Source organism: Colossoma macropomum, unplaced genomic scaffold (assembly GCF_904425465.1).
Source record: "Colossoma macropomum unplaced genomic scaffold, Colossoma_macropomum, whole genome shotgun sequence".
In the NCBI taxonomy this organism is placed as follows: Eukaryota; Metazoa; Chordata; class Actinopteri; order Characiformes; family Serrasalmidae; genus Colossoma; species Colossoma macropomum.
This window is the reverse complement of record NW_023495925.1, coordinates 74,055-146,143: the sequence shown is the minus strand read 5'-3', so window position 1 is coordinate 146,143 and position 72,089 is coordinate 74,055.

Sequence of the window (72,089 nt, the reverse complement as noted above, 5' to 3'; positions counted from 1 at the left end):
CTGAGAAAATTACATGAAATGAGAAATAAAAATTAATTTGAATTTCATTGAAGGAAATAAGTATTTGACCCCCTAGTAAAACATCATTTAATACTTGGTGGCAAAACCCTTGTTGGCAAGCACAGCAGTCAGACGTTTCTTGTAGTTTTTTATAAGGTTTGCACACACTTCAGGAGTCATTTTGGCCCACTCCTCTCTGCAGATCATCTCCAAATCCTTAAGGTTTTTAGGCATGCATTTAGAAACGCGAAGCTTCAGCTCTCTCCATAGATTTTCTATGGGATTGAGGTCAGGGGACTGGCTAGGCCATTCCATGACCTTGATATGCTTCTTATGGAGCCACTCCTTTGTTTCCTTGGCTGTATGTTTTGGGTCGTTGTCGTGCTGGAAGACCCATCCACGACCCATTTTCGGTGCCCTGGCGGAGGCAAGGAGGTTGTCACCCAGGATTTTGCGATACATGGCCCCGTTCATCTTCCCGTCAATGCGGTGAAGTTGGCCTGTGCCCTTAGAAGAAAAACACCCCCAAAACATTATACTTCCACCACCATGCTTGACGGTGGGGATGGTGTTCTTAGGGTCATATTCTGTATTTTTCTTCCTCCAAACACGTCAAGTTGAGTTGAGGCCAAAGAGCTAAATTTTGGTCTCATCTGACCACAGCACCTTCTCCCAGTCTCTCTCGGAGTCATTAATATGTTCATTGGCAAACTTGAGGCGGGCCTGGATGTGAGCCTTCTTGAGCAGAGGAACCTGGCGTGCACTGCAGGATTTTAAACCATTACGTCTCAGTGTATTACCAATGTTTTTTTTGGAGACTGTGGTCCCAGCTGCCTTGAGATCATTAACCAGCTCCTCCCATGTAGTTCTTGGCTGATTTTTAGCCTTTCTCATGATCAATGAGACTCCACAAGGTGATATCTTGCATGGAGCTCCAGGCCTATGTCGATTGACAGTAATGTTGTACTTCTTCCACTTCCAAATAATTGCACCAACAGCTGTCACCTTCTCATCCAGCTTCTTACTTATGGCTTTGTAGCCCATTCCAGCCTTGTATAGGTCAAAAATTTTGTCCCTGACATCTTTAGACAGCTCTTTAGTCTTGCCCATGGTGGAGATGTTGGAGTGTCACTGAGTCTGTTGGCAGGTGGCCTTTTATACAGGTGACAATTTGGGACAGGTGTCTCTCATGCAGGTAATGACTTCACTGAAATTAGGGTGTGTCAGTGGTCTGTGGGAGCCAACATTAGTCATGGTTTTTAGGGGATCAAATACTTATTTCCCTCAATGAAATGCAAATTATTTTTTATTTAAATATTATTTAATTTTCTAGATTTTCTTTTTGATATTCCATCTCTCACTGTTAAAATGAAGCTACCATAAAAATCATAGACTGTTTAATTATTTGTCAGAGTACAAACTTTTAAAGTCAGTGGGGGATCAAATACTTATTTCCTCCACTGTATATATATATATATATATATATATATATATATATGCTGATTTTGCTGACATACTTTTTGCTTCTGGAATCGATCTTTTGCTTCTGAAATCTTTATTTTGCTTTATTTTGCTTCTGACTTCTATTCAACTGATTTGGACTGACAGTTCTTCTGAACACGTAGCCATGCCCACTCCAAGAGCCGTGATCTTTCTCGAACATGGTGGAGCCCTTTCTTCTCAGTGTGGTACTGTCAGAGAGGACTGGGCTGACATGTCCGACCTTATGAGCCATGTTTGTCATATTTGTTAATGTAACACACGGTCAGCGTCCTCTGTCATCCTGTGTAAAATTGTAAATTGAAGTATTTTAGGTAAACATAGCAGTGTCTGCTAAAGAGGGAACTAGACGAGCTTTTCAGCTGTTTAAATCAGGGTTTATTAGACCTGCTTCTGGAGACCTACAGCTCCACACAGTTTCAACTTTTCCTTACATTAAAACACTTGATCCAGCTCATCAGCTGATTATCGAGCCCTTTATGAGCTGAACCAGGTGTGTTGGGTCAGGAAATCATTGATTCTGTGGCGCTGTGGGGTTGAGGGAAATAACGCAGCAATGACTTACTGATTACTGTCACTTACTGCTGCCATGAGATAGTTGATAGACAGAAACGTTTGATCACTACAAAAGGAGTCAAGTCAACTTGTCATGGTTGGCCGTAAATTCTGGGGGTTATGAAAGCTGTTCTGACAGTCTAATGTTGTTTCTATTCCCAGAATGTCTGTGTTGGTCACTGAAACAGGCTTCCTGTCTCAGCGCGCTAGTTTACAGAATGCTGCTGCTCCAAATCACTGACTTCACACTAATACAGTTAACTAGCATTATATATTTAAGCAGTTTTGTCCCATTATCAGCATGACAAGCCTAGTTGGCCCTAGAGGACACTGCTAGGCTAGTGGTGCAGCTCTGTTCATTCATAAACAACTAATTTTGTTCTTCAAAGCCCTTGTTTTGTTTTGTGGTTTTACTTAGGTCGAAACAGGACCCATAAATCTTTGTAACATTATTGAATGTGGTCATGGATAAAAAAAAATGGAGAATTTGTATAACACATTTTAATGTTATTTAAGATAAAATAAAAACAGCTCAATGCAGTTTTGAACAAATGGAGTGAGACAGAATGAACACACATCAGTCATTACTTCTAAAAGTGTCAGATTTGCAATCCATCAAGGTTCATGTTGTTGTGAAGGAGTGATGTGCAGGATTGTATCAGTACAGTGTTTTTGTACAGTGTAGCTGGGTTTCCTGTCACTATGGGCTCCATGGCACAGTAATACAGAACAGAGTCTGATACTGAAGCAGAGGAGATCGTCAGGTTCAGAACTTGGCTGTTTTTATCAACTGTGGCAGATAACTGTGCTGCTGAATCAACTTTATGAGGAGTTCCAGATTCAGCGGTGGAGAGGAGGAATTCTGGTTTGGATCTGGAATATTCACAATACCAAAACAGACTGTATGGAGAACCACTGCAGTTACAGGAGAGAGTAACACTCTCACCATCACTGGCATGTTTATAGCAATATAGGAGGGTGGTTTACTGTAACAGCGGTAATATCAACTGGGTATAGCAGGGTGGTTTACTGTAACAGCAGTAATATCAGCTGGGTATAGCAGGGCAGTTTACTGTAACAGTGGTAATATCAGCTGTGTATAGCAGGGCAGTTTACTGTAACAGCAGTAATATCAGCTGCGTATGGCAGGGTGGTTTACTGTAACAGCAGTAATATCAGCTGGGTACAGCAGGGCAGTTTACTATAACAGCGGTAATATCAGCTGTGTATAGCAGGGTGGTTTACTGTAACAGCGGTAATATCAGCTGCGTATGGCAGGGCGGTTTACTGTAACAGCATTAATATCAGCTGCGTATAGCAGGGTGGTTTACTGTAACAGCAGTAATATCAGCTGGGTGTAGCAGGGTGGTTTACTGTAACAGCAGTAATATCAGCTAGGTATAGCAGGGCGGTTTACTGTAACAGCATTAATATCAGCTGCGTATGGCAGGGCAGTTTACTGTAACAGCAGTAATATCAGCTGGGTATAGCAGGGCGGTTTACTGTAACAGCAGTAGTATCAGCTGCGTATAGCAGAGTGGTTTACTGTAACAGCAGTAATATCAGCTGCGTATAGCAGGGCGGTTTACTGTAACAGCAGTAATATCAGCTGGGTATAGCAGGGTGCTTTACTGTAACAGCAGTAATATCAGCTGGGTGTAGCAGGGTGTTTTACTGTAACAGCAGTAATATCAGCTGCATATAGCAGGGTGGTTTACTGTAACAGCATTAATATCAGCTGGGTATAGCAGGGCGGTTTACTGTAACAGCAGTAATATCAGCTGCATATAGCAGGGTGGTTTACTGTAACAGCATTAATATCAGCTGGGTATAGCAGGGCGGTTTACTGTAACAGCAGTAGTATCAGCTGCGTATAGCAGAGTGGTTTACTGTAACAGCAGTAATATCAGCTGCGTATAGCAGGGTTGGTTTACTGTAACAGCAGTAATATCAGTTGCATATAGCAGGGTGGTTTACTGTAACAGCAGTAATATCAGCTGCGTATAGCAGGGTGCTTTACTGTAACAGCAGTAATATCAGCCGCATGTAGCAGGGTGATTTACTGTAACAGCAGTAATATCAGCTGGGTATAGCAGGGCAGTTTACTGTAACAGCAGTAATATCAGTTGCATATGGCAGGGTGGTTTACTGTAACAGCAGTAATATCAGCTGGGTGTAGCAGGGTGGTTTACTGTAACAGCAGTAATATCAGCTGCGTATAGCAGGGTTGGTTTACTGTAACAGCAGTAATATCAGCTGGGTATAGCAGGGCAGTTTACTGTAACAGCAGTAATATCAGTTGCATATAGCAGGGTGTTTTACTGTAACAGCATTAATATCAGCTGGGTATAGCAGGGCAGTTTACTGTAACAGCAGTAATATCAGCTGCGTATGGCAGGGCGGTTTACTGTAACAGCAGTAATATCAGCTGCGTATAGCAGGGTGGTTCACTGTAACAGTGTCCTGCAGGGTTCAGTAGTACATTAGTACAGTGAAGACAGTGAAGGAAACTCGTCTTCTTTCTCAATTTTTCAAGATTTCTCTGTATTGTGCTTATCATATCATTTTAGACTGAATTACATATTCAACATGCTCTTCCAATCTATAACAAAGCAAAACAGATAATTATACTGCATAGAAATAAATGCAGCATGTTTGCTTTTGTTCACATTTTGTAGCAATCCAGGATGTTGCTACAATGGTGGTAAATGGTGGTCTTGCCAGATACTAATGCAGAAATTCTGTTTCACAACTCACTCTGCCTTTTGCAGGGTTTCAGTAAAGTCTTTTCAGTGAAAACTGCTCTGTTTACTAATTTTTGTTTAGTGTATATAGAAGCATAATTTTGAGAATTTGTGATCTCAAAGCTACTTTTATGTAGTTATTTTACGCTATGCACCAACAAATAATAAAGAGATCAACAATAGTGTAAAGTTTGACACAGTGAGATTAAAGGAAACACTGGCAGATTTTTTGTGCAGTGTAGCTGGGTTTCCTGTCACTGTGGGCTCCATGGCACAGTAGTAGAGTGCAGAGTCTGATACTGCAGCAGAGGAGATTATCAGATCCACACTGGTGGATTCTTCTCTGTGTTTGATTGATATTCCAGTAAGAGGAAGTGAATAGTCCGCTATGAGGAGCTGTGGAGATGAAGCTGAATTCTGGAGATACCAGTAAAGATATCTAACAGAACCGTTGTAATTACAAGAGAGTGTAACACTTTCACTCTCATTGGCGTATACTGCTGCAGTGTATGGAGTGAATAGATCTGCAGCTCTGTTACCTGAACAAGAAAGTGGAGACTTTATTATAGTAAACAGATGAATTATTGAATGAAATAATAAATATGTATGTTATTAAGTGTATAATAAAAAAAGAATAGAACACCAAGAGCATGCAGTGTGTAGTGTTGAGTATACAGCCTCTTACCTTTAAAAGACAACATAAACATCATTATGAAGAACATCATGATCACAGAAACAGGCAGGTTTAAAGGTTGAACTGCAGCTGCTCTTCTGAAGGCTGTATGTTAGTCTCTGTTCAGTCTGAGCTGCACAGCACTCAGTTCTAATCTCCTCCTCTTCACATCATTACTGCCAGCTTTCTTCAGAATAAGAGTGAGTTTAGATTTCTGAACTTCTCAGTGCATCTCAGTTTCCTCAGCGCATCTGTATATATATAAGAATCCATCAAGTCACAATCAGAGAGTAACAGTACAAAGCTGAATCTGCCGGTTTGTTCACTAATGGTGAAAGTGGATCTTTCAGCTGTAGACAATGCATCAAATGAAATTTATTTATTTATTCATTAATTCATTAACTTATTGTCAGTCTGAGAGCTTTGCATGCTCAACTTGGTTTGTAATGATGAATCTGGATCTAAACCCGCAACTCCTCATGCTTGTCTGCTTGGTTCCTTACAGGTCCTTTAAGTAGTTTCATTAGCCTGATGTTAGCTAATGATCATAACTTTGTACTTTTGTGATGGGATAATGCTTGAAATCATGTCAGTCCAGAGTTTGCATTATATTTGCATTATTTTTTTATTAATTTGAATTGGGTTCACACTACATACACATTTTTAATGTAAACAATCAGAAAAACAGTATTCATTTTAATATTTCAATATTTAATTTCATTACTTAAGCAAATTTTGAGAGATGATCTGTCTTTGCTTTGATTGTAAGGCTTAAGATGGACTCCTGAGAAGTGTTCTGATTGAACCTTTATCAGTGTTTTAATCTTCAAGAAAGACAAATTCAGGCTAAAAATATCCTGCAGTGTGTAACAAGCACTTTCATTACTCTACTCAGAGAGAGTGTAATAACAGATAATACATTGAGGTTTTAAAGATACTTTGATCTCCTTGTGTTCAAAGCAAACAGAAGGTGTGTGAGTTTTTGTAAAGCATCTCAGAGACTTTGTATCACTGGGCTCTAAAATCTCTAAGAGCACAGTAGTAGAGAGCTGTATCTGCCAGTCTTAGTTCTCTAACTTTGAGCTCAGTGGATCACCAGGATGTAGCAGATGAAAATCTATCCCCCATATAAAAAGGTGAGTACCTGATGTGATGATGAGAATAAAGAGGAGGTTTCTCTTCATTGTGAATATGATCAGATAGAATTAGTAGTGTGTTTAAGCTCCGGGGAGCTGCTCCTCAATGCTTTCTGTCTTTGTGGAAGATCAAAGCATAAATAATAGTTGAATTACAAGTATAAGTTAAAAAGCTGACCAAGAATAAAACCTTTTTTTCCAAAGTTGGTGCACTGTCCAAATTGTAAATAAAAACAGAATGCAATGATGTGCAAATCGTTTAAATTTTACATGCAATTTAAAATAGTACAAAGAAAATATATCAAAATCTGAAACTGAGAGATTTTATTGTTTTTTGAAAAATGTATGCCCATTTTGAATTTGATGCCAACAACACGTTTTAAAAAAGTTGGGACAGAAGGAACAAAAGACTGGTAAAGAACATGTCACAACTAATTAGGTTAATTGACAAAAGATCAGTAACATGATTGGGTATTTTGAGGGTAAAGATGGGGAGATGTTCACCACATTGTGAACGCACTGTGTTGGGCAAATTAAAGAATAACATTTTAAAATGTAAAATAGCACTTGGGGGAATTTCCTTGTCTTTGGTACATAATATTATTCAAAGACTCAGAGAATCCAGAGGATCTCTAAAGGTAAGGGAAGGGGCAAGGTGGAAAACTAGTATTGGCTGGTGAGGTATATTTAAAAGAGTAGCTTTATAAAAGAAGGCAAAAACACTCTTAACTTTTAGTATAAGTTGATATTGTAGTATCTAGGAGTTCTTTGTGTTCTGTTTTTGTAGGTTTGGAATGTTTAAGTTAAGGGGGCCCCTGGTCCAAAGGCCCCCATAGGGAGTGGGCCTCTCACTTTCTCCCTTCTTCTCTTAGTTCCAAATAGATGAGATCATGTTAAAAAGGACCATATGTTCTGTCTCCTTTTTCAACAACAAGTACCATATACAAGCAGTTGGGATATTCTGTTCTAAAGGGGACACTTCAGAATTGGCACAGATTCTCTCTCAGGTACTTTATAGTGCTTGATATGATACTGTTTTACTTGGTAATAAACATCTTATACAAGGAAGATGGTGTCAGTGGAGTCTCCTTCATCATCTTCACATTATCACTATTAAATAAACGACATTGGCCATGAATTTTAGCCCTCAGGCGGCACTGCATTAAAAACAAACATCATTCTGTAGTGGGAATCACTGCACAGGCTCAGGAACACTTGTGAAAACTATTGTCTGTGAACACAGTTCATTGCTGCACCCCAAAAAAGCACGTAAACTCAACCATGCAAAGAATAAACCATGTGTCTAATTTCTTAACGAGCATTTTTTTGCTGGCTTTTATTGCTGTTTGTTGTGGTCTGGCAGTGTGGTGTTACTCCTCTACTCTTTATTCGGTAGGCCATAATCTTGTGCTATAGGAGGTGTTTGTTCCTGTGGGCCTGTACTGGACCCTAGATTGGTTGGCTGTTTTGTGGTGAAGGCCTGCACTGTTATGCTGTACCACTGAGTGAGGGCTCCTGAGCTGCTGTTTCCAGCTGAGTAAGGCCCATCCCACCATAAGGGCAACTGTTAAATAGAAATCATTTTCATTTATATATATGTTAAATATATTTTTGCAGTTATATATCTGCTACTTATTCACAGCTTTTTTAATGTAGAGCTGATAGTAAATGTGTGCAAATGCCAAACAGAAATAACTATTCATAAAAAAAATACATAAACAAACAAATAAATAAATAAATACATAAAGACACATACAAACAGTATGATTGATGATCATTTATACATATATTTTGCAGTCATACATTTTTTACAGTTTTTCATATGCACTTTTTGAGTAGTAATCTTTCTAAAAGGTAAGATAAAAAGGAATGACTTTAGATCTGCACTGCATTTCTGTTTTGAGAGTGGAATATGTTGTTGTCATGTTTTAAAACTCTTTAATCACGTTTTCTGTTTGTTCCAGCAGCAGGTGTTAGCAGTGTCTTTATCTGGGTTTGTGGTTCACTGATACCATGGTGTAGTAAGGAAATGCATACAAGCATTTCAAAGTAAGAGCATCTGTTTCCTTTTTGACAAGGTTGGCATCTTCCTCCTTCGGACCAATTGTATCTGCAAAAACACCTAAATTAAGAAAATAAAATTAGTAGGAAAAAATAATATTAAATAGTCTATTTAATATCTCATTAAAAGTAACTACATCTACATGTACATGAATTATTAGTTTACCTGATGTTATAATGAGATAAAGTGTTGTGTATCTCTCCATGTACAGTATGATTACAGCCATTTTGGAACACAGTGGTGTCTGTGTATGAAGGTAGTCTGTGCTTAGCTCTTTACATAAGCAAATTAGACTCTTGGAAACCCACCCAGGAAGTGCTTGTATTGAAGTATTACAGCATGTGATATTCACTTTCCAAGTTAATTATTGAGAAGACTGTTGCATCTTGTACCACTAGCATTTCTTCCATGTGGAGGCGACAGTCATCAGTTTTATCACTGCTCTGCTTGAGTCTCGCAGATCATCACATGCAAATTTAAATTCCTCCTGACTGGATAGTAATGATCTGAGAGACCCACAGAGACCAACTGTCGATCATCATCAGCCCTTAAGGAGTCTTACAGACAAACAGTTTAGCACCATGATCAGATTGGTTGGAAATGTTTCTAAAAGTGATTTTTTCATGTGTGTTTTGGCAGAATGAACACGGCTTAATCAGAGTTGACAGTTTAACACACACTCTGCCTTAGTGTGAGGTCTGGATAGTCACAGCCTACAGAATGCAGTCATATAATATTTCATATTATAAATACTGCTTAAGGAACAATGCCTTTATAGTACAACTCTGGCATGTCTTACTGTCTTAATGGTCTGACTCTGACATATAAAAAACAATATATAATTGCCTATTTGCAAATTGTATTTCCTCATTGTCACACTCCAGCTCTGCCACAGCTAAAATCTGTTTGCAAACTTGTTTGTAAATGCATTTTCACTGTCAGTGAGGCACTGCTGTCAATCATTTTGCTGTGGGTAAAACATCAGGAGGGATATTTTAGTGAGGAGTGTGTTTTAAGGGGAAGTTGAAGTCTAAACGTTGGTGGTACTGGTGCTTTACTGGATACCTGTTTAAAGTACAGAGGTAGCAAAAGTCATTTCTCCAAGTGAGCTATTAGTAAACGTCTTTTAAACTAAATTTGTGATAATGCTTTCAGTTTACTTTTTATGTACTTATCAGAGATTTACTAAACAAAATTATACTTAAGTATTTATAAGTAAGCTTATACTGACAAGTATACAGGAAAGGTTAAGTATAATACTACTTGTACATAATGTTTTGATCAAGAGTAAAGAAAAGTACAATTAAGTATTCTTGCCTTAGACATAAAGTTTAAGTACACTTGGCTTGTAGTTTGGGGTTGATATAGTACATGGGTAGAGTAAGTAGTATATTTAATCTCAACACAAAACATCAAGCCAAATAGCAAAAGAAGCAAGTCTCTTTATATAATATATAAATCATTGGCTACAACACTGGAAAAGTGTAATGTACAACTTGTCAATTGTTTCAACAACAAAATGCTACATGAAGTACAGTGAAAGATATATACAGTATTTCAAGTATAAAATTATTAAATAGAAGTATATGACTAGTAAACTAACAGTATACCTATATGTTCACTTTAGTTTATTTGACAGTGTTGCTGCAGTACAAAATAAAACTTAGATGGAAACTAGTTGTGCTTGTGGTTAGAATAGCGCAGTGGGTAACACTACCCTACACACTGTAGACTAGGGTAGCGGTCTGCACTCCCATGGATTCTGATGGACTATCTTGTGGCACTAGACTAATTTTCAGTGTTGTGCGCAGGAGCGTGCAGGAAACCAGCCCACCGCAGGCAGCAGCAGGCCGAAGAACACGTGAAGAGAAATGCTGCAAATTAATGAATAGTCTAAATAAAGTAGAATGATCACTAAATCACATATATAAACAATATAAAATGCTAATAGTAAAACAGTTAAAATTAATGAAGTCATTCCAAAGAGTTATGAAGCAACCCATCACGTGAACAACACACAAATTCTCGTAGCTTACTGAGATGGCCAAAGCTTCTGAGCCCAGCAAAACACAAAAAAAAAATAAATCTTGCTTTCTGTTCACCAGGAATAAATGGTAAGTGGTGAAGTTACTTCACAGTGAGTCTGATGACCATGACCGCCGTGTTATTTCAGCAGAGGATAATGTATTTGTGAATAGACTACATCAAATATTGGATGTCAGTTGACGGAACTGCATGGGCAAGAGGGGGCCAAAACATGAAAACATTTTGGCTGTGGCAGGAGCGGAACAAATGATTCTGATTTTCTGCAGGAGGGGGGTGAAATCTTGTGAGAGCGGGACTGAAAAAACAGCCCCATGCAGACCTCTAGACTAGGGTGTAACATATTTTTCTTACAAAAGTTACTAAAAGAATTTGGACACTGCTAGTGTGAGTTAATTCAGTGAACTTTATGAAGATTCAAACAGCCTCTATTCAACATGATATGTTTTCCCTACCAAGACCCCAGGCAAAGCACAAAGTCCATATTCAAGCAAAAATCCAGTCCCAAACCAGAGTTTACATTCAAAATAAAAGTCCCCCTCTTGTGGTATAAGCAGGAAATAAAAGAAAACTAAATAATGGCTTAGAAAGCATCACGTCGAGAAAAACTGGTAACTTAGTGCCTTGAGACCACCTCAAGGCACTAGGTTACCAGTAACTTTAGTCACAGTTGCCCAGGGACTTTATTGTCTGAGAACAATAGTGTCACAAGGGGTTGATGCCACGCCTGGGCAAACACACTATGCTATGTCAATAAGAATCCTTGGACAAGAATCACAACACTATCTTTGCCTATTTCTGTAAAATGATCAAATTGTAAGTACAATAATATGGTGCTTCAATGGTTCTTTAGTAAAGAAAATGGTTCTATATTGAACGTGAACATTTGGCATGATTAAAGGGTTCTTTGTGTTATGAATGGGCTTCATTAAAGAACCATTGAAACACCACCTTTTTTAAGACTGTGGATAAGATTGCCTGCCACTTGCTATAAATGTCTACTCAAAGTTTACTACTCCTACACCTCTTAAATTAAGAAGTGGACCAGTATTGCACAACTAGTAAACTAACAGTATGTATACACTATATTTCCAAAAGTATTTGCTCGTCTGGCTTCACACACATATGAAATTGAGTGAGATCCCATTCTTAATCCATAAGGTTTAATATGATGTCGGTCCACCCTTTGCAGCTATAACAGCTTCAACTCTTCTGGGAAGGCTTTCCACAAGGTTTAGGAGTGTGTTTATGGGAATTTTTGACCATTCTTCTAAAAGCGCATTTGTGAGGTCAGACACTGATGTTGGACAAGAAGGCCTGGCTGGGATTCTCCGCTCTAATTCATCCCAAAGGTGTTCTATCAGGTTGAAGTCAGGACTCTGTGCAGGCCAGTCAAGTTCTTCCGTACCAAACTCGCTCATCCATGTCTTTATGGACCTTGCTTTGTGCACTGGTGCGCAGTCATGTTGGAACAGAAAGGGGTCATCCCCAAACTGTTCCCACAAAGTTAGGGGGAATGAAATTGTCCAGAACCTCTTGGTCTGCAGAAGCATTAAGAGTTCCTTTCACTGGAACTAAGGGACCGAGCCCAACTCCTGAAAAACAACCCCACACCATAACCCCCCCTCGACCAAACTTTACACTTGGTACAATGCAGTCAGACATTTACCGTTCTCCTGGCAACCACCAAACCCAGACTCGTCCATGGGATTGCCAGACGGAGAAGCGTGATTCATCACACCAGAGAACACGTCTCCACTGCTCTAGAGTCCAGTGGCGGCGTGCTTTACACCACTGCATTTGCTTGGTCATGTAAGGCTTGGATGCAGCTGCTCGGCCATGGAGACCTATTCCATGAAGCTATGCTGTTCTTGAGCTGATTTGAAGGCCACATGAAGTTTGGAGGTCTGTAGCGATTTACTCTGCAGAAAGTTGGCGACCTCTGCGCACTATGCGCCTCAGCATCCACTGACCCCGCTCTGTCATTTTACATGGCCTACCTACGACATATTCTTTCATAAATGTTTGTAGAAGCAGTCTGCATGCCTAGGTGCTTGGTTTTATACACCTGTGGCCATGGAAGTGATTGGAACACCTGAATTCAATTCATTTGGATGGGTGAGTGAATACTTTTGGCAATATAGTGTATGTATAGAGAGAGAGAGAGAGAGAGAGAGAGAGAGAGAGAGAGAGAGTCCTAGTCAACTGTAAGTGGTGCAATTCTTCCTATTTTCATATGATGATAAAGTATAGTGAAGTGATGTAAGTGATGTGACACAGCAGTTCTTTTTTTGGCAAAAATTAACTAATACTTATATTTGTTAGTGAAATGTTTTTTAAATGTATTTTGTTCACTGATGATATCACTTTAGAGTAATCCATCATATGTGTAAGTCAGAGTGATGCTTTTATTACCTCTTAACAGTATGGTTGTTTTGTCCTGATTAAACACAACATACAAAAAAATACTGCACTAGTACATGAGTGCAGTACAGACGTTTCAAGAAGAAAATGGAAAATACAATGTAAAAATCAATAGCTTACCAAAATGATAACAGTGAAAGTTAAGAAAAGGAGTAACATAGTTGTTCTGAGATCTTTGACATTAGACATAGAGTAAATGTGTCTCAGATACACTGTAACCACATGCTCCACCCACTCATAGAACACTGAATTTGCATAGAGGCTTAGCTTGACTCTCACAAAGTTCACAAACTGAAACATGTATTAGAGGAAACAAAAGCTCCTTGTCTTATAATTAATAATATACAGGCCTAATATTACCTATTTCTATTATCTATTATCTATTTGTAAAGCATTAAGATATGCACACATACATTTACAAATTTATATTATAAGCAGCAATTATTAAACTGTCATGAATGAAGATAATAAGCAATGCTGTAAAAGTGTTTGCTGTTAACACTATGAGTTCACTTTTAAGAGCGTGTGATCTTAACCATTTAAACTGTAGACTTATTTTTCACTGCAATGAATTATCCTGTAAGTAAAACTCATAGAAATTGTAAGTAAGTGAGGAACTGCAATGTAAGCTTTTTTAAGCCCTTAGTGTAAGCAAAAATTTCACTTTAAGGTTTTGTAAATTTAATGTCTTGACAGCCTCTCGTTCATCAACATCTTCCTACATTTTTTCTTAATTTTTTTTTTCTTGAGAAAGGTCCTAAAAGAATTCTACATCAGATTCGTGACGTGTTCTTTAACCGCAGAATTGTTCACACCTTTATGCTCTTGAGTTTATGTAGATTCTGTTCTTACCTAAGAACAAATTCCACATAAAAGAAAACTAGTGAATCTTCATAAAAAACTGCATAACCGGGTTTTAAGAAGAAATTTTTTCGTAAGAATGGTTGGTAAATGAGGCCTAATGTTAGCAAAGAAAGCATTATTTAACGTAGATGTTTGCCAAATGTATTCAGTAAGTTTGTGTACAGTATAGTTCTTTTTCCTGTCACTGTGGTCACCAGTGTGCAGTAGTAGAAAGCAGAATCTTTCTTTGCAGGGTTGAAAATTTCCAGATCCGATTTAGTTCTTTTTGAACTGTAATTCTCCGTTCATGATCGTGATATCCAGAATTCTCAAAGGCTTGTGAAAAGCCTTCTGGTGCAGAGTTTGGGTACTGCTTGTACCACTGGAAAGCTAATATGTTGTTTCCACTGTAATTACAAGACAACTGTCGCTGTATCATGTCTGCCTTCCAAAACATGCACCTCAGCAGAAAAAGGTGTGACCTCATATGAAAAAACATCTCCTGAAATAAACAGAACAATAAATTATAACATTCATCCAGTTTCATGATGTGTACATAGTAATAACAGTCAGTATCTGTGCATAAAAAAATAATAATTAACAGTGATAAAGCTTGTTTTACTGTTTAATTTTTTATTATTTTGTATATTTTGTATTTATTATTTATTTTTATTGTTTTCAATAGTCATTAATGATGTGATCTACATAAACTGCTGCTCTTAGTGTCATTTTCTTTCCAAAACATCTTCATTTTGCAATCTATGGTGGTATAGAACACAGTCATATTAATACACTTATTAATAGTCATTTCAATAGTAAATTATCCAGGACAAAACAGAACAGACACTGAAGAAATAATGATACATTGTTGTGGGTTTTTACATTTTATTTTCTTTTATTTTTTGTTCTTAAGACATGGTGCGGTGCTACTGCTCCTTTGTCAGGATTTCTATTTTGTCTAGTCTGATTATAAGCAAACATATAAAGACGTTATTAGATATACTTTAAATATCAAAAGTAAAATGAAAAACATAAGTTACAAAATTTTATGTCTTACCAAATTTGGAGAGAACAGTAAAAATTAAGAGAGGTAACATGGTTAACCTGATGTCTTTGACATAAGAGACACAGTAAAAGTCACTGCTGTCTCCCTGAGATACTTTAACCACATACACCACCCACTCTGAGTACAAATTTGCATACAAGCTTAGTTCAACTCTAATGTATCAGCTCAACTCTTATTACCTTATTTTATGCACCGTTTCAAATACAGATTGACAAACCATGTATCAAATAGACTAAAAACACAGTTCATCAATAGAAACAAGTATAAGATGTAACAGAAACAAAAGATGCTTCCTGTAGTTACAGTCTGCTGGAAAATAAAACACCTTTAGATGACAAAAATATAAAATAGGGTCTTATATTGAAGAACATATTTTGTGAAGAGTCCAGGTTTATATGCACTGGGGTGAGTGGGATAAATTAATTTAATAATGTATACATTAACTTTTTTTTTTAAATATTACATGTCAAAGTTTAAACTGTTTTAAAATGTGCCCAATTTCCTGCACCAACATACCTGATCCAGCTATGAAGAGTTCGATGATTACCTGATGAGCTGGATCAGGTGTGTTGTGGCAGGGAAAACAGGACAGTGGATCCTCAGGACATCAACGACATCTGGGGGTCTTTATTCAGACTGGAGGAACATGTTGTCCACTTGGGGGCAGTATTGTCAAGGTTACCGGAGTAGAGATTGCATGATTAATTTGAATAGTGTGAGTTTGAAATGCTCCAAAGCTGTAAGAAACCTAATACAAAAGGAGAATAAGAAAACACTATAAGAAATATACGGAAATGTGAATAAGTAAGAATGTGTGCGGATTCAATGATAAAATATGAATAAACACTTATGCGTGCAGTGACAAATGTATAGACATTAGGTACAACAGTATTCTTGTAATGCAGGGACTAGAAACCAGACAATGGCAATGTAACAGACTCTGCTTGTTAATTCAATGTCTTACCTTTCAACCTTGAAACTCCCAGGTAGCAAAAATCAGTCAAGCCACATCTAGTCCGAATACTGCACGCCCATCTTAAACCTCATCGGCTGAGACTTTGGTTTGAATCTAGGCTGAATTCTGGCCCAAATGCTCGGCTCACATCCGGGTATGCCATGATATTACCACGCCCAGCCAGCAAAATTTACTCACTTCATTCACTTCCAGGTACTTTCTGCATAATTTTAATCTGTTTATTACCTTCATGTACTTCAGTCAAAAGCACAGCATTTGCTCACATGTAGCTTAACATTCACTTTTATTTAGAAACAGCATAACAGAAAATAAACATTAAAAAAGAAAACCAGTTGACCCAAACCCCAATGAAGAAAGTACAGCATAGGTGAACACAGTTTAACAATCTATACTAAGCCACAGTTTTAATGTGCATTGTCATGTATTAAGCCAGTATGTACTGTCTCATGCCTTGTAAAGTTAGCAAATCTTAAAGCTCAACTATTTTCACCTGTATGCATGCATGAATTTCAATGACAACACTTGGAATTATTTGGAAACAATTGCTTTATTTGTCTTAAATAAATATATAGTTCTTGCACATAACAGACAAAATAGGTGGAAGAGTCAGTACATAGGTAAATATAGACCAATAAACAGGTGTTAATGAAAAATACAAACTAAACTGAAATGTGCAGAACACCACTGTGCTTTGATATATGTATACACCTGTTGGCCACTTTATTATTTACAGCTACCTTGTAGGCCTACTTGTTCATTTTCCATGTAATCAGGTCCACTTATTTGTGAGCACTTTGTAGATCTGTTTTTTCATTACAGACTGTAGTCCATCTGTTTCTCTGCATACTTTGTTAGCCCCTTTTACCCTGTTCTTCAGTGGTCAGGACCCCCACAAAGCAAGTATTATTTGGGTGGTGGATCATTCTCAGCACTGCAGTGACACTTATGAGGTGGTGGTGGTGTGTTAGTGTGTGTTGCGCTGGTATGAGTAGATCAGACACAGCAGTGCTGCTGGAGTTTTTAAACACCTCAGTGTTGCTGCTGGACTATGAATAGCCCACCAACCAAAAATATCCAGCCAAAAGCATCCTGTGAGCACTGATGAAGGACTTGAGGATGATCAGCACAAACTGTGCGGCAACAGATGAGCTTATGTCTCAGAATTTACATCTACAAGGACGAACAAGGTAGGAGTGTCTAGAGTGGACAGTGAATAGACACAGTGTTTAAAAACTCCAGCAGCACTGCTGTGTCTGATCCACTCACACCAGCATAACACACACTAACACACCACCACCACGTCAGTGTCACTGCAGTGCTGAGAATGATCCACCACCCAAATAGTACCTGCTCTGTGGTCTTGTGGAGTCCTGATCATTAATGAATTTAGTAAAGGGGTAAACAAATTATGGAGAAAAACAGATGGACTACAATCTCTAATACACTGTCTGCAGTCGCATAGTTCCAATGATGCGCAAATTCCAGATGGAAGGCAGGAAGTGAAAAGCAGAATGAATGAGATGGAGTCAAGCCTGTACTGTGTTAGTTTAGACGATATTATGAGAGAAATGTATAAACATAAACTTACAACATATGTTGGGTGTGATCCTCCTCTTATGAAGAACATTTTTTCAACTGAAAGACTTGCCTTCTATCAAGGCAGCAGATATAAGCAACTTGTATGTTAACCTTTCTTTTGTGTAACTATTAACCCTGATTTAGGTTTAAATGGTGCTGCTTGTAGTTTTACATCTATCACCCCTGCACACTCACAGATGAACTGTGCAAAATATATTTTTGCCAGCATTTTTGGGCAATTTCTTGAATTCGTGATCAACAGGTTTTGGTACTTGATAAAATCTCCCTGTAGTTTCTCAGTTAAAACTATTTAAGCAACAATAAACAACGCAAACCATAATCAATATAAACCATAGGCATTTTCAGAGCTTGTGACAGTGCCTCCTATGAAAATCACTTCCTGCCCTCCAGTTTGTGCCACAGCAACACAGTGACATAATGTCATATGCAAACAGGCTTAACTAGTTTAAGTTAGTTGTATAAAAAATGGTCAGTGAGCGTATATGTGGAGCATGAATAGGAGAGAGAGAAGCAGACAGAGCATGAACATCTGACCCCTGCCCAATAATGTTAAATATACTCAGCTCTTAACAGATGTGAAGGTCTCTGGCCAATTTTTTGTCACCTGCAGTTTGTTATTGTGGATTCTTCATGGCTGCATTTAAATGAAGAAAAAAAAGTAAGCAAACTGAGTAAAACCCTCACCAGATAAATGACAGACTATGAATGATCCTACAGAAGAACAGCAGGCATTTTGAGAAATAAATCTACAGACCAAAAAGTGGATGTGCATGAAATAGCACACAAAAAGGAAGGTGTTACTCTGAATTAAAAATGCTGTTTTCCAAGTAGTACTTATCATTCAAAATCCTAATGCTTTTAGAAAAAAGGCAAAGCGGGTGAGACATTGTTTTAAATACTTAACATTGTGCTAAAAGATATAGTTAAGAAATATATGTAAATAAATATATACCAATATTAGAAAGAGGAACAATAATCATTACGATGAATAAAAGTACCTGGGACAAGCTGAAAATCCTTATCAGTCGAGAACCAGAAGCAGCAGATGGATGGCTGTAGGAAGAGGACACATTTAGTCAAAGTTTAAAATACAAACTTTAATAACTGAAACAGAGGCATGTTTTTGTGGACTATTGATTTCTATAAGCATACAAGCATCCCAAATCCAGTAAAGGCACTGCTTCCAAACCTGAGAAATACCTGTTTATGCAGACAGGGCTTGTTTCCTAGCCTCTCCTTGTAGTCCAGGAGTCCAGGTGGACAAAGCACACAACTCCTGTACTTGAGTAAAAGGGGAAATGCTTTTGGTAAAATATTACTTGAGCAAAAGTAATTGATCAATATTTGTACTTGCTTTTAAATTACTTACGTATGAGAAAGAACTGTAAGTTATTAAAGAACTTTTATAATTTGGATGAATACTTTCTAATAAAGAGACCAGTGTGGCTACAGACATGAACAGTTAAGTCTAATGCCTGCATCCATACAGGCTTCCTTAACAGAAGGTATTAAGTCAAAACAGAACTACAATAATTCTCAGTACTTCTATTTGTGATCATTTGATGAAATGCATTTGAAGTCAACCTGAAAAACAAATTGGAACTTTACCTTTGTTCGTTCATGTCTACTTAGTTAATCACCATAGTCATATTAATTCATCACATGACAAAATTCTTATTTTACCATAATCTTCCATAAAAAAGTAATTACAGTTCCAAAAGTTAAATTAATATATAAATCATCAATATCTTTTCAGTGCATTAGGATTTCAGATTTAAGATTTTAAAAGCAAGTACTTTTGTACTTTAACTCAAGTAAAAAACATAAATAAAATAATTCTACTTCAATAGTTTCTACTTTTACTTAAATTCCGGAGTTTTGCATTTTGTTCTTACCTGGCGAGAAGACTCCACCAAAATGTGGTGGGTTAATAGGGAGAGTAGAAATAAAAGAGGAAAAAAAGAAACAGGATGCACTTCATAAAGTGCTCATGCTACGTCTAATTTAAAGAGCAGAGACACATGATTTAATTAAGACCAGCGGTCGGCAACATGCGGCTTTTATTGTCCTTTTGCAGCTTCATAGTAGAATTAGAATTTTAGGTAAAAACAAAATATTTCAAAGAGAAAGATTTAAGACGAACATGGATCATTTGGAGACAAACTGATTTATTTGCATTTATAAGCGCCTGGTATGTTTAATATGCAACGAGAAACTGTCAAACACTACTGGGTCGCAAAGCTGAAGTCAGCTTCTCATTCGAATTCTCCTGTTCTACCTTAAACTGTGCATCAGGTACATGCTGCTGCATCAGGCGTCATTTAAGGTGAAACTTCGAACAAGAAGCTGGCAAATGACAAGATGACTCCAGTTTCATAAATAAAACAATTGAACACTGAAAGAGACATTTTACAAGAAACTATTCTACTTTTATTTCTTGCCAGGGATTATATTATATACATATATTCTTTATCCTATACTAGTACATTAGCACATAATGAGACATTTACAGCTAGGATGGTAAATAGACGTAAAATGTGGCTCTCAAGGTAGTTTAATTTTTGTTAAAAGAACAAAACGGCTCTTCTTAACAATTGGATTGCGACCCCTGGTGGAGACAATGAGGTACATTTGAAGCTTGTTTTAAAGTTAACATAAAATCAAACAATGTTTAGTCACAGTCAGTACAGAAGTTACATCTGGTTCAAAGAGAATACTCTGACCAAACACTAAGATCAAAATAAAAACAACCTTAAAATTGGTCATAACGTCAGATCCCTTTCAAACATAACTTGAGCCATGTCCAGTACTTCAGTACTTGGATGCCCTCTATCACAACAGACACATCTATGGCTGTGGGGTTATGGATCACAAGCACCTTCATGGTTTGGTCCATGTGGCCTGCACGTTTGTCTTCCTTGTTACAAAGAAAAACAAAAAGCATATGCATTTTTAATTTAATCATATTAACATGATCTGATATAATTCAGTTTTCCTTGTCAAGCCATGTATTTCAACACAAGCAGGTTTTTATGTATTAATCAGCACTCTGATACAAGCCAGTGACAAATTAAGCAAAACCTGAATGGCTGACTCAAGTATTCCCTAATGAAACATTCACCAATCTAACTCATTGCTGTAGATTGAAAAATTGTCATGTTGGAACAGACCACTCCCTTTAGGACAGAAATGTGTCATCAGAGAATGAAGGCATAACAGATCAGCGTCTAGTCCACCTGAATACAGGGCTGAACCATTGAGATTTCCATAAGTAATGTGTCCCTCATCTGTATCTCTCATGCACTTAATGCGATGTAAATCAAACCAATAAACCATCAATATCAAACATTAACTTGTCAGTGTTCCCCATCAAATGTTACTTAATATTAATATCAGTGTAAAAGTTAATAGAAAACTGGAAATAAATGTCAACAACCCCTGCAATATGAAATAATGGTATCAGGACAACCCTATGTGTGGCCCTGTAAATACCTCAAGTTGATCAATTATTTAATTACATGCCTGGCAGTCTTGGAAGTGCACTTCTTGGTGTTCCCCCAAGGTACTCAATGAGGCAACAGACAAATACATCTATTTTTTCTTTCTTAACACTGAGACTGTAAGGAGATGCATTTTAGTAACAATACTTGTTTCTGCAAGTTACCCCCCTAAAAGAGTTTATAGTCTGTTGAGAATGAAGTGATGCATGTTACAAACAGGAGTCACACATTTTTGTCAATTATAATAACATTTTGATCTAACATTAAAGAATAATTGTCAACAAAACATGTAATTTCTAATGATGTAAGATAATAATTGCAGATTAAAAGAATCGCCAACCAGCTTCTTACATTCCTGCTACAAAAACCAGCACTAACTAGCATACTGTACACTACTAAACTGAGCACCAGCAGAACTAACCACAAACATGCATCACTTCGTCTCGTCAAAATACACCAAACAATGCGTAGATAATTCAACGGTAAAGCCCACTTACTGGTAGCTGCAATTCTAAGAATTAAATAATGACTTATTTCTAGCTGCGACTTCCAGCGACTAATCCTGCCGTACTCATCAAAACAGGCACCAGTCGCCTTCCTCCAGTTCACCACTGTCGTTTTAAAATCAGCAGGTACAACTCAAGCTGAATTACATTACATTTGGAACCTGACATTCGGTTCAGTCGTGAAAGTAATATATTTAAACCATGCCCTGTCAAATACCATGACATGTAATGTAAGCTAGTTTAAGGTTAAGGAGCTAACCTTGCTTGCACAGTGGCGTTAGCACTGGCTGCCTGTGTTAATTAGCTTGCTACGACAGACCACCTGTGCCTAAAGAAGGCTACAAACACCAAGTCCTGATTTAATACAGAAGCACACCAACTACAAATCGTATGATTAATCTTACTCTTAAATAAGTTAACATTTGCATTCATGATGCACAACATGTTAAACAGGAATCTCACCTTCAAACCAGCAGCTCCTCACGAGACATAAAGCAGCAGCAGCTCAACAATCCGAGAACAAACGAACGCAGGGCAGTTTCTGACTATATTTTATAATGTTTATAATAAGTTCATTTGCTGACTAATACAATTAAAATTCCTGTGTTTTCCAATGTGTGAATAATCAGTATGTTTACTACTTTTATGAACTCATGCACTTCTGCGAAGGAATAAATGTTGATGGAAAAATCTTGATCATTTTCTCTTTAACTAAAAGATTTGATCAACTCTTATTTCTATGATGATGACAGCACTGTTTCCTCTGATTTAATGCGCTGCTCTCTGGACCAGGGGATTATTTAAGTAAAAAAGCAAACTAAGGACACACAATGTATGCAAAAGTGCAAGATGATAAAAAAAAAAAAGAATCACTTTTTCTATGTAGCCAATAAAGTGATACAAGCTTTTCTTCTTGTTACAGAATATTTGAATATTCAAAAAAAATATTTGGTAGAAAATATTCTATAAATATAATAATAATAAATAAAATATAATATTTGATGATTTCAAACCTAAAGTTGTTTCTGTTCATTCAGTAAAGTAATGCAGCCAATAAAGTGATACAAGCTTTTCTTCTTGTTACAGAATATTTGAATATTCAAAAAAATATTTGGTAGAAAGTATTCTATAAATATAATAATAATAAATAAAATATAAGATTTGATGATTTCAAACCTAAAGGTGTTTCTGTTCATTCAGTAAAGTAATTCTTTTCTTGAATGTTATAATATATCCGAGTATTCAATAGAACATTATATTAAAAACAACTTGATCCAATTATTTTGAAACTCAAAACATTTTTCTACTCAGTCAGTAAAGTAATATTTTCTTTATGCTATAGAATATCAGAATATTCAAGATAATATTTTATTGAAAATTATTAGATGAAAACTAAAATATTCAGTAGTTGCAGCCCTACATCTGACTATTCCTGTAATCTCTCAAACCCAAAAGTTTGTGCACCCCTGGCCAAGTGAGGTTTTGTTGCATTCCTTTCAAACAAAACTCCTGCATATAAAAATTGTTAAATAAATATTGAAATACAATAAATATAAAGGAAAAATAACCAGATTACGTTACTGTTTTTTAGGATTCTGTTTCTTCTGTTTATGGTTATTTGTTGTTTTATAGTGTGGTATCATTGGCCTATTATCACTTTGACAAACATAAAGAGACAAGTCGAAGTGTTTTTTTAATGTTGTTTATTGATGTTTTAAGCAAAAACCATGTATTCTGGTTCTTCACTCTCTCCTTTTACAACACCACAGTGTTTTCCAGAAGCTCATCTTCTCTTTAATCTTCACTCTCGCGTCTTTCGAGGCCTCCTTCCTCCTTTTCTCCTCGGCTTTCTTTTGCATTTTGAGCTCTTTGGCCTTCTTCTTCTGGATCTTCTTCCATTCTTGTCTTTCCTCCTTGTTCATGTTCTCACTTGGGATTCGGCTCACACCTTTTTGGAGCTCCTGCATCATCCTGTGTTTCTGAATGACCACCAGAGGAACCGCTGAGAGGATCCTGTCCTCGCTGTCCTTAATTGCAGCTACTGGATCCTTTATCATCTCCCGTTCGCGCTCCAGCTCATCTGTCTTCTGCTTAATCATGGCCTTGTACTTGACATTCACCTCCAGATTTTGGGAGCGGAGCTCATTCGACATCTCCCGGATCTTATCCACCTTCTTTTTTTCCGCTTTCCACTTCTTTCTCATTTCCTCAATCTCTTCATCTTTCATCAGGAGCTCATCCTGTAGCTGCTCATTCGCCACTAAGAGCTTCTGGATGCGCTTCTTCATCTGGGCTTCTAGATTTTCTTTATCCAGCGCCTCAGCAGCTTTTCTCATCTTTTCTATCCAGTCTTTTTTGGTGTTTTTTGGGGCTTCTCCCTCCATCGTTCTGTCTTCCTCTGAAATCTCTCTGTCCTTCAACCTTTCAGCTGTCTCTCTGGATGCTTCTTCCATCTTTCTGGCTTTGTCCAACTGCCAGTCCTTTATCGTCAGATCAGCACTGAGTTTCTCCATGTGCAACACCAGGCACGCCTCCTTGGCCGCCCACTGTCCTCGTTCCAGCTTTCTAATTCTTTCTCCCTGTTCTCTTTCTTTCTGTCTGTCCATCCTCTCGGTCGTCAGCAGCTGGTTCATGTGCTTTAGGTGATCCTGAATCCTCTTCCATGCCACCTGAATTCCGTCTTCATCAAGACTAGAGATCTTGCTATCCAAGAACTCTATAACGGTTCTTATGCTCTCCATATAGTCACCTTCCATTTTTATTTTCACGCTTCTAGTCCAATGCTGCAATGAAGACTTCACAAAGTTAGTTTGAAGAAATTCCTAAATAAAACATGCAATATTTAGTGTAATTGGACGAGAGGCGCTGACCTTTCACTGCTATGCGAAGTTCAGTAGTGAAGAATTGATGTTCTGCAGGCGAATATATAGGTTTTCCCAAATGACGTCACAAACAGTCATTATGACAATCATTCCTTATAGAAGTTTGTCCTATCCAATCATTCTGCAGCAATCCCCGACATGCTAATTCCTGCAGTTTCCTATCGATAGTATTCCAGTGACGTCACAATCGCGCTGCCACCAATTTGGTTGTCAACTTCAAGTTCACTCAGCGGTGCTGTGGCGGTTTGTAATGAGATAACAAAGCCATAACCGATCCAGCAAAGACAGTAAAACACATTTTTTGAAACATTTAAACACTGTAAAGCACTTTATTAAGTGTATTTGAGTGTACTGATATGATTTCACTCGATTTGTGGTTGTACTAATGACAAACGAAAGCTATAATCTAAACGGCGGACATTTCCCGCTGGGATATTATTTTCGTGTTCCAAACCCCACATTAGCACCCTAAGTAGTGTACAAAAATAGCGCATATACCATTCGAAGTGCACTCATTAGTGTAGTAGGTGAAGTACAGCAGTGTGTGGTTTGGGACGCAGCAGTAGATCAGCCAGTGAGACGCGTTCAGCAGATCCAACGGCTGATTATATCTTCGCTGTGCTGCACATTAACTGCTCAGTAGTAAGTTAAGCTTGATTTATATGCATGAGTTTATTATTTATGAGCTTTGGTAGCCACTTTTATTAGCTTTTATAATATATCACACTCTGGAATGTTCTGAATTTTTGAAGCCTTTCGAAGTTTCCAGAAGCGGCTCTAAATGCTGTTCCTCCTCAGTTGAACGTTGATCACTCTCCAGACCGCATCAGCACAGGCGCACTCGGGCCGCCTCAATGCAGGTGGACTCGGGGGGCCTCAATACGGGTATTGATTGTCAGTTAACATTGTTTTCATGCTGTTACTGTGGGCGGCAAGCCAAGTTCACTTTCTAGCTACTATTGTTGCTGCTGTTGTTTTCTATTTTTAACATGAATTTAGATGATCAAAATATAAAGGGCTAATAAAATAATAATGATTACAAGGCAAAATTTTTAAGACATTATGTTTATTTAAAGTTAAAATTTCAACAATGTTTTATTAGTGTTTTGCTAACCTTTTAACAACCATTTAACATTAAAAGTTTTTTCAACGTTTTTTTTCAAAATTGAAACAACTAACATTATTTTAACCACAATTCAACGCAGAGGGCCAGTCATGTGCCAGCTGGGCAAGCACATTTGGCATATGCAGCAGAACAGTGATCCAAAGCACACAAGCAAGTCCACCTCTGAATAGCTCAAAAGAAACAAAATTAAGGTTTTGAAATCTAGTAGCAGCAATCCTAAATAGTGAAGAGATAATTAACACCCTGGTGAATGCGCATATATATATGCATTCGCCAGGGTGTTAATTATCTCCTTACTATTTAGGATTGCTGCCACTAGATTTCTTGTTGACTCATTCATAGCAACTTTCTGCCTGCATTAGTATGGAATCTCATACTTCGAAAACACAAGATTGCACAAGTGCCTTGATGATGTCAGATTTTATTCCATATTCTCAAGTTTTATTCCCTATAGGCATAACATTATGACCATCTCCTTGTTTCTTCGCTCATTGTCAATTTTATCAGCTCCACTTACTATAAAGGTGCACTTGTAGTTCTACAATTACAGACCGTAGTTTATCTGTTTCTCTGCATACTTTGTTAGCCCCCTTTTACCCTGTTCTTCAGTGGTCAGGACCCCCATGGACCCTCACAGAGCAGGTACCATTTGGATGGTGGATCATTCTCAGCACTGCAGGAACACTAATGTGGTGGTGGTGTGTTAGTGTGTGTTGTGCTGGTCTGAGTGGATCAAATACAGCAGTGCTGCTGGAGTTTTGAAACACCTCAATGTCACTGCTGGACTGAAAATAGTCCACCAATCAAAAATATCTAGCCAACAGTGTCCTGTGACCACTGATGAAGGACTAGAGGATGACCAACACAAACTGTGCAGCAGCAGATGAGCTATCGTCTCTGACTTTACTTCCACAAGGTGGAATGACAAAGTAGGAGTGTCTAATAGAGTGGACAGTGAGTGGACACAGTGTTTAAAAACTCCAGCAGCACTGCTGTGTCTGATCCACTTGTACCAGCACAACACACACTAACACACCACCACACATCTGTTTATTGGTGCACATTTTAATACCTCTATTCACTCACAGTTGGATCGTTAATTTCTAGATGCCAACTTTGCACATCCTCTGTCTTCAATAGCTCTAAACAAATTTATTACAGACTTTAGTGGACCCTGTACAGCATAAAACATTCTCAAGGATTGATTATACTCTGGTTGACACCTTACTATCACAGCACATTTCCACAATTGATATACTGCCTATTTTAATCTCAGATCATCCCCCCTATATTTTGTAACATCAGCCCAGGCAGAGAAAAACCCAAGACCAGCAGGTGGGGCTTCAATGATTCCTTATTATATGATTCTACATTTCTCTATCAGCTAAAACAAGGAATTGAATTATTGGAAATTAATGTTCATTGTTCAAATATTCAGATATTATGATCAAATGCTTCCTACAAGATAACTGCATTGCTTATTCTTCTAGGGTCAGTACACTCAAAAAGAAAGATTTATTATTATTATTTTACTCCACATTTTATTCATCTGAGGTGAAATCAATTCATGTATTACCTTTCTCAACAACTTGAATCTTCCCATCTTACCCGCATCAGTTCAAGATCTTCTGGAAGAACCTTTAACACTGGATGAACTCCACAGTGCAGCTAAATCTTTACAAAAAGGAAAATTCCCTGGACTTGATCGAATTCCTCCAGAGCTTTATTGGCCATTTGGGTTATTGTGGGACACCTAATATTGCATTCTATGAATTATGGAATTCAGCATGGTGAGCTCCACAAAGACCAACATGTAACCCTTTTTAATTGGTTGAAGAAATTGAAGAATAAAGATTCCCTTAATTGCTCGTTACTGCCCAATTTTCTGATCTCCAGTGATGTCAAAATTGTAGGTAAAGCATTAATTCCCAGATTAAACCCTTCATTGGTGATTTGGATCATTTTGATCAAACAGGCTTTATAAGGGGCACTTTTGCAGCAAATAATATGAGGTGACTTTTACATATAATCAATTTAGCCGGCTCTTATTCCGATACCTGTAGTGTATTGTCCTTGGATGCTCTTAAAGCATTTGAAAGATTTGAGTGATTTCATTGGATATTTAATTGTACAACTGCTGTTCTAAAAGGAAGTTTTCAATCCCAACCTTTCCCACTGTACTGGCACAGGCCCTCAGACAAAGTCATACAATATCTTAAATAATAATACAAGGCTCACCTCATCACATCTCACTGTATGTGATGTAATAATAAATCCATGTAACCTTAAAATCCCAGGCTTATTACATACTAAGACTAATTATTCAGTTACAACAGGGACTTCAGTGCAGACTAGTTGAGCTATTGTTAGGTTATAGAAGTGTGTAATAAAACGAATACAGTAAAAAAGTACAAACAGAAGAGACTGAGTGACTCAGTGTTGGATATGTTTTTGTGGTTCAGTCTGAGGCCTAATCTGGGCCTAAATGCTTAAACTAATTCCACAAAAAGCAGAGATGAATAAGCTTGTTTTTGGGAAATGTGCTGTAGTATAGCATTCCTACAAAGCTTGAACATACAATTCAGATTCCTGAAGTTTAAAAATAAAATTAAAAGGACACTGAGGGCTGAACAGCTGAATTATTTTGCGTCAAAGACTTAATCATGAGACCAAAATCACACATTCAAACCATTCTGCTAATATAGTGCTGTGATTTCTGATTTCTGAGTCAAATGTATTCACCAGAATCTGAATCAGAATTATATTAAGTACTTAAAATTAAGAAAAAGGAAAAGGTTCGGCAGATTACATCACACATTGTGAAATGCAAATCTGTATCATAATGGTAGAACAGTATTATGTCATATGGTTCCAGAAACATTTTCTATGTATCTGCTGATTAAACACTAATATGATAAATGTTTGTAAAGTTTCGAAAAGCAGTACCAACTTATTGTAGTCAACATGATAACGGTTTGTCTTCCAAAGCAATCTAGTGTTCTAACCTGGAGGTTTAAAAATCTGAAAGTCTCAATGAAAAAAAGGCAAACAGCTCCCCCTCTTGATAACAGCATTGCTCTTCATGAGCAGGGATGAGGGAGTAGCTAAGTTTTGTAGTTAACTATAAATTTTTGTAGCTAGTAGCTGTAGCCACTACAGTTTTATTAAATGTAGCTAATAGCTGCAGCGCATACAAATTTTTGTGTAGCTTTGCGATAATTTTCGCCACAGGCAATCTGCGCAAAATCTGAACCACAGAACGCGGTCATTAACTGGGCTGGTGGCGACTGTGCAATACTGAGCCGTGGACAGTTCAAGCAAACAGTCACACGCTCGTCCCATGCGCTGCTCGCCCCTTACTAGTAGGCTTAGCTCGGCAACCGCAATGTTAAGAAGATCCATTTTGTCCTTTCAACAAAAATCAAACCACCTGGGAGCCACAACATTTTATGTCCGTTTTACTGTCTTAAAATATATCTGTAAATATGTCTCGGTATGTGCTGATGAGCTAGTACACGCTAAAAATGAAAATGCAGACTTATTTTGCTCTGCTTTAACCTTTAGCTCAGCCTCTTTTCTCGCATCTCAGGAAACTTCTCCATGAGGTTCTTGTAAAATGTCTCTCAAAGTTTGGCTTTTTGCAAGGCTGAAGTCGCTTCTCATTCTCCAGCTTCTTGTTCGAATTGTCCCGTTCCACCTTAAATGGTGCCTGAGGTGCCAGATTGTACAGCTGCACTATTTAAAGTAGAACAGGAGAATTTGAGCGAGAAGCTGGAGAATGAGAATCTGACTTCAGCTTTGTGAGTCGTTGCAGATTAAACGTATCAGGAAACCAGCTGAGTGATTATAAATGCAAATAAGTCCATTAGTCTCCAAATTATCGATGTTCGTCTTAAATCTCTCTCTTTGCCTTTTCAATATCTGTTTTGCTATGTGACCAGAGGTCTGCGCGTCAGTCTTCAGCATTAAAGGTTGGTGAATTAGCAGTTATACATTAACTCCAGTGTTTAAGACTGTTAAAACTGTGTGTTGTACAGCAAAGGAGGATTATGTTACGTTATTTTACCTAAAAATCTAATTCTGTTGTGGAGCTGAAACAGCTCTGCAGCAGTGGAGAGATTATTCAGCTGCGCCAGCCTGATTTTCACCCAAAACAGAGCCAGTGTCAATGATGAGAATTTTGAGGCTAAAGTGTTGCCGAAGTTTAATAAAGGACTCTGAATGTCTGTATATCTTGCTGAAATGTTTAAATTGGAGCCGTTTTATTTCAACAGTTGACAATGCTTTGCACAAAGTTGTTTGATTTGTATTCGGTTATTTTTGTTGATTTTTGTTAAGAAAAACCCAGAATGATTAACTTTGCCTTTACTTAGTCAAAATTTTTGTTGGATATCACACCTTTGGTTGTGTAAGTTTGATTGTTGGTTACACTTAAACTCACTTTTTGGCAATCTTTTTGTGTATTTGCAGCTTTTCAATTGTATGTTTCTTTCTGGCACATGACTAAATGCAGTCTCTTGCTTACTCTATCAGTTGGGCTTGTTTGGTGTGTCAGGTGGAGATTCACAAACATTCTGACAATCACGCTTTGAAAGTAGCTAAAAAGTAGTGACTACTTTTAATAAGTAGCTAAAAAGTAGCCACTACTTTTTCTGGAAAAGTAGCTAAATTGTAGTTAGCTGCAATTTTTGGGAAAGTAGCTACAAAGTAGCTAACTACTGATTTTTCAGTAGCTATCCCAACCCTGTTCATGAGTCATATGAAACAGTGTTTGTAGAGTGTAGCTGGGTTTCCTGTCACTGTGGGCGTCAGAGAACAGTGTAGAGTGCAAAGTCTGATACTGCAGCAGAGGAGATCAACAGATCCACTCTGTTTTCTTCCACTGTAGCATTCAATCGTTGGAGCAGAGAACTTGCTAGAGTTACAGATTTTGTTGATGGGATGATCATCAGTAAATACTCTGGTCTGGATCCAGCATACTGACGATACCAAAACAGAGAGCTTGCTTTCTCATACTTGCAGGAGAGATTAGCTCTCTCACCTTCAAGAGCCTGAACCTGCATTTTGTCTTCTCATGGTGCCATTGACCGTGAAACACAGCAAAAACAGAAAAACTTTATTTAAAAATGAGTGGAAAAAAAAACTGAGTCAGCTACACATACTTAGCATGATCAGAGAGTCAGAGAGCACAGAAACATCATGGTGGTTCCAGTGTTCAGATAATGAGGAGAGATTTGGTGCTACTTTTCAAGCACGTAAAGACTCCTCCTACATTTGTCAGTGGACCTGTTATGCAGATCATAAGCACTTAATTTTAATTGTAGTATGTTCATTAATATAAAGAAACCACCACATATCCATCACTGAGCAGATAATGTTTAGATGGTGGACTATTCTCAGCACAGCTGTGACACTGACACAGTGTGTGTGGTGATGGTACAAGTGCATCAGTCACCGTGGTGTTGCTGGGAGTTTTATACCCCTACAGTGAATGGGATCTGGGGGTTCTGTTATTCTGTGTGGGATATTTGTCTGGCATGGTTTGGGAAAAGTAACGGCAAATCTATACCAAGTTGTTCTGACTGATCATTTTTATCCTATCATGAAACATTTTTTTTTTCCTTTACTTTTTTTCCCCTGGCTGGCCTCTTCTTGAATGGCACTGCCCCCCACAGGGCACAAGGGGACCTTGAATGGTTTGATGAGCATGAAAATGTTATACATTTACATTTATATTAACATTTACAGCATTTAGCACACGCTCTTATCCAAAGCGACTTACAAAAAGTGCTTTGTTGTCTACGTAGAAAAAGTATCTTTGCTAGTTACAAATAATCACCTGATATGGCCTTCTCAGTCACCAGATCTCAACCCAGCTGAACATTTATGTTAGATTTTGGAGACACATCTTAGACAGAGCTCTACACCACCATCATCACTGAGGGAATATCTCTCACAAGAATGTTGCTTCATCCCTTCAGTACAGTTCCAGAAACTTGAATGATCTGTGTAAACGACATTGAACTGTTCTGGTGGCTTGTGGCAGCAAGGATTGACTTTACTAAGACTTTTTTGTTCGTTTTAATTTGTCATCTGTCTACACACAGACTAGGTGTACTAAATAAATCGTGTACACTTGTGAAAAAGTGTGAACACATAGTGTTACACATGATTGGTTAATAAATCAAAATAATTTTAAACTGGCTTAATCTGGCATTTTATCATTTACATCAGTGACTGTCATGTTTCCTGTAACTGTGAGCTCAGTAGTAGGCAGGAGTAGAGTGCACAGCCTGAAACTGCAGAGGAGATCAACAGATCCACTTTTTGATTGGATGGGTTGCGAGCATTAGTTTTTTGTTTGTTTAGTTGTTTGTTTGTTTTTTGTTTGTTTGTTTGTTTGTTTGTTTTTTTATGATAAAAAAACAGTTACCGGTAGAAATAATTTATGAATTAATTGATGGAAAACTATCAACATTTAGTGTTGCCACACAACCTAATTTATCACCGTAAAGACTCCTCCTACATTTGTCAGTGAATCTGTTTGTGAACAGAGGAATGTAGATCAGGAGAAAAACACAGCTATCCATAGTTTTTTCTTTTTTAGTTTCACACTTTGCTCCCTTTTCCATCTCTAATGTGCCAGAGTGGCTGCAGGTTTTCATTTCAAATGAGCCGTCACACACCTGATTCTGTTCATTTAATTAAATGCTTAGTCTTTAAACAACTGATCATGTGAGCTTCTGCTTTGGTGGAATGAAAACCTGCAGTCACACCGGCCCTTTGTGAATAAGATTGGTTTAAACCTTTGTGGGCTGCTAGATTGTTTTAAACCTTCATGGGCTAGTAGTTTATTAGCTATGTCTAGCTTGTACTCCCACAAGTTGGAGTACAAGGTAGACATAACACAAGAACTAGACAAACCATAAGAACTCTTTGTAGGATTATAATTACAGACGGTGTTTGCAGTGTATAAAACCTCTGCAGTGCTGCTACACCTCTACAGTTCACCAGCTTCTTAACCATGACTGGCTACAGAGGATAGACTATGACAATGTCAAAAGGTAAATTAAAGAAAAAAATAATAATAATCCTGTCAGCTGCATTCTAGAGACTCTATAAAGATTTATTCCTCTTTAGATTTACAGACTCTCCTGTTCAAAACTATTGTTTCTCTAGATACTGAGATGGTGTCTTATCAGGTACATGATTTTTCAAACACTGGTTGAATCTATTTGTCACTAGAGTTCTCGAAACACACAAAATAAAGTTTCATTGTGGACTTTGTGTTACTGTATATCATTATTACTTCAGTATTTTAGAATTAATAATATTTGAATCAACATCAACATGGTTAATTTTGTACATCTTAAAAGGAATATAAACTAGAGAGTACTTGGGAAAGCCACTGTTCAACTGCAGTCCCTAATGGCTAAAACTCTGTTGTGCATGTTTAAGACTTTAAAACAGATCAAATAAAGCTGCAGTTTTGCTCAGCTTAAAGAGTTCTGACTGATCAAGAGTTTTTTTTTGTACAGTCTGTCATGGTGTTTTTTTACTGTGAGCTGCAGGACACAATATTAGAGTGCAGAGTCTGAAACTGACCAGAAACAGGAACTCTGATCTGAATCTGGAATACTGATAATACCAGTATGTTTAGGGATAGTTTGGATTAGCAAATGTAAGCTTGACTGTAGTAATTAACTGGAAAATATACTTTGATTTTTCATTTTTTTTGTGACACACAATGACTAGCAAGACTAAAGTTCAGCCTCATAAAGCTCCAATTCTGCTAGAGCTTCTTTTGCATATAGAAATTTTATTTCAGTTGCCTGTCAGTACTGTTCAACCCACTGACACACAAAATAGTCAGTTTTAGCACCTAAACAACTTCAAGATAAAATCTGCCCTCTTCTGGAGGATTTCCACAATTGCATCTCTGTGTATGATTATACATTAAACACAACACAACACAGTGCATCAAAACTACAGATCTAGTAATAATGTAGCCACTTGGTTGTGTAGCCATGAAATGATGAAAATCCTAAAGCAGTACAACATATTCTGGAAATAATGACTATGTGGTCACTGCTGTTCTTTTCAGAGGGAGTGTAATAACAGATGCGCACTGCGGTTTGGATATTACTTTGATCTCCTTGTGTTCAAAGCAAACAGAAGGTATGAGAGTTTTTGTAAAGCGTCTCAGAGACTTTCTATCACTGGGCTGCAACTTTAAGAGCACAGTAGTAGAGAGCTGTATCTGCCAGTCTTAGTTTTCCAACAGTGAGCTCAGTGGATGATCTGGATGTAGTTGATGTAAATCTACTGTCTGAGGTATGGCTACCACTCTGCCATCGAGCTCCTCTCTGCAGTAAATACTGTAGAGCTCTGTTAGGATACTGTCTGTACCAGTAGAGAAAGACATTTTCACTACTTGAGTCATAAGAGCATTTCAGCATAACAGATTCTCCTTCTAAAAACATCAGTCTCCTGATCATTTGGTCCAATTTGATCAGCACCAAACACACCTGAAAAAAATGTAGAAAAAAAGAGAGAAAGAATATTAAACATTTTACCAAAGTGATCATTTTTTTCAAATATTTCTAAGCACATCTTCACAGTCAGTACCTGATGTGATTATGAGAATGATGAGGAGGTTTCTCTTCATTGTGAATATGATCAGATGGAGTCAGTAGTGTGTTTAAGCTCTCAGTGCTCTAATGCTGATCTGTGTGTTAGTGTGAATCTCTCTGAAGTGAGTGCAGTTATGAGAAACTACAACAGGAAACTCCTGATCTGGGGAGCTGCTCCACTGTGCTTTCTGTCTTTGTGGAAGATCAAAGCAGAAATAAAAACAGAACCACAAACATTAGCAAAAAGAAACTGAACAGAAAAGCTACTTTTTTACAACTGCAGCATTCTCCAACAGGTGTAACCATACAGCAGAATCACCAGCTTTTAATAACTCTTCCAGAGCTCTGTAAATCGTCTTCAGTTGGAGTTTATTATTAATTCAGCACTGCAGGTTTTGAAACAGGACTTTTTTGTGACAGAGCAAACTGTCAATACTTTGATTAAATGGTGTAAGAGTTTTATTCTTATAAAAGATAAAATCATTAAGACATGAATATATCAGCTACTTTCGTCAGCACTTTTATTTAATATTGATTGTGTAAACGATTGTAACATGAAGCTAACAGGTGCATTTGTAGGATTATTGTTTAGAACTGCATGTTTGTGTATGATGGAATGTGATGATGTCACAGTGGCTTGCTGGACACAGCAGTACAAAGCACAGTCTCTCTCTCTCTCTCTCTCTCTCTCTCTCTCTCTCTCTATCTCTCTCTATCTGTATCTCTCTCTCACACACATACACACACATACAGTTTCTGGATTGTCAGTAAATTTAAATTTAAAGTTTTAAGGTCTTTTGAATTCATCATTATTGTATATGTTTTACTTTACTCATGTTTTGTATTTGTTCCAGCCAAGTGTTAGCAGTGTCTTTATCTGGGTTTGTGGTTCACTGATATCATGGTGTAGTAAAGAAATAAGTTTTTGTACAGCCTCTCAGGGACTTTGTATCACTGGGTCTAAGAGTACAGTAGTAGAGCGCAGAGTCTGTGAGCTTTAGTCCACTGATAATAAGTTCAGTAGATCTATTGAGTTGTTTGTGCTTTAAGTCGAGTGTCAGTGGGGGTACTCTTCTCAAAACAGAGTGATTTTGCTCCTTTATATAGTAAATACTCTGGAGCTACATTAACACAGTGTCTGTACCAGTAAAGGCAAATTTCTCTGCTGGTGGACTCATACAAACATTTCAAAGTAACAGTGTGTGTTTGTTTTCTAACAAGTTTGGCATCTTCCTCCATCCGACCAATTATATCTGTAAAAATACCTGAATTAAGAAAAAAAAAATAGTTTAATGAAACATTGTACTGGACCACAATGATCTGAAGGAGCCATAGAGACCCAGTATTGATTATGTCATTCTTAAGGAGTCATTCAGCCTAAAACTGGGATCAGATTGGGTGGAAATGTTATGTTTTTTTTTTTTGGTTTTTTTTTATATGAGTATGGACACAGCTGAGCCAGAGTTGATGTAAATTGATTTTTTTTTGATTGAATGTTAAAAATTTGAGTTACTAACTTGTACTGATTCTTAAACACTGTAAGCTTCAATTTGTTTTCTTTTCTTTTTGTCATTTTCGCCAGCTTCAGGTGTTATCACAAACTTTAACTGTCATTGTTATTTACTGAAAGCAATGAGTGATAAAGAAATAACTTTGATCCTCTGTGGTTTGAGGATCACTTGATTATTTCTGTCGCTTAATACTTTTTACTTTTACTCACTACATTTCAAATGAAAAAATTGTACCTTTACTCACTTTTTCAAAATAGGCTCATTGCTTTAGTTTTCTCAGTCTATGTATTTATCTATTTTATCTCTAAATCTTTATTTATGTATTTTTTTTCCACCAGGCGATGCCATTCAGGCACCTAATGAAGCGAATTTTGGGATTCTTACTGGATGTGCAAGGGGAGGGGGTGGGGGGGGGGCAGAGTAAACCTGTGATTGGCTACTTTCATGGCTTTCAAGCCCCAGCAGTGAGGAAAGAAGAAAAATAAACAGATCAGACTGTGGAATTCAAAGAAAGCAACGGTGTTGAGTCAGTGCTTGATACGGGCGATGCATCTGGAAAAAAAATGCATTCATGGCCTTAATCAATGCCAGAGTGGGTTATCAGGAAAGTTGGGAAAATTGCCAGGGGGCTGGTAGTGTTTTGGGCCAGTTACTGTGAGCTAAAGAATAAACTTGCACACATAAGCACATTAATGATCAGACTGTTATAGATACATCTAAGTAAATATATGTAGTAATTTAGGGTTTAAACCGGCGGGCTTTGTCTCAGGTGATACAGCCACAGTTTACTCATACAGAGAATATAGATTAGATAAAGCTGAAGGTAGCTTCATTTCCTGTTCCACCTTAAATGATGTGGCAGTTATGTTCAGGTACCTGTATGGGCACTAGCAGGACTTTTTAAGATGGAACAGTAGAATTTGAATAAGAAGATTCAGCCCTGAGAGATGAGTGTGACTGTGCAAATCTGGTTGCAATATTATCAATTTAGAACTGGCTCAACACAACAGGCAGCTCTACAAAGTTTATTACATTTGCTTCAAGCCTTCAGTTCATTATCAGCATGCCAGTTTTTAATTTGAAGCCCTAGATGCAGTTAAAAGATTAACTGGTGACATTCAAAAGTATATCTGTCCCTTAAAGTATGTCATTTTCTACTCATCCAAGGCTGAAAATGAATGTAAAAATTGTTGTTTTTCTGCTAATTTGATTTTAGAATGGTTATAGAATCTGTTGCTACAAAAGCTGGCATTGTGAAAATGTCAAAGCAAACATCTAATTATCTAATCATCTTCAGTGCATCAAGTCATCACAGGTAAGACATAAATGGACCATAAACGTGTTTCATGCCTGCCATGGCAGTATGCTGATTAGGTTTAGGTTATTAAGATTGCTGTGTTGTTTTTCATAATCTTCACATGTCAGCTGTCTGATTTTAACTTTCAGGTTGTCCTCATTGGGTCTGTCCAATGACAGTAACCTAACATAGTTCAGAGTTGAAGTGTTGGAATATGCAGGCTGATGACTGCACTGCTGTAAGGAATAGCATATAGCCTAATATAATAACATCGCAGGATATTAGCGCTGTGTGTGTGTAGAGTTTGGGGTGGGCTCGTCTGCATCATGTAACTCCTAGTCTGAGTCCCACTCTGGCCCTGGCCTTACTTATAGGAATTGTTATATCTGATGTTTAGTCTTGACTGCTAAAAGAAAAATTGACAGTTTTTCTTTATCTTTTTTTTTTTTCTTAGTAGAGAATCCAACAATGTTTCGCTCAAATTATTGTAAATCAAACATGAAAAAAGAGAAATTTGTGTCATTCCTGAGTTTTCAAAAAGGCAGATTTGAATATATGTTTGATAAATTAACATTTACACACTGACATATATGGACATTCATTAGCATGGACATTTAATGGACATTTATTAATATTTAAAAATATTTATTTATATAATAGTGGTGATTTATGTGCTGAACTCACATGAGGAAGTAAGTCAGGAAGTGATTGTGTTGCAGCATAACTGTACAGACCTTCACTCAGCAGCATATGTGACTATGAACTGAATACAAATGCATAAATATTTTGTTCCATGTAATTTACTGCAAGTAACAGCGCTCTTAAAATAATACAGTGAATTTATAAGTACTGCTATTTGTGACAGATGTTCCATTGTTAAGAACAATGGACTTTATTCACCAAAATCGTACTTATTTTTTTCTGAAATTTGTACTTGAGAAAGTTCCTAAGAAAAAGTCTACATCGGTTTTTAAATCGGAAAATTGTCCACATGTTAGTGCCTATGAGTGTGTGTAGATTCTGTTAAGAACAAATCCCAAATAAGAAAATTTGGTGAATGTCAGAATCTTCATGAAAACTCCGTAAGTGGGTATCAGGAAAAAAATTTCTTCTTAAGAACAGTAGATGAGTTGGTGAGTGAGGCCTAATCTCAGTCTTTTTATTCTTAAACTTTCTCCTATTGTTTCTTATCTGTACTGAAATGAACAGGAGTTCAGCCTCTGAGCAGATTCTCAGCTGTGCTCACATGACTGCTGCCCTCTTCTGTTTGATCAGTACATTGTGTATATAAACTATGCAGAGTGTCAAAATTGATATTTTAGCCCCTTGTTGTTTTATCCTCACAAAATGACTGATACAAGATGTTTTGATTACTCCTTGAATTTTTTAAAAAATATTATTAATAATGTTGTTATTATTGATTTACTGCCTACCATAGTGCCTGAACACACATACATAAATAACATATGAATTATGATGTCACATTCATGCTGTAATGATGTCATAACCTCTGAAACTGAAACTGGATCTTTTTCGTCTGTGTCTGAAATGGAAGGCGTCTGCCTTGATGCATTACTGCCTGTCCCGTCTAACAAGTCAGTGCCTTAGAAGGCAGCACTGTTTGCTTTGTCAGTGCTGATGTTTTCTGCATTTTTGTTCTAACTGCTTTGGTGTTGACAGAGAGTATTATGGGATATGTAAGGCAGCAATGCAGTAAAAATGCACAGATGTCTCAGCAAGTGTCTCATATTTCATTCTGACTGAAACAAATTGACTGATGAAAAAAGCATGCATGCTCAGAACTACTGAGAATTAAAGGTGTGTCTCCCCCTTCTGGCCACACAGAGCTTTTACATGTATGTAATAATTGCTGGATCATGTGGCGTTTGTTTAAAGTATAATTTTGGTCCTTAAATTTTGAAGTGGTTCCCTCATTACATCTCAGTAAAAATGATTTCACCCTGAGACTGAACAGACATAGGCATTGATTTAAGTTAGAATTGTTCTCCTAAATAGGGTCCTAAAGGTGAGTAGAATATAGAGACACTTAAGAGTCATGTACAATATATTATCAAACTGTCAGTTAAAAATGAACATAACTTTCTTCACTTTATAATGGACTGCATAATGATACAAAGATAAAGTCAGTCACATTGCAGCTTTAAGTTTGATTCTTCATGCTGTAGATGCTTTTTCAGAGGAGATATTACTATTCATTCATGTCCTTTGCACAGTATATAATGTTTCAACTTTTGTAGAAATCTGCCGTTTAAGATTTCACATAATATTATCAGCCTTAAAATATCAGCTCACATTATCGTTCTGAACCTTCTTTGTTCAGCTTCTAAAGTTTTAGTAAATAATTATTCATTGTCAGTTTTACTTCTTGCTACAGTAAGGGTTTTTTTGTACAGTGTAGCTGGGTTTCCTGTCACTGTGGGCCTCATGGCACAGTAGTAGAGTGCAGAGTCTGATACTGCAGCAGAGGAGATCACCAGATCCACTTTCTTCAGTTTATTTACATGATCAATTGATATTCCAGGAACTGGAGGTTGAGCTTTAGTAATAGCACCAGAATAGTCCAGTATGATGAACTGTGGAGGTAAACCTGAATACTGTCGATACCAGTGAAGACTGTTAGCAGTTCTATTGTAGTTACAGGAAAGTGTAACTTTTTGACCTTCAACAACAAAAACATCTCTGTCTTGAGTGATGACGTCTTCAGCTCTGTTACCTACAATTTTTAAAGCAATTGTGTTAATGATTAACCATTTATACACAAAACAACTCAAATCTAACTAAATAAAAGCTTTAAGAATGTTTTATGTAAGTTGTAGTATTCTGTCTACTCAAAATCTCTGAAAACTTTACCTTTAAGAGCTGAGAGCAGCAGTACAGTGAAAATGATCATGGTGGTCAGCACTGGGAAAAGAACACACACTGAGTTTGAGCTCCTCAGCATGTCAGCATGGCAGTGTGCTGATCATCTCTACTCTCTACACACACTCAGCTCCTCCCCCTGACTGAAGAACTCATCTTACAATCTTACTCTGCTTTCCAGAGTCTTTTATAGCCATCTGATCCTGCTCTTTAAACAGCTTTTAAAAATTCCATAAACAAGATAAACATAAATTGTTCTTGCAAACACTGAGTAATAAAGCAGTCTGTTCTGGAGCTCGACACATCCAGTAACACCAATAAACATCACTTTAAGAAACTGAACTCAGACCAAGAGAAGTTTAAACGTACATTATGGGTTTCAGGACACAGGAAGCAGAGGAATTTCGTTTGTACAAACTTGTGCTGAATTTAGAAAAGCGTTAAACTGCCCTCTTTCTTAAGTGAATCAGTCAGATTCCTTTGCTGTAGTGCAGAGTCTGATTCTGTAGCAGAGGAGATCAACAGATCCTCCTGACTTTGAGTTTCACTTTACATAAACTACATACAACATGCTGTATGTATGAACTATTTCATCCACACAAAAAATGTGGTGAAATTTGAATCACAATGTAATGCAAATAGTAGAGAGAACATAACAGTGGGTAAATCATATCAGACTGCATATGTTGTAAGCCAATCATATCAGACCTGGGGGAGGGGCTCTCATTATGCACTGCAAGTAATCGGTAACTGAGCTGAAGACAAGATTTTGGCTCAAAGCTCACTAAAATTAACATCAGACCTCATTCCAAATCTATAATATACAGAGTGAAACAGTGTGAAACAGAGAAAATATCCACCTATGATCTGGTTTTGTGGTAAGTTATGGTCAGTATAGTTGGATATCTGTTTTTTATTTTGTTGCTTGTTAACTTTAGCTAGATAACTTTAGTTAATTTTGGGTTTAAGTGAGGTAAACAAAAGGGGTTAGCCTCACACTGACATTAGCTAACAAGCTGACAAGATAACTAGTTTAACCCATAGAGTCATAGTGAGTGTGAGAGTATGAAAGAACAAGAGAGATAGAAATAATGCTATTGACACCTCTTTTTGTTCTTTCTTTGTAGATTTCTTGTTCGAATTTTCCTGTTACGAGGTACCAGAAAATAACTGTCGCAGTATTTAAGGTGGAATGGGAAAATTCAAGCAAGGAGCTGACTTCAGCTTTGTGTGAAAAGGTCATCATAACACAGTTTTATATTCCTCAATTCATCAACCTGTACATGGTAATTGAAAGGCAGCAGCATCCTTATGTATTCCTACTGGATTAATGTACATGCACCTTCAATGGAAGCAACAGGTATATTAAATACAGAATTCTATTATGATGGATTTTCCCAACGATTTATACATTTCTTTGTGTACACTGGGAAAAAAAAAAAGTTTGGTGTTGTTTTGTTGTTCCCCTCACATCTATTTATTAATGTGGTGGTTGTATCAAGAGCACAAAGATATTATGAACGAGGAATCACAAAGTGACAGTTAGGAAGCATGTCAAAACAAGGACACTCTGGAATATGTAGATGATTTTCAGCAAGTTGACGTTACCTCAGAACAAATTTAAAAAGATGACAGCATCTCTATGAACACAAGAATCCCAGAGATTTTGCTTGAAATAGATTAAGAGGAGTGCACCAGCTAACTTTGAGCCAACAGAAACAGTCTGAAACCCCTGATACCGTCCAGGACCAATACAACCTGACCTATCAGAAGCAAAGGTGACCAGCCCTCTAGTCTCAAGTTTTCTTTTAAGGTTTGTGAAATATTACCTATGTTTTCATAATGCTTATTTCATGAACTAGTAACCTCAGTGCAAATATGTGTTTTTAAGGTGTTTGAAGTATTTAAATGTAAGATGAATTTATATTGAAGTCAGATATATTATTAATTTTAAAACACAGAAGTCCATATAACAGTGAAAATATTTTTAAAATGCATTTGCAAAAACATACATTGGAGTTGTTGCCACAATTTTAACAATAAATGGTTCCTAACTATCCCTCTATGCTCAATGCTGATGACAGTTACAAAAGTATGTATGAATTATGAAGAATATTTTTTGTATCTTTTTTATTGGATAATGGAGACATTGCTAGAATCAAGTTATTTTTGTCTCCAAACACAATAACACTGCTGTAAATGTCATATACCAGTTTAAAAGCTCTGCCTGAACCTTTACATCATGTGGAAGTTCTTTAATCTTTAAAAATGTTCTTTACACTCACACATCTTTACCAAAATGTTTCTATAAAGAACTATCAATTGAAGCGTTTTTTTTTAATGAAATATAAGGTTCTTTTGTGACATCACACAAAATCTCGTTTTGGCAGCTTTATTTTTAAGAGTGTATTGTTCACCTTGTAAACATTTAGCATCATAGCAGCCAATCCGAGAACACAATCTCACCGGTGACACCACTGAAGACAGCCTGTAAAAGTCTGAACTCAGACCCAGGGAATTTTAAATATACATTTTATGTGTTACAAGGTTACAATAGGCAGATGGGATTTTATGGTTTTTTTTAAGGCTAGAAAGCAGTAAACCTGCTTTTTCTCTCATTTCATTGGTTGCCTCAAGTGGACCAATCAGATTCTGTCCCTGTAGTGCAGAGTCTGATACTCTAGCAGAGCAGATCAACAGATCCTCATGGGTTTGGATTCCACTTCGAAATAAACTGCATATAGCAGTACAATATATTTATATATCTTCATTTTACTCTTTTCTTTACTTCAAATTGAGTGATACAGTTGTAATCAGAATATGATGCATATGCAGATATATAATTTAGAATCTTTTTTATTCAAGTCTTTTTTATTCAAGTTCTTTTAAATCCTTGATACTTTTATTCAAATCAGTCATGCCTGATTTCTTTATTTTGTGATAATTATTTTGTACAGGTTTATCCTGATCCTAACGTAAAGGTTTACTGTGGATAAATCTCTCATGTTCCTTGTTTCTTTGTAATAAGCATTTTTTAAGCTTTAGTCTTTTTAATATTATTGTTTTCTTAAATGTATTATTCCCTTTCTCTTCTGTCTGGATTATTATTTTGGTCACAAACCTCCTGACATTCTTTATCCCAGAATTAACTCCAACCAGAATAAAACAGGATATTTTTGCTCATATGTGAGCAAATTTACTGATACACAGGGATGACTTAGATAACTTACTGAGTGCAGGACTGTATTGAAACATTGTGTAGTAGGAAATTAGCCTTTAGTGACTCTCATTGGAGACAGAATGTACAACATTTATCTATTAAATTCTGGTCTTGCAAAGCAAGTATTGCCCATCAACTTTTAAGTAACCTTGTCCACACTGTCTTCGAAAATCTTAAACTGGTCAAAGTAACTGACCAGTTTATAAGAACGTATGAACTCCACCCAGCCAAAAACAGGTCTTTTGAACACTCTGTGTGTGAGTGCAGTGAGTTTTTGTTCAGTGTAGTTGAGTTTCCTGTAACTGTGGGCTGCAGAGCACAGTAGTACAGTGCAGAGCCTGACACTACAGTACGAGAGATCTTCAGATCCACACGTTTCATTTGTCTGTTTGCCACTGCTGTCAGACGAAGAGCAGGTTCCGATTTATTATTATACTCATTAAGAAAAAGGAGGAATTCTAGTCTGGATCCAGGATACTGACGATACCACTGCAAGCCTTGTACTGTAGTTGCACTGTAGTAAGGAGAAAGTGACATCTGCTCCCTCTAAAACATGCTTTTCAGAGGAGAGTGGGTATATTACATCTGCAGCATTATTTCCTGAGGAAGATAAAAAAAGGAAGATTGTGAGGTTTTTAAATCAAATTTCATGGTTATGCATGAGATGCATGTAGTTGTTTTCAGGTTAAATTCAGTAAAACACTTACTGAGCATAAATGCACTTCTAAATCACTCACCTTCAAACTGAGTAAACATCAGCAAGACACAGAACATCATGACTGATCTTCAGAGAGACAAAATGATTGCAAGAATCAGTAGTGAGTTTATTCTTCAAGGAGGCCAATATGATAATCTGACAAAGGCTCAGCTTTAGTTTAAAAGACTAGAGTGCCACCTTCTGGTAGAGTGATGATTTTAGAATACAAAGATTTGTAGAATGAGTTGTAGCCTACTGTTATGAGTTTTATGTGAATGTAAATTGTTATTTGCCCCAGTCTATTATAATTTACATATAACAGAAGGCACGCTCATACATACAAAGATTTTGATTATTTAGATATTTATCAGAGAGTGTATGCATTTTGTAGCTGTGTTAAGGCAGAATGACATAGCGCTGTTGTCAAATCTTTTTATTCCCATGATGTGCATTAAGAGATATTAATACACAGAATTTGTATATTGAAGTGTTTTTATGAGAAAATGTTTTAGGTATGGAAAAGAGGAAAACAGACAATGAATAAGAGGAAACTGACTGGTTAAAAGGGGGACAGCCTGTTTTGCAGAAACATCTTGTGTCTGCATTTTTTACAGAAGACTTTGCCAACAACAGAGGATGCAGTGACTAGCAAGCCCCTTACAGCCGCCACTAAGCCCGTCATGTCATGGCTGGTCCTACCCAGGATATTTAATGTACCACTTGAGGATGTTGTGGGAGAGCTAGCTTTACTTAGCTAAACATAGTGAGATGTTTCATTCGGAGGAAGCCTGCTCCCATATCAGCACCCCGTGCTCCAGATGGCACTAACAAGTAGGAGTCTGACTTGCTGTTTGCCCAATCCTCTGCTCAGCTAGGTCTTCCAGTGCTGGCTCCCAGGGCTGCTCTCTCAGTGCCTGCTTCCTGCCCCTCATGCAGCTTTTGTGCTGGCTTTGTCACTGAAACAGCACTCCAACTGTCCAGTGATGAACTAACACCCCTACCATCCGCCACTGAACCAGCACCTGTGGCTTTTGCTGCTGATCTGGTCCTCAGGGCCTTGCTGCTACTCTAGGTTTTTGCCTTGAATTATGCTCCATCCCTGGCCCTTACCCAGACCTGGGCACCATCCCTGACCCAAATGCTGACCCAGGATCCTGTCTTATACGGTCCTGTGTGAGTGTGCTCGTACAGCCTCTGCCTCCTTTGTTGTGATCACTTTTCTGGACTGCAGCCCCCTCTGGACATACTACATGTTTTGACTATGAGTGCCCATGAGAATAAATATGCCTGGGAATAAATAATACTTTCTCCAATATAGACATATCCTTTTCCACCCACTTGTTAGGACTCCTCCAATCACACGCTACCACCACAAGCACTAGAAGGCCGCAAGCCAGCACAGGCTTCCTCTGAGACCTGTGAAGTGAGCCAGCACATCTTTTCAGACAGCTGCACGCACTTGGAGGAAGGCACCAACAAGTTCTGTTACATCTGCTAACAGACACCTGCACTGGGTGATGGGGGGGCAGAGGGGTCATCCTACCCACCATCAACAGGGATCAAACTTACGATCTCCTGACGAGAGGAACAACGCTTATGCGGTTGTGCCACTCAGGAATGTCAGCCTTCTGTGGACTTTTATAACACTTAGTTATTTCTGCTTTCATTTAAATTAAAGATTTACCACTATCCAGACCATTCACTGCTTGAGTGTTTCCTATATTTTTGACTGCCCATAGTGTACTGTTATCATGCTTTTTACTATTTATTTTTATTTACCATTTATAACTATTTACCTGTAGTGTTGCAATGTTTTCAAGTATTTGCATCCAGAACTCCTGTTGGTTATTATTCTTATTGCATCTTTTTATTGAAACTTTTATTTTGCACTGAGATCAGTGGGATTAACATTCAGTCTACGTTTGAGTTAATACAGGTTAGGAATACACTTGAATTGAAATTACTCTCACGGTAACTTACATGTTCTAACAATTGAAAAGGAAACAATTATAATCATATGCAGAAGAGGATTCTTAGTACAAGTAATGTACTGTTTGAAATGGTGCTGTAAGTTAGCTTCAGCTTCAGCTTAGAACAACCCAGTGATAGCTGATACCATCTTAATCAGGTTTTAAGCAATTTTCACATGAAACCTGCCCTCTGCTGGAATATTTCTGTAATGTGTCCCTGTGTATAAAGTAGACATACTGCTTGAACTGAAAACAACACGATACAGTTAACAATTTAGATCAGAGTTATGTTCCTAAGCGTGAAAAATTAAATATATTATACTGATTGAAATATATTGATTAATGTTATCAATACTCCAGAGAGATAAAATATCAAATCACCATTTTGAATGCAAGATCAGTTCAGTTTGACATGTACTGTATAAAAACAAAATGAAATTTAGACCGAAGACATTTTTACATAACAAATCTTCATGCTGTATATACACTGATCAGGCATAACATTATGACCACCTCCTTGTTTCTACACTCATTGCCCATTTTATCAGCTCCACTTACTACATAGGTGCACTTTGTAGTTCTACAATTACAGACTGTAGTCCATCTGTTTCTCTGCATACTTTGTTAGTCCCCTTTTACCCTGTTCTTCAGTGGTCAGAACTCCCATGGACCCTCACAGAGCAGGTACTATGTGGATGGTGGATCATTCTCAGCACTGCAGTAACACTGACGTGGTGGTGGTGTGTTAGTGTGTGTTGTGCTGGTACGAGTGGATCAGGCTGAAGTTTTTAAACACTGTGTCCACTCACTGTCCACTCTATTAGACGATTAAAGACGACAGCTTATCTCTGGCTGTACAGTATATGCTAATCATTCTCTAGTCCTTCATCAGTGGTCACAGGACGCTGCCCACAGGACGCTGTTGGCTGGATATTTTTGGTTGGTGGACTATTCTCAGTCCAGCGGTGACACTGAGGTGTTTAAAAACTCCAGCAGCACTGCTGTGTCTGATCCACTCAGACCAGCACAACAAGGGTACTAAGTCCACTCTGTCAACTAAGGTCACATTTTCTTAAAAAAAAAAAATCAGCAGTAAAAAGATTCTGTAATGAAAACTGAGCTTTACATGTGTTCTGTTTGGTACACATTCATTCATGCTTTTTTCCCTTAATCTTTTACCTCATTCAGTCATTTCAGTGAGAGTGTAATAACAGATAATACATTGTGGTTTGAATGTTAATTTGATCTCCTTGTGTTCAAAGCAAACAGAAGGTGTGTGAGTCTTTGTAAAGCATCTCAGAGACTTTGTATCACTGGGCTCCAACTTCTCTAAGAGCACAGTAGTAGAGAGCTGTATCTGCCAGTATTAGTTCTCTAACATTGAGCTCAGTGAATAATCTGAATGTAGCTGATGAAAATCTTTGGTCTGAAGTGTGATTATAACTCTCCCGTCGAGCACCTTTTAGCAATAAATACTGCAGAGCTCTGTTAGGATACTGTCTGTACCAGTAGAACCAAACATCTTCATTACTTGTTTCATAAGAGCATTTCAGTGTAACAGATTCTCCCACTTTTTCCAAAAACATCAGGCTCCTGATCATTTGGTCCAATTTGATCAGCACCAAACACACATGTAAAAAAAGCAGAATAAAAACATATTACAATTTTTTTAGGAAAATGTCATTGTTTCCAAGCGCATCTTCACAGTGAGTACCTGATGTGATGATGAGGATGATGAGGAGGTTTCTCTTCATTGTGAATATGATCAGATGTAGTCAGTAGTGTGTTTAAGCTCTCAGTGCTCTAATGCTGATCTGTGTGTTAGTGTGAGTCTCTCTGAAGTGAGTGCAGTTATGAGAAACTACAACAGGAAACTCCTGTTCTGGGGAGCTGCTCCACTGTGCTTTCTGTCTTTGTGGAAGATAAAACCATAAATAAAAGTGGAACCACAGGCATAAACCAAAAGACACTGATCAAGAATAGTGAAAAGAATGCAATTAAAACTAATATGAAGGTCTCAAATGTTTGAGTACTAAATTACAGACAGAACACAGAACAGTCATTCTTTTCTGAATTAGCTAATTTCACTTTAGTCTTTTCTGTTGTTTTTATAGTGCATTAAACACACTATATTCTCTTTAATTAACACAATGTAAGGTAAGGATTTACCGATTATAACATGAAATCTATTGTGCCAAGGAAAATGCTTAATACTGGCATTAAATAGAGTTGGGACATGAATTTATCAGTTACTTTTTGTCATATCTTTGTGTGTGAGATTGAATACTAAATGTATGGTATGTAAGAAGATTGTAACATAAAGCTAACAGGTGCTTTTGTAAGCTTTTTTAGAATTTCATTGTTTGTGTATGATGGTTAAGTGTGATGATGCCACGGTGGCTCTCAGGTTATAGCATTCATACACACACACACACAGTCACACACCGCTTCTGGACTACCAGTAAAATTGAGGCTTAGATTTTGAACTCATCTTCTTCATTGTTTAATTGTATTAATGCATAAGATTGTGAAACAGTTGCCTTACACAGTTCAACACTGAGAACCAGATGATAACCTTACCTTAAAATTCACACTCTGTCATGCACCCTCCCCTCACTCGGTGGAAATATGATTTTTTTAGAAAATGCGAGAGAAACAGTCCATGTAACCCAATATACCTGCATTGTTAAAATAAATGGGAAGAAAAAAGGATAACATACAAACAGTTTGATGTTGATGTTGATAATTTACACATTTATATGTGTATATCGCTGTTGTCGGAAGAAAACCTTGTATCTCCATTTTTTGACATTTTTCAGTTTTTGATATCATTCGAAAATGTCTGTTGTTCTTTACATTGGAAGTAAATTTGATGATGAATAGACTAAAAGAAACGGCCCAAAACTGCTTTGAAAAAAGTCTGGTTCCGTTGACTTGCATTAAAAGTAAAGTATGTTTTTTCCTTTTCCTGTTAAGTTACCATTTTGTAGATAAAAGATTTTCTTCTGACAACAGCGACATATTCACATATTTATTAAAGCTTTTAAAAGCAATCCTTACAAAAATGTAAATGTTGAAGAAAAAGAGTAATTATATCAAATAATCAAATAAAAATCTAATATTTACACTGTATTTCAGTTTTGAGATTTGAATATGTAGTTGTCAGATTTTAAAACACTTTACTCATGTTTTCTGTTTGTTCCAGCAGCAGGTGTTGGCAGTGTCTTTATCTTGGTTTGTGGTTCACTGATATCATGGTGTAGTAAGGAAATAACTTTTTGTACAGCCTCTCAGGGACTTTGTATCACTGGGTCTACTCTAAGAGCACAGTAGTAGAGCGCAGAGTCTGTGAGCTTTAGTCGTTTGATAAGAAGTTCAGTAGATGTATCAGTTGTTGTTGCTTCAAGTCGAGTGTCAGTGGGGGTACTCTTCTGACTACTGTATGATTTTGCTCCTTTATACAGTAAATACTCTGGAGCTTCATTAACACGCTGTCTGTACCAGTAAAGTCTAATGTAAGTATTGCTTGACTCATATGAACATTTCAGAGTAACAGCATCTGTTTCTTTTCTGACAAGGTTGGAATCTTCTTTTATCGGCCCAATTGTATCTGCAAAAACACCTATATTAAGAAAATAAAAGTGAAGAGAAGAAAAGAAAATAAATAAATAATTAAATAAATAATTAGATAAATGAATAAATAAATAAATAAAACAATAATAATATTACATTTCTCTATATATAATGAAAGTTTACCTGATGCTGCAGTGAGATAAATAGTTATGTATCTCCCCATTACGATACATCTTTGACCCATTTTGGAGCACAGTGGTCTATGTGTATGAAAGTGGTCTCTGAGCTTAGCGTTTACATGCAGAAATGTAGACTTGTGGCAATCCACCCATGAAGTGCTTGTGGGTATTATTCAACATGCGGTTGGCTGCTCTGAGAGTGTATAACTATGAACTGAGCATTTATTACAATACAGTTGTACTAACAGAGAACTGCAATTGGCTCAGTGCTGTAGAGCTGAGGATTGTACTGAATCCTTTATGATTCCAGATATAAAGATTAAGATATATGCAGTAAAAAGGACACACCCACTGATAATTTATTTCTTTATTTTTCATGATTGCCCATTGACCACACTTTAATATAATAATAGGAAAGACTTCGAAATAATGAAATAACACAGATGGAATTTCAGTGCCTTTGCAGACTTTCCAAGCCACACTGGAAGTTAATTTGTTTTTTAACTAAATAAAAATGAGGGCATAATAAGTTATTTGACTGCAGATAACTTAATGAAAAGGAAAAACTTAAGCAGTTTTCAAATCTTGAACATTAATATTTGTGTTTTTGAACATTAATTTTTGTTTGTCTTAAACTGCAGTTTTTAATATTGTCACAGATTGTAAATAGAACTAAAGTCAGGACTTTGACTGGGTCAATACAAAACACTGACCTTTTAGTTTTTGACACATTTTACATTTTGCTTTGGCCTTGTGCTTGGAATCATTGTCCTGTTGAAAGGTGAATTCTTGGGTTTCTATTTTCTTTAGCAGATAATACTGTAAGAGAAAAGAGGAACCTAAGAAACTGAAGCTTTGCTGAAAATGAAACTTTCAAGAGGACAATGTTGAAAGATTAATTATACTCAAGCCAGGAATTAACAGTGATTATTATACAGAAACAGCTGGCTAGATTCTGTAGAGAACTGTACAGACTGACTCAAGTACTGTACAGTCTGCTACAGAACCTCACCAGCTCTTTGTGTGTGCAATAAACACTGATAAGTCCTGACTTAAGTGACCTGGTCATGTGCACTTTCCACCGTGATTGTGAGAAGATTGTAGCACCTTGTAGTTAGCATTTTTTCATGCAGGGTTAGTGTGATAGTTGTTATTATGGGTGCTCTGTTTGGCTCTCACAGATCAACACAAATTCCTCCTGACTTCTTCAGGACAGATTTTCTCTATCTCTCCACCCATTTTCAAGTTTAGCACTTTTTACAGAGAAAGATAAGCAGCACAACACGTGGTAGGCTGGATCAACACGCTCTGAAGGATTTTTTTATTTTTGTTTTTTAGTCGTCTCTTGTCTGTGATTTACAGTTTGGGTTTTCATACTGGGTTTCCTGTGACTGTGGGCTGCAGGGCACAGTAGTAGAGCAGAGAGTCTGATACTGCAGCAGAGAAGATCAACAGATCCACTTTCTTCATTTTATTTTTAGGTTTCATTGATATTCCAGGAACTGAAGGTTGAGCTTCAGTAATGGCTCCACAGTACTCCAATATGAGGAACTGTAGAGGAGAACCTGAATACTGTTGATACCAGTGAAGACTGTCAGCTGTTCCACTGTAGTTACAGGAAAGTGTAACACTTTGACCTTCAACAGCAAAAACAAACAAACTCTGGAGTGATGACATCTTCAGCTCTGTTAGCTGTAAATTTAAGGACAATTAGATAATAGTTTAAAACTATTGTAGTAAATCAGGTGTAATAATGTTAAAGCTTGTTACTAAATAGCAGAATTAATACTATGATGCTCTCTTCAGTTACTCTGTTAGTTTTACTTATATTTCTATCTTTTCTCTATACCTGTACTTCTATTAAGGCTGTTAAATCTTTTGCTTGTACTTATGTAAAATGTGTTGTCAAAAACTATTTAGACTTTTTAACAAAATCAGTTGTGCTCATGCAGTATTACCCAAAATGAGGTAGATGTCTACAAATTGTACAAATAACTTTAGCTCTTCATCCATTAACTTAGCTGACTGATTTGACTGAGGTTACCGTTTTCAGTAGTTGCACAGCATACTACTATATAACATATCTTTAAGATTTTTATATCAAAAAGACTTCCCTTTCAATGTGGCTGTACTGTTAATAAACATCAATGTAGTAAAGAGTCCACATAAAGATGGCTACTGAGTAACAATTTGATATTTTATTAGATGATCGCCATGGATAACAGTCCTTACATTTCAAACACCAACAGTTCTAAACAGCACTATGATAACACACACCTATGAATAACATGTAAATTGTGATGTCACGCTCGACCAGTGTGATGTCACAACCTTCTGAGCTCAGAATCTTACCTATTCATTCATTAATATAAGAACTGCAGATATATTCAGCTCATGTTCTGTGAAATTCCATTAAATCTTCAAATGATCATCCTGAATACTCACGAGTCCCCGGCTGGCAGCCGTGCAGTTGGGGTTTGTCCCAGTGGATGAGAGGGTGGCCTCAATGTGAATTAAAATCGCAGAGAGGAAAACTCTGACTGTTGTGTGTGCTTATGCACCAAACAACAGGTCGGAGTATTCAGCCTTCTTGGAGCAAGTGGGCGGGGTTCTGGAAAGGGTCCCGCCTACAGACTCCATAGTCTTACTGGGAGACTTCAATGCTCATGTTGGCAATGACTGGGAGACCTGAAGAGGGGTGATTGGGAAGAACGGCCTGCCCGATCTAAACCCGAATGGTGAATTGTTATTGGACTTCTGTCCCAGGCATGGATTGTCCATAACAAACACCAAGTTCGAACACAGGGATGCTCATAAGCGTACATGGTACCAGAGCTCCTTGGGTCATAGGTCAATGATCGACTTTGTTGTCATTTCATCTGACTTGGGACCATATGTTCTGGACACTCGGGTGAAGAGAGGTGCTGAGCTGTTAACTGATCACCATCTGGTGGTGAATTGGATCAGATGGCAGGGAAGACCGATGGTCAGACCCGGTAGGCCCAAGCGAATAGTGAGGGTGTGCTGGGAACAACTGTTGGAGGCCCTTGTTCGGAAAGATTTTAACTCCCACCTCCAGGAGAGCTTTTCTCATGTCCCGGAGGAGGTAGGGGACATGGATTCTGAAAGGACCCTGTTCAAAACCTCCATTGTGGAAGCTGCCAGGCGTAGCTGTGGCCAAAAGCTTGTTGGTGCCTGTCAGGGCGGTAACCCAAGAACCCCCTGGTGGACACCAGGGGTAAGAGAGGCCATCAAGCTGAAGAAAGAGGCCTTTAGGGACTGGATGGCCCAAAGGACTCCCGACTCAGCAGATAGGTACCGACAGGCAAAAAAGGTGGCAGCTGCAACGGTGGCAGAAACAAAATCCAGGGCATGGGAGGAGTTTGGAGAAGCCATGGAAAAAGACTTTCGATCGGCCTCAAGGAGGTTCTGGACGACTGTCCAGCGACTCAGGAGCGGTCAGGGTGGCTGCACCCAACCTGTATTCGGCAGGGGTGGGGAAACTCTGACTTCAAATGAGGATATTGTCGGTCGGTGGAAGGAGCACTTTGAGGAACTCCTTAATCCGGGAGACATGCCTCCCTCATGAGAGTCAGGGCCAGAGGCTTCTGGCGAGTCAAGCTCCACTTCCCTGGTGGAGGTCACTGAGGTAGTTGGCAAGTTCTTCAGTGGCAAGGCACTGGGGGTGGATGAGATTCATCCGGAGATGCTTAAGGCTCTGGATGTTGTGGGGCTGTTGTGGCTGGCACGCCTCTGCAATATTGCATGGACCTCAGGAACAGTACCTTTGAACTGGCAGACCGGGGTGGTGGTCCCTATTTTTAAAAAAGGGGACCGGAGGGTGTGTGCCAACTATCAGGGTATCACACTGCTCAGCCTCCCTGGGAAAGTCTATGCCAAGGTGCTAGAAAGGAGACTTCAACCGATAGTTGAACCTCAGATTGAGGAGGAACAATGCAGATTCAGTACCGGCCGTGGAACAATGGACCAGCTTTTCACCCTCTCACGGATTGTTGAGGGGGCATGGGAATTTGCCAACCCAGTCTACATGTGTTTTGTGGATTTGGAGAAGGCTTACGACCATGTTTCCACAAGATATCTTGTGGGAGGTCCTCCGGGAGTATAGGGTGCCGGGGCTGCTACTCCGGGCCATTCAATCTTTGTACTCCCAGAGTGAGAGCTGTGTTCGTATACTCGGCATTAAGTCGGACTCTTTCAGTGTTAGCGTTGGACTCCGCCAGGGTTGTGCCCTGTCTCCACTCCTGTTCGTGATATTCATGGACAGGGTGTCAGGGCGTAGCAGTGGTCAGGAGGGCATTATGTGTGGAGGCCGGAGGGTGGCGTCCCTGCTATTTGCAGACGATGTTTGTAGGAGCTAAAATGCTTCCTTAAAGCTTTAGGGACGAGCATCGTGTTTTGTTTTACTTATGTGCATAATTTCGAAATGTATATGGTTAAATGTTATGTTGATCCAATTGCTTTATCTTAATGCATTGGCCTTTATACTATGCAAAGTTTTCACTGAGGTCACGTGTGATGCGCAGATGTTTTTTTTGCATTATTCCTTTAAGAAAACGAGGGAGCCGCACGGTTTTCTGACCGTGTCGTCGTGTTGTGGACTAAATTTAGATTTGGGAACATATGGAACTAAGACACAAGTCTGTTAAGCTGTATTTTAAGTTTTGCAACTGAAATGGAGTAATAAAGTCAAGAACTGTATTGAAGATTCGTGTGGTTCTGGTGGATAGGCTACCAGTGTGGAACACGCGTCAGTTATGCGGCTCAGCCTGTACTTTCGATTTGAAACCCATTACAATGTTGTTCTTTTGACTGGATCACATGGATGCCTCCAGCGCGCACTGGAGCAGTTTGCAGCTGAGTGTGAAGCGGTTGGTATGCAGATCAGCACCTCCAAGTCTGAGTCCATGGTCTTAGCCTGGAAAAGGACGGCATGCCCACTCCAGGTAAGGTAAGGTTGCCCCAGGTGGATGAGTTTAAGTATCTCGGGGTCTTGTTCATGAGTGATGGGAAGAGGGAGCGTGAGATCAACCGCAGGCCGGGACAGACGGCAGCAGTAATGCGGTCGCTGTACCAGACTGTAGTGGTGAAGAGGGAGCTGTGCCGTAAGGCGAATCTCTCTGTTTACCGGTCGGTCTACGTCCCGACCCTCACCTATGGTCATGAGCTATGGGTAATGACTGAAAGAATGAGATTGCGAATAAAAGCGGCGGAAATGAGCTTTCTTCGCAGGGTGGCGGGCTACACTCTATTTGATAGGGTGAGGAGCTTGGCCATTCGGGAGGAGCTCGGAGTAGAACCGCTACTCCTCCGCATTGAGAGGAGCCAGCTGAGGTGGTTCGGGCATCTGATCCGGATGCCGCCTGGACGCCTCCTGGTGGGGGTGTACCAGGCACAGCCTACCGGGACAAGACCCCGGGGTCGTCCTAGGACGCGCTGGAGAGATCTCCAGGTTGGCCTAGGAGCGACTTGGGGTCCCCGGGAATGAGCTGGAGGAAGTTGCGGGGGACAGGGTCGTCTGGGATTCTCTGCTCTCTCAACTGCTACCGCGACCCTAGCTGGACTAAGCGGTTAACGATGATGATGATGATGATGATCTGTGTGAGATTTCAAATTGGAGCAAAATAGAAACTAGCAACATAAACACTAGTGTAGTCAGAATAGTGTATAGATCTCTTTTTTTGATAACCTTACATAGTTTTAAGTCAATCACATTGGAGAAATCAGAACCTATAAAATTTCAGTCCAGTGAAGATACCTTAGTGTAACGGGTTTTGCCATTTTAATATCATTATTGCTAGAACCTTATGTGAGGGTGTGAGGTAACCCGGATTTATTTGAAGTCTACAGACCAGGGCAAGAGAGAGAAACGCTCGCACCAAGGATGCTTCAGAAAAGGGAATTTATTGGCTAAATATCAAACTACTTTTGGACTATATTCAATGATAAACAATAGAAAATAAAACCAGAAAACAAAACAAAACAAAGTGATAGTAATGAAAGACAAATTAGCTCGAGTAAGTTAGAGTGATTCACGGCTAAATGGTATGAGGCAGTGTGGTTTGGGGAGTCACTTGGGAGAGCCTCTAGAGAATTAACCTAAGTCTGGACGGGAAGAACTATATGGCTGGATGTACCTATATAAGTTCTCTTATTAAATAAATTGGCGTCAGGGCCCTGACTGCAAATTGATGGTTCCAGCTTACGTGGGAGTCGGGGGCTGACTTCAGTCGGGGTCGTCTCAGGACAGACTCGATCGAAGGCTGGAGCTCACGGCTGGTTCCTCTGCTCGCTGGCCGTGGATGCTGCATCTCCGTGCGGGCACGCGCCTTCCCGTCAGTGATTGGGCGGAGGCGTCTCGTGGCCGTCTGACAGTGGAGCTTGGGAGGCCTTTCGAGGGTGGATCTGTTCACAGATCAGTGCGTGGCTCTGGGTGCAATGCTGGGTCTCCGTGGCGTCAGAACCGCTCCCACTCAGGTTGCAATCAGGGTTCTGAGGCTGGTGGTACCAATTTAACTAACTACCTCTCTTTATCAGAATCGAAAGTTATGGATATATCCTCCCGGGCCAGACAAGAAATATCCACCTTCCTTCTCTGAGGGTGGTTCAAACTTAAGGTGTGTAGGCGAACAGGTTTCAGATCTGAAAATTTAGCGTCCTAATACTTCTGACCTGTCTTTCTGACCTAGGCCGGCACAAACTTAGAAACTTGTTGCGAATGCAGGAACTCTCCAAATTTGCGGTGCACTCTGGTTTTGCTTGGCTGGAGGCCCTACCTTTTGGAGGTGGTGCCAGAGTGCTGATAGGTTCTCTTCACATAAGGTTCTCTGATTGGTTGTGCATAGTTTGAGGAATGTCTTCCCCAAAATCACTGCCTCCTTTGTTTCAGCTAGTTTTAAAAGTTTAATTTGATTAAACAAAACAGTTTTCAGATCAATTAGGTTACTAAAATCCATAACCTGCAAATCTAACGTTTTAGGTATCTACGTGTAGTTTCTACCCACATTATCTGAGAACAACTATGGCAAAGGCAGAAACAATTTTATAGGTAATCCTTGGGTGTCTTTTCGTTGCTGGAACTTCCAACACAGTAAAATCATTACTTCAAATGACTAAATCAAGTAAATGAGAAGAGTAAAAATAGAAGACTAAATAAAATAAGTGACAAGAAAACCTAGATGCATAGTGTTCTAAAATCACTACTTTAAATGGTTATTTTGGTAACTTCAGACATTTATCCCACACATTCCTAACGTCTGACAAAGAAAGGATGAATACACTTTAAGTAACTGAGTATACAAATACAAGCATCATCACTCGTGAAATTAGATAAGGTTGATAGTCGAGCATGCATATCAATGAGTTTTCCTGGGATCCTTTGTGAGTAACAGTCCTTAGGTGGTGGCGTGGTAATCCTCGTTTTCACCCCTTGGGGGCGCTGTGGGTCCATGCTTGAGATCCCTAGGGAATTTAGAAAGTTGGAATTTTGCCGTCCAAAGTCGTACAAATTCCGTTTTGGTATGTCTAGTTTAGTTAAAAAGAGTTCTAACGAATGGTTGTAGTTTGGAGGGGACAAGTACCTTAGAAATGTACTTTCTGTTACTTAGGATAAAAAGTTGTCCACAGGATTTTGGAGAGCAGTGCAGCTGCATTCCAGTGAAGGGTCCTGTTTTTCTCCAGGTCAAAGAAGAGGGGTGCAGCCTCTTGATTCAGCTGTAAATCTGACTGAGTCTGGGGTTGGGGTATTAAGCCGACAGCTTTATGCCACAATCCCAGACTTGATGGAGCCAAAAGGCCCTTAACTTTTGGGTAAACACTCTGCCGGAGGTAGAGTTTCAGCCAGTGTTCGCTACATTAGTAAGAAACCACTTGTAAGGTGAGCAATGTCTAAAGAAATATTAATAAGTTGGTAAGGAAACAGATGCATGTGACACTAACAATCATTTACTTTTTGCATTTCTTAAACAGCAACAGTAATTCATTTTATTTTTGTAGTTCTCTTTACAACAGATACAGTCACATCAGACATCAGAATGACTCAGTGGATCTTCTTCTCATGAATTCTCTTAGGCAAAGCGTCACTTGCTCTACTGTAAAAGCCTTGGCAATGAGGGATCAAAGGTAATTTTTGAAAGCTTTTTATTCAGTTGTGCTTAGACAGTCCTTTAGAATGTTCTGTTTGCACTTACCAAAGGAGACTATTGTTATATGAAATGTGTGAGTAGAGTGTGTTTTTGTACAGTGTAGTTGAGTTTCCTGTAACTGTGGGCAAAAGAGCACAGTAGTACAGTGCAGAGTCTGACACTACAGTACGAGAGATCTTCAGATCCACACGCACAAATTGTTTCTTAACCTCTGCTGTCAGACGAAGAGCAGAATCAGACGTGTTATTAAACTCAGTCAGATAAAGGAGGAATTCTGGTCTGGATCCAGGATACTGATGATACCACTGGAAGGTGTCTCCTGTAGCTGCACTGTAGTTACAGGAGAGAGTGACATCTGTTCCCTCTGAAACATGCTTTTCAAAGGACAGTGGCTGTATTCCAACTGCAGCAGTGTTGCCTGTTAGTAAGAAAGAAAGTTTTTGTAAGTTTTTGAGTTTTTTTTTTTTTTAAATGACATTTCACTGCTGTGTGTGAGATGTATCTACACTCAGAAGCTTTTTGGTTAAATTCATTAAAATCTTTTTTAAGCATAAATGCACTGCTAAATGACTCACCTTCAAGCCAAGTAAAGATCACCAAGACACAGAGCAACATAATGGCTGATCTCCAGAGAGATAAAATGACTGGAAGAGTCAGTCCTGAGTTCATTCTTCAAAGTGTTGATCTGACAGAGGCTCAGTTACTCCTTTTACTGGAGCTCCACCTCCTGTTAAAGTGTTTCGACATAACTTTTCAAATCAAATCACATTTATTGTCACATCACATTACACAGGTGTGAAGTACTTAAATACAAAATGTATATATATATATATATATATATATATATATATATATATATATATATATACATATAATAAAAGAAATACGTATACACAGTAGACTCTAAATTAATATATATATATAATATATATATATATATATATATATATATATATATATAATGGCAAGCCAAACAGGAAATATTTAATGAACTTTGATATATATGGAATGAACTTTGATATATATACAATGAACAGTGATATATATGGAATGAACTTTGATATATATACAATGAACATTGATATATATATACAATGAACTTTGATATATATATACAATGAACATTGATATATATATATACAATGAACTTTGATATATATGGAATGAACTTTGATATATATACAATGAACATTGATATATATGGAATGAACTTTGATATATATACAATGAACTTTGATATATATGGAATGAACTTTGATATATATACAATGAACATTGATATATATACAATGAACTTTGATATATATGGAATGAACATTGATATATATATATATATATACAATGAACATTGATATATATACAATGAACTTTGATATATATGGAATGAACATTGATATATATACAATGAACATTAATATATATGGAATGAACATTGATATATAGTGAATGAAAGTCGCTGTTGAAGGGTTGAGGATGGCCAAGAAAACTGTACATCAATAAATGGGCATTAATAAACTCCAGGTGGAACTTAAAGGAAGGGAATTCTGATAAAGTGACCAGTATCTATACACATTGATCCTGTGGACAGAGTGACCTGAGAGTGGCTGATATATGATGTGAAGACACAGATGGGTGGAGTTTCAATATATACATAATTTGACATGGTCAGATGAGGCCATAACTTCTGTTTGAAAAATGCTGTTTTATTGAGAGCAAAAGGAAAACAGTGCCACTTGAAAAGCAACTGAAAATTGAGGTAGGTCACTCCTAGCCCTACTCTTTCTTCTGAGGGTCACCAAACACAAACACACTCTCCCTAACTCTGAGCTGGACACAAAATAACAGAGTAAACACATACACACACTGTAACTGAAGAACAACAACATAGCAACATTAAATAGCAATGTAAACAGTTTGTTTCGGGGGGGGGGTGCAAGGCTACAACACACACAACCCCAAAAGTCCCTCTCTGTCTAAACAAAACATTTTATGAATTATATTATTTTTTATATATATCATTTTTTCATCTCAATGTTCGATCCATGTACATCAAGGTTCATTCAATATATATAAATTTTCATTCAATATATATCAATGTTCACTCCATATATATCAATGTTCATTCAATATATATCAAAGCTCTTTTCATATATATCAGTGTTCACTCCATATATATCAATGTTCATTCAATATATATCAAAGTTCTTTTCATATATATCAATGTTCATTCCATATATATCAATGTTCATTCCATATATATCAATGTTCATTCCATTTATACCAATGTTCATTGTATATGTGTCAAAGTTTATTCCATATATGTCAAAGTTTATTCCATATATATCACTGTTCATTGTATATATATCAATGTTCATTCCATATATATCAAAGTTCATTCCATATATATCAATGTTCATTGTATATATATCAAAGTTCATTCCATATATACCAATGTTCATTCCATATATATCAAAGTTCATTCCATATATATCAATGTTCATTGTATATATATCAATGTTCATTGTATATATATCAAAGTTCATTTTATATATATCAATGTTCATTGTATATATATCAAAGTTCATTCCATATATATCAATGTTCATTGTATATATATCAAAGTTCATTCCATATATATCAGTGTTCATTGTATATATATCAATGTTCATTGTATATATATCAAAGTTCATTGTATATATATCAATGTTCATTGTATATATATCAAAGTTCATTCCATATATATCAGTGTTCATTCCATATATATCAATGTTCATTGTATATATATCAAAGTTCATTCCATATATATCAATGTTCATTAAATATTTCCTGTTTGGCTTGCCATATTATGTATATATATATATATATATATATATGTTGTTGTTGGAAGAAAACCTTGTATCTCCATTTTTGTCTTTTTTCAGTTTTTGACATAATTTGAAAATGCCTTTTGCTCTTCACATTGTTTGTAAACTTCATGAAGAATGGACCAAAAGAAACAGCTCAAAATTGCTTGGAAAAAAGTCTGGTTTCATTCACTTACATTAAAATTAAAGTAGATTTTTCCTTCCCCTGTAAAGTTACTTTCCAACAACAGCGATATACATATACGCAATATACACATTAATATACACTACTATTGAACAATGTGCAGTTTTGTATAGTAATAAGTTATGAAATAAAAGTATGATATGTTCAATTGTACACATTTCTGTATGTGCAATTAGTGAGTCTGAGGTAGATAAAAGAGATGCAGGGTAAACAGGGGATAGAATATTGATATAGAAATCTTCCAGATTATACAAGATATGGATAGAAGATGTACAAGATGTCTATATGTGTAAGTATAGATTTGCTGGATTGAAGGTGCAATAAGATGAAAGTCTGTTGAGATGTGGATGAGGTGTAGATTGTCCATGGAGATCATCATGATGATGATTCAAAAGTGTAGTGACAGGCATATAGACCTATACACCAGCATTATGTTGCCCATCCTTACCACCTGGCGTTGGCCCGTCAGGAAGTTCAGGATCAGAGAGCTGTTCAGACCCCGAAGCTTAATGTCGAGCCTTGAGGGCACAACGGTGTTGAATGCTGAGCTATAGTCCACAAACAGCATTCTCACATATGCGTTCTTTTTGTCCAGGGGGGAGAGGGCAGTGTGTAGAGTCAGGGCTATTGCATCATCAGTAGATCTGTTCTGTCTGTAGGTGAACTGCAGTGGATCCAGAGTGGCGGGTAGTGAGGAGCAGATAAAGTTTCTGACCAGCTTCTCAAAGCATTTTCTTATGATGGGGGTCAGAGCAACCGAACGCCTTTCATTTAGAGTATTAACCCTGGTTGACTTTGGAACTGGCACAATAGTTTTGAAGCGTGCAGGAACAACTGAGAGTGAGAGAGAGGGGTTAAAAATGTGTGTAAACACTCCTGCTAGCTCATGTGCACATGCTTTGAGGACACGTCCAGGAACGCAGTCAGGTCTGTCTGCCTTGCTAATGTTAATGTGCTTGAAGGCTCTGCACACATCAGCCCCGGAGACAGAGGGGGAGTTTGACTCGGCGGTAGCAGGGGCGGGGGCTCTTTCCAGGAGCTGCACAGACTTCGCAGTTAAGCCATGGCTTCTGATTGGGGAAAATGCGGAAAACATTTTAGTGTGCACAACATTCTCTATGCACTTTCTGATGAATCCGGTAACAGAGTCTGCGTATTAGTCAAAATTATTCTGCGTCATCAAAACAGTCCTGGACCGCAGATTCCCATTGGCCTGACCCACTCTGATCGTGGTGCCCTTTTCAGTTTCTGCCTATATGTATATTTATAAAAACAAGAAAGTTGATAAAATAAAATGTGTATTGTCTTTCTTGTCTTTGTACTGTTTTTGTTCTAATAAAGTTCATTGTAAAATTATAAATTACTGCTTTCTGTTTTTATTTGCATTTCAAGTACTGACCCATTTGGCTTTGTATTAATTCCAGATTTGCTAAGGTGTTGCTAGGCCTTTGCTATGCTACCCTGTGTGGTTGCTAAGACGTTACTTGACCATTGCTTTGTTATCCCAGGTGATTATTGTTAAGCCATTGCTACGTTATGTACAATGGTTGCTACGGTGTATCTAGGCCTTTGCTACAGTATGCCAGGTGGTTACTAAGGTGTTGCTAGGCCATAGTTATGTTATCCTATGTAGTTAAGAAGGTGTTGCTAAACCATTTCTGTGGTTCCCAGGTGCTTGCTAAGGGGTTACTATGCCGCAAGTATGTTATTGCTGGTCTGTTGCTATTTTAAGTAATTGCTAAGATGTTGCTATGCCATTGTTATGTTATATCTGGACATAACTAGGGGGTTGCTAGTGTATGTGTGTGTTTTGAAGGTATATTTTTTATAGCTTTAGCACATTTACATTTGAATATTATTTTTAAAATTTTACTTTTGGTTAATAATCTTCAAATCTGAATGATTATTAAGATTATTGAGAAAGTTTTGATATTTACAGTCTTGTTGCCAAAACCTTTACAAGCCTGTTGCGAAAAAATGTTGGAAAAGATGAAAGCAGCGTGCACATAATAAGTAGCATTTCTAATATTAATAACTCAATGATAAGCTAAATATAATCTGGTTAAAGAATGTGTTTGAATATTACATTTCAACTGTTCTTATTTAAAAGGTCATTTATTAGGATTAGGTCTTTTCTTGATCCTTGCAACAAAAAAAACTGAATTGAAAATAGATTTGAATGATTAAAATCTGACATGCATACAGAATATCAGAATAACTTTATCTATAATGGTATTTTTATTTACTTTAAAAAAATCCTGATGTATACTTATCCAGCCCCTGTCCACGCCAAGGTCTGTACACACCACTGCCAAGATCTGTAATGTTTTTTCAACTGCTGACAATGGGAAACCTATACAGGCCTTTGTCTCACCTAAACAGTAGCTCAATTTTCTGCATTTCTTTCGTTCTTTCCTTCTGTTTTCTTTCGCATATGTTACCACAAACAGTTATTTCAGACAGAGTGTAATAACAGATAATACACTGTGGTTTGACTCTTACTTTGATCTCTTTGTGTTCAAAGCAAACAGAAGGTGTGTGAGTTTTTGTAAAGCATCTCAGAGACTTTGTATCACTGGGCTCCAACCCTAAGAGCACAGTAGTAGAGAGCTGTATCTGACAGTCTTACTTCTCTAAGAGTGAGTTCAGTGGATGTTCTGGTTGCAGTAGACTCAAATCTTCTGTCTGCAGTGTTGTCATTACCACTCCATGATCGGGCACCTCTATACAGTAAATACTGTAGAGCTCTGTTAGGATACTGTCTGTACCAGTAGAGATAGACATAATTACTACTTGAGTCATAAGAGCATTTCAGTGTAACAGATTCTCCCTCTTTTTTAAAAACATCAGTTTCCTGATCTACTGATGGTCCAATTTCATCAGCACCAAACACACCTGAAAAAAAAAGTAGAACAGAGAGTATTTGAAATTATAATAAAATGTCATTGTTCAAATATTTCTAAGCACATCTTAACAGTGAGTACCTGATGTGATGATGAGAATGATGAGGAGGTTTCTCTTCATTGTGAATATGATCAGATGGAGTCAGTAGTGTGTTTAAGCTCTCAGTGGTCTAATGCTGATCTGTGTGTTAGTGTGAATCTCTCTGAAGTGAGTGCAGTTATGAGACACTACAACAGGAAACTCCTGCTCTGGGGAGCTGCTCCACTGTGCTTTCTGTCTTTGTGGAAGATCAAAATGCAGGAAAATAATTTAAAAATATAGTTACAACTTTTAAAACTTCTATGAAAGTTTCAAATGTTTTAGTACTAAATAACATATGGAGAGCAGAGAACAGCAAATTCACTTCGACAAAGGCAGCTAAGATAATTCTTACCTGATTGAAACATGAAATCTATTGTGACAACACAGAAAGCAGCATTACAGTGGCATTAAACCATACATGTGCTTTACCATCACAAAAGATAAAAGTATTGAGCCGTGAAGATGTCAGCTAATTTTTGGCAAGTTCTTTGTGTTCAGGATTTAATTCTGAACAGTGGTTTGTAAGATGATTTTAACATGACGCTAACAGGTGCATTTGTAGGCTTATTGTTTAGAACTACATGTTTGTGTATGATGGTTGAATGTGATGATGTCACAGTGGCTCTCAGGACTCAGAAGTACACAGCAGAATTTCACACATTTTAAATCATCATTATTATATAAATGTGTTATTGTATATTATGAAACTGTGTGAGGTTGCTTTGAACAGTTAAGTACTTTAGCACTTAAATGTGTGTTCAACAGACGATAACCTTACTTTAAAATCCACTCAGTCCACCATCCCCTCACTTGGTGGACATATGCACCTTTTATAAAATGCAAGAGAAACAGCTGATCTAACCCTATATATTCTTTTTTTAATACACTATGCATGTATGCATTTATACAGCTTATTACACCTTTTTATATGCACGTATGTGTTAAAAGTAATCTTTTTTAAATTATATATGAATACAAAAGCTATAGTAATAAGATAACTAAAAGCAGTAGAGATATGCATGTACTTCTATGAATGTGGTTTAGTTACAGTGCGCCTCAGAACAAAGTAGAGTCACACAGCTTCTGTATCAGTATGAATAAAATTCCTACATCAGATCTCTTCAACATTACTGTATGATTCTGAAAATCTCTTTATAATGAGAGAGCTGGGCAGAACACTTTAAATAAGTAGTGATGGCTGAATACTGAATACTGAATATGCTGACCTTAATATATTCAGTAATGTATTCCATTATAATACATAAAAAGTAACTTATTCAGAATACTGTGGTGCTGATGGTGAAGAACATCCAGAAGAAGCCATTGTTTCTGCTCAAGGAAATGCTCTTTTATTGAACAAAGCAGAAAAGGCCACTGAACAACAGCGAGAATAGCGAGGAAGTTCAGCTCCAGCCATAGTGCTTCACTCTAGAGTAAACACTAAACCCACCCTAACTAACCAGCAGTCCAACACAATTAAACACAATCAGCACATAAACACAATCTTAAACTAACAAATTACTGTATTAACAACAACAACAAATGTCCTTTTAATGAAGTGGGGAGGCGTGTGCTGTGTAGCTCTGTATACCACATCCTTCTGAAATCCGTACAGTCACTGTTATTTGACAAAAGACACATTTGTGAAGTTACAACTCCTTTATTCGACAACTCCTTTATTCATAACCACCATACAAGCAAAAACAGAAAAAATCCTATCCCTTCACAATAACAGCTTCCTTTTTATCTGATAATATTAAACAGATGAGCACTTGTCTGACTGAATGTAAAGTAACCAGCACAGAGGTATAAAAATACAAAAAGCATTTTAAATCTGAAACTTAGCAAACTTCTTCATTTCTTAAAAAAATACTAAAAACATACCAAAACTCTTATCAAAACTTTTATTATTTCTTTGTAAACATCAGAATGTATGAACATGACAACAAAACACACCTTTGTATGTTACAACACCACTCTGGTATTGAGTTAGAAGTTAGTATTGAGTATGAATTAGATAGGACTTTGTGTTTTTTTATTATTATTATTATTATTATTATTATTTTAAATGAAGTTTCTATTGTCCCACACTCAGTGCCGTAAGGTCCTGGTAAGCTGATGCCTCCTTTTTGGTAAGGCAGTCTGCAAGTTGTTCTTCTGTACTGTACCACAGCACAGGCTCAACCTTCTGTGTTTGGACGAGTTCTTTGATGCTGCTTATCTCCAGCCAGAGTCTTTTCTCAGAGACTGACTTTGTAAACCTAAGTGTATTGGCAAGTGAAAGATTGTCTGTGACTCCGATTTTTGGTGGAGCATGTTCAGCATCACCAGCGGTTAGTTTGGATGTTGCCAGTGTTTCACCAGCAAGTTTGTTATGCACAATCCTCTTGATTCTCTTTGACTGCCAAGAAAGGAGTGAGAACTTTACATTTTCTCCCAATAGAACAATCAAGTGTCCTCCTTGAGTGTCTCCATCTGAAAGATTTCTAAACGTAGCATCACTGAACACAACCATTTTAAGAGCACCGTCTCAAGTGTTGAAAGTTCAGAATTAAATTTTTGGAGGTTTGCACACTATCCTGTTTGCTTCATGGATTGTCTGCACACTTGCATTTTTGATGTTTGATGTCAAGTTGCTAGCATCAAACATGACATCCGGCCCGCTCAGCCTTGCAACCCAGAGAATCTGGCCTACCCTTGGACCTGAGCTGGTCCTTTTCCTCCTCACAGAGGGAGGAGTCTTGTTCTGCAGCTCATGCAGGGTCCATATCTATGGGTTGCATGTGTTAAATGTAGTTTTACTGGTGTGTTTGTACTTTTCTGTAGTCACAGATTCTATTCTATTATCTTGCCCCTCATGTCCAACTTAAAAAATAGATCTGAGATGGGGTGTTAGAGTTGTGGAGAAACTTTGTGTGCCCCCCATATGAAGTCATCCATATAAAACAGAAGTACCCCAGTTACAGGGCAGTCCTGATCTAGCCACTAGAAAACAATTGGATCAACATTGGAAATTTTTCTGGACCCCAGTATTTGGTCCTGTGTGCTCAATTTGCATCAAATCCTGCTGCAACTCAGTTACAGTTTCTGTGCCCTTTATGTTGTTGTCAGCAGCTCCTGTCATCTCCTGTCTTTGCACAAAGTCTGTGTCATTTTCTGCATCATCCTTTATGGCATGTTGGTTCCTCACTCTCTGTATCCACATTTCTCAGTCTGAGGTCGTAGCCTAATGCAGGTTCTTCCATGTTTGACAAACACCACTGCACCATTCTGACTCCTGGTCCTTTCCAGTCTGGACAGTCCACTCCCTTGTAGTACACTTTGTCACCCAGTTCATATTCCTCATCTGTATGATGTAGTTGTTTCTGCAGTGCTCTCTGTTTTCTATCTGAACATCCTGCTTCTGTAAAAGCTTTTTTTTTGATGCATGTTAACCAGAAATCTTTTTTGCCACTCATTCACCTTTTGTGGTTCCCTCTAAAGCTGGAGGCTTGTTGGTTAACACAGGGTGCAGGTTAGGATTCTGATAAAGACTGTAGCCATGCACATATTGAATGCTCTGTCCCAGTTACTTGTCCTGACTTTCATTATGACCACAATAAGTGTTTGGTTGTGCCACTCCATTAGTCCATTGCTCCATGGGCTGAAGGCAGCTTTTGTCTTTTTTTCTGTGTTGAAGTTTTCTGCCATCTCATCATTGTTGAACATTGTCAATAAACAATTTCAAAGGTGGACCACGCATGTTTATCCAGACATGGACAAAGTGTTTCACTATTTCAGAGGACGTATTTATGGTCAGAATGCTGCCTGCACTAAACTGTGTAAACAGGTCAACAATGTGGAGACACACCTGGTTCATACAGATCTACTGGCACAGTTTCATTGTACTGAGATGCCGGTAGTGGGCCGACAACAAATTTTGGTTTGGTCTTCTATATCTGACATGTTTCACATTCACTAACATTCCTCTGCAGAATGATGCTACATTCTGCATCTTTTTTGCCTGAGCTTGTCAGATGCCTCTGCAGTCTGTCAGCAGAAGCATGAGCAAACAGTCTATGAAGTTTGATCAGGATTTTGTGTTTATCTGCTGAGTTTATTTTTTCAGAGATTGTGAGTATTTCCTCATCACACTGACTTTCTACATCTCAACTTTTTTCTTTCTTTAAAGTGACATCATCAGCAGCTATTACAACATGGTCATTACCGTGAATGTTTTTGCCTTCATTGTCCATAATGTTCACACAGTAATGACCAGAGCTTGTCAGGTTTTTTACAGATTGATTTAACATCACTGTCATTTTCCTAATCTAGCACTGTCCCTGCTCTTTTCATGGATGCCTCAGTTTCATTAAGACACTTAGTCTGTTCAAATTTTGCAGGAATTTTCAGCTTTCTGGTGGAATAGACCACTTTTCCATCCCCAAACCTTAAAGGGTCTATAATTGTGTGTTTCTGTCTTTCTTCAGATTCTTCACCTCATTTTAGCTTAGTTCAGTCAAGTGCTATCTAACATTCCTCTTCACACACAGTCCTTGTGTATGCAGTGTCTACTATTACACAGTTTTTAGATGTTTCAATCATTACATGAAGTATGAGACTAACATGAAGTTATCAACCCCTTAAATCTCAGACTACTTACATACCAAGGCTTATTATTCAGTAACTACAGGGAGTTCAGTGCAAACTGGAGTGTGTTAGAACTTTGGGCCCACTGGTGGGCCCTGGCCATTTAAGCAGTTAAATAATAAACAATATTCTTTATTTATTTACATAAATGTCTTTTCAAATTTCCTTCCTTGACATTTAATCAACACTTTATTCTTCTGTTGAAAAATAAACATTTTGGACACAAAGGACTAATATTGCTTATGTAACTAAACTGTATTTACATTCACTTGAGATAAAATCTAATGTGAAGGTCTTTAAACTGTCTGTCTTAACTGTTTGTGTTGCATAAATAAATGCTACACTGGTTCTTAAGTATGTTTGAAACAGTTCTTCTCTTTCCTTCCACTTTAGATCAAACAAAACTGCTTCAGTGTTCAGTAAAGACTAGATGAAGTTTACCCTCCTGTGGACAATTTCCCTCATTACATCTGTGTCAGAACATTATCTCACCCTGAGACTAAACATACAGGCATTCATTTATAACAGAATTGTGTTCCTAAAGATGCAGAGAATTTAATATATTAATCTGTATTATCAGAACTCCAGAGAAATGTAAGACCGCCAATTTGAATGTAAGATCTCTTCAGTATGGCATGCAGTGTAAAATGAAATTCAGTTGTAAAGTTACAAATCTTCACATTGTAGATACATTCTGAGAAAAATAACATTATTTATTCAAAGGTTTTGTACAGTATCTAATGTTCAAAGTTCTATATAAGGGCTTTTTGTACAGTGTAGCTGGGTTTCCTGTCACTGTGGGCTGCAGAGCACAGTAGTAGAGTGCAGAGTCTGTTACTGCAGCAGACGAGATCGACAGATCCACACGCTTTTCGTCTTGATCAAGTTAAACAGACATTCGAGGAGGAGGAACACTCTTAGACCCTTGCAGGTTAATATATAGGAGAAACTCTGGTCTGGATCTGGGAAACTGACGATACCACTGAAGAACATCACTACCATACTGGTTACTGTAGTTGCAGGAGAGAGTAACTTTATCCCCCTCTGAAACATGCATTTCTCCTGCAAGAGGCACAACTGTCTGTGCTGATGTGTCCCCTGGAAACAGAACAATATTGAAGAAATTAAATTGGAATCTCTCACACAACATTCAAATAAATCTGCTATTATAATTTAAATTTACTACTTACTACAGATCTTTTATTATCTCAAAACAATTAGAAAAATAAATAATAAATGCTCTCTTACCTAAAAGCAGTGCTAGGAGAGAAAGGATAGAGAGCAGCATGTTGATAGAGATGTGAAGTGACTGAGAGCAGAGTCAGAGCTGAATGGGATTAGTGTAGCTCTCTGCTGAGATACACAGCTCCACCCATAATGCAGTTCATAATACAGTCAGAATACACTGCTGTTATGATTCATTTCTTTATTTTTGAATCATTAAGCATAGAGCTTTTCCCCTTATCTTAATTTTGAAGTTTTATATGAATACATCTCTGATGTTCCATGCTTCCATATTATATATATTATTTTTTAATGAAAAAAAAATAATAATAATAAAAAAATAAATAAATAAATAAACAAAAAACAAAACATTGTTTAGAATTTTTCCTGTTTATTTATTTAGATATTCTGGTCTGCTGTGATGGACTGGTGACCTGTCCAAGGTGTTGCCTGCCTTCTGCCCAATGAGCACTAGGATAGACTCTAGCACCCCCTGCAACCTGTGAGGATAAGCCGCTTAGAAAACGTGTGTGTGTATGTGTGTGTTCTGGTCTGTTTCCCCTTTCTTTGGACTGTTGTCTCCTGATGTTCTTCATCTCTGATTCATCTGTTAATGTTTGATTTGTGTTTGTGAGAACATGGATTGTAAACATGGATTGTAATTTCAGCCCTTAAAGCCCAAAATGTAGTAAATATGTTTGTCTAACACTAATTAGAAAATCCACAAGTTCATGCTTCTATCAGTCTGGTAGTGGTATTATGATGGTATGTGGTGTGTTTTCATGGCTTTTCAAAGAAATTTTGGTACACCACAGTATTATCTGAACCTCACTGCCAATCAGGAGTTCAATGTGTGAAATCCAGCATTGTCCAAATGACACAACAGTGAATTTAACTTGTTTTCCCAGTAACCAAATCTTAATCTAGTTTAACTAAACTTAGTGTGGCACATTATCAGATGAGTGGGACAATTTTTGTCTAATACATGAAATGGGTTTAATACTATATATCATCTATATAAATAATCTTCATTAAACCATGATAAGTCACTGATATTTTGACTTTATGAATTCTAGTTGTTCGAGGAGGAGTTACAAAATACTGATAAACGCTCGTGTCTGTGTCCTTCATGTATATCTGTAATCATTAAATCAAGAAATGTTTCAGCAATTCTTGTTTAATGTTTCATTGACTTTATACTATATGATTTAGAGAACATGTCCTGTGATGAAAATATTAATTGCATTGTCAGCTACAGTAATAATAACTATACATTCAAGTTATCCCCTACATTGTATGCAACCCTTCAGTATTCAGTAAAGACACTTCTTTTTTAAATGCTTTGGATCTTTTCAATAATACATACTGTTTATTGATGAAAAAGTTCACTGGATGTTGAGCAGATATCTGATCCTTTCAAGCTGAAATGTCATCTGTCCACTGAGTTCAGGATAATAGATTCAGGAAGTGCTATTTCACAGTAATGACTGTTACTCGTTGTTGGTGAACACATATGACAAATATTCACACTTACTCATTCAGTAGACCTTATAGGGTTTAATTCCTCTATTTTACATGAATGGTAGTGACATGTTTTTGAGATGGAATAATGACTAATAATTACATGAATGATAATTTTATAACATATCATGTAACATATGATATATATTTTATAAAATATCATATTCAGATTAGTCTCTGCCATCAACATGAATAATAATTTACTCTCTGTTGGAGAGTTCCACACACACTGCTGCTGTAAATGTAACATGCATCTCTTGTCGTCAGTGTGATCTGAGCTGAGTAGGTTTTTGTTGGAGTTGTGAGTGTTATGTAGTCACAGTGGGCTGCAGAGTGCAGTAATACACAGCAGAGTCACTCACACTCAGCTTCTGGATCATCAGTGGAGCTGTTCTTGAGCTGGAATTGAGATTGGAGTGAAATCTCTCTCTGAACTCTGCTGCTGTATCTCCAGCTCCAAATTTAGGTTTCAGTAAAATGTATTTTGCAGAGTGATGATCTTCCTGTTGGTACCACAGCAGAGTTGGATCTGTGCGTGTCGTGTTGTATTCACAATCTAAAGTTACTGTCTCTGTTTCAGATGCCCACTGCTGTCTTCTTCGCTGGAAAACTGTGTCCTTTCCTCGACATTCTGTAAAGATATAGAAATATGTAAAACTGCAGTATCTGACATGAACAGTAAAGCAGTACTTTATTAATGGAGACTATAAATTACCTAAACAACATGCAAGAAGTATTAACAGAGTCCTCAGAAAATGTGTCCTGGTTGAGCAGCTCATCATGAAAAACCCATCAACAGCAAACCATGCAAGCTGCTCTCTGTCTGTCTGCATTTAGGGTTATTCTTTACTGGGACACAGGTACTTGTTTTCTCTCTGAAAGGATAGAACAGGCTAGATCTGTGATATGTGTTGATATATCTCCC